Source organism: Amia ocellicauda, chromosome 23 (assembly GCF_036373705.1).
Source record: "Amia ocellicauda isolate fAmiCal2 chromosome 23, fAmiCal2.hap1, whole genome shotgun sequence".
Lineage (NCBI taxonomy): Eukaryota > Metazoa > Chordata > Actinopteri > Amiiformes > Amiidae > Amia > Amia ocellicauda.
Genome location: NC_089872.1, coordinates 6,176,452 through 6,235,599, shown reverse-complemented (window position 1 = coordinate 6,235,599; position 59,148 = coordinate 6,176,452). Strand labels below are relative to the sequence as shown.

Below are 59,148 nucleotides of genomic sequence, written 5' to 3'. Positions count from 1 at the left end.
CTCCAAGACTTTCACAGCTTTTTAGAGAGAGTTCCGACTCATCATACGGTCGGTGTGCGACACTCGCAACACTAGCAGTGAAGATGAATAGCTGTATGACATTGTAACACGTCTTCTTCAGAGACAGTGAATGCTGGATTTTGAAAAGAACGGAAATGCAAAAGCACATTGAAATTGAGCATCGAGTTCAACTTTAAACGGACAGTGTGCCTCATCACGTCCTCCTTGTGACTTGGGACGAGAACACGATTTGATGCCCTGATTGCAACGAACCAATTACTTCCAGCGTCACCGAGTGCACTCTGAAAATGTATGGCAAGCAGTTGTGACATTTAATCCATCATTTCTAAAATCAAAAATACAATTGGTGATATCAAGAATGATCTGCTATTTTTGATATCACCAATTGTATTTTGGATTTCATAAACTGTATTTTTGATATCAGAAATTGAATTTTTGCAATCAAAAATGCATACTAATTATAGCATCCGGTTCTATTTGTCATATCAAAAATGCATACTAATTATCATACGGTTCTATTTGTCATATCAAAAATGCATACTAATTGACGTCCGGTGATTTGAAACTCAACCCTTTACACTCCGCCCCATTATTTTCAGATCTTCCGCGATCGGAGAAATAAATTGTACGTTTTTCAAAACTATAAAATATACCAGAGACTGGAGAAACTAGAGACCGGGAGCTTTCAAACGATGTCTTACTCGCGTATGTAGAGTCTTCATAGCATGGGCTACAGGCTTGCGAAATCAGCCATGTGTCCTAGTGTACAGGGCTGATTTGCGTATGCCCGAGTGTTTGTTTCTAGCCTGTCAGCCGATTTGCCTTAAAATACGAAAGGTCACAACTTGGTCTTTAATTTGATACAAGATAAAAGCATTTGGCACAACGAAGCAAGGGGAAACACGGTAACACTTTACAATAATGGGCATTAATTCCTCATGAATTCCGATAGTACAACACGGGGAAAACACATGAATGCATGATGTAATTCTTGTGAACTCATTTGTAATTCAAGTATGTGAATTCATCATGATGTAAAGACTCTTATTCATATGGAATTCTTTTTTAATCCCCAGGCGAGCGAGTAAGAGGGTATGAATTCATTATGATTCATGATTATTAAGGGTCTTCTTTTCTGCAGTATGTTCCTCATGAATTAATTCGTAATTCAACAAATGGTGTTAATCATGTGTACAAATCGGGACTGGCTATTTGAATAAAAGCAAACAAAATATATGGATTCATCTCAATTTTGAATTTTAAAATATATTTTTCTTGCAATAATCGGCGTTATGCCAAGTTACGTTTTCTCGTAAGGAATCGAGCTTATTTACAAGCTAATCACATGCACTTCATGTTTAAAGACAATTATTTTGAAGTCATGACTTATTCATGTTTTTCTCCTAATGAACACTGCATGATCGAACAACTATAGTCAACTGAAATATGTGGGTATAGCCGCTTCATGCTTTGCTGTAAGGGCATACAATTATTGTTTTTAAATGTTAGCGCATGTATATACGTGTAAATATTGTAGCGATATCTGCTGCGTGTGTTCGCCACCAAAACAACAAATAATCGGACCGAGCCGTGTTTCCTGCAACAGGCTTTATTTTTCAAAACATTGTAATGCAGCTACACCCGTCTCTATCACTTCTGTCCTGTCCTACTTCTGCGGCGGACCGGGCGCCCCTATATATGCCCTCGGCCCGTGACGTCTCCCCCAATCACGGCGCCTAAGTTCCCGCGCTGCGCTGACCCATGAACGCGGAATTCAGTATTTCCCTCTGTCTAACAGTATTAATTACATTGTTCATTGTTTTCTTGTTTTACTCTGTTTTTAAAGTCTGTAAAGCGCTTTGAGCACCATCAAAAAAGCGCTGAATAAATAAAGGTATTATTATTGTTATTATTATGATCACTGAATGCCGTGGAACGCGTTGATGACCCAGCGGACCCGTGTGTGACTCGATTCACAGGCACATCGGGGCACCGTTTGTAGTAGTACATCCCAAACAGCATGAAACCCCTATACCTACATATTTTACTATACATTCTTGCCCCTAGACTAAGGACTTTACTATAATGCTCTGCTCATGCAGTGTTCATTACGAGATAACATGAATCAGTCATGACTTTCAAATATTTGGCTGTAAACATGAAGTGCATTAGCTTGTAAATAAGCATGATTCTTTACAAGAAAACGTAACGTGGCAAAACCCCGATTATTACAAGCAATAATACATTTTAAACCTCAAAATTGTGATGAATCCATACATTTTGTTTGCTTTTATTCAAATAGCCAGTCTCGATTTGTATTGAATTTGTATTTGTAATGAGTTCATACCCTCTTACTTGCTTGCCAGGGGGTTGTGAAAAACATGAATTCATGTGTGAAGACATATACATACATCTGAGTTCACAAGAATAACATCATGCATTCATGTGTTTTTCCTGTGTTGTACTATCGGAATTCATGAAGAATGAATGCCCATTATTGTAAAGTGTTACCAGAAACACAAACAGGAAAAATGCCAGTAGAGAATGGCTACCGCTGAGATTGTTTATTCAACAGTGAACAGGGCAATGTCAGGCTTTAACAACGAGACGAATGGCCATTCTGAGTGCTCTGAATTATGAACATCTACTTGGGGACTTTTCCGAAGAAGGGGATTAACTATAACACGGAAAGCAGACGAAACCGAATGTTAATTAGTATGCATTTTTGATATCAACAGTTAGCAGGTTAATTCTTGATATCAACAATTGTATTCTAGATATCAGCAATTATGGATTAAATGTCACAACGGCTTGCCATAAAAATGTCCCCAATTGAAACAAACGGCAGGTAACTGCTGCTCTTTTGGAGGTCCCGGTAGCGCATTAAAACAGCGGGCTCTCTAACCTTTGTGCCACTTCGCTGGGATTAGAGCTCTGGAGCAGAGATTTGTGGCTTTAATCCCAGGCAGGAGATACAGTTGCTGTACATTTGCGCAAGGTACAGTACAGATTGCTCCAATAGAAACACAACTGTACAAAGGGGTCAAGATCTGTTAAAACAATGCTATATGTTGTAAGTCATGTAATCATTTAGAATAAGCAGAGACAGGTCACAAAGTGAACTGATTAAAATAGGAATTTATAAAATGTACTATGCTTTGAATTGCTTTGTATTATGTAAATCTGAATTTGTATTGTTTGATGCCTCGTACTGAACTCTATGTTTGCACGTTGTATTGCGCTTATGTTTTGTAAGTCGCCTTGGCTAAGGGCGTCTGCCAATCAATAAATAATAATAATTATATACTACTACTACTACTAATAATAATGCAGGACTGGTCATCTGAAAATGGAGATTATAGCAATACAAATCAACAACCCTCTACGGCTTTTTAATGTTCATACAATTACAGACAACCCATGAAGAAATTGTCACACACATAAAACAACAAAAAACGCATTCACTTGCTTTGCAAGGTGTACTTTTAAATGTACGGGGGCTGCAACGTATAAAATCCCATTAAGAATCAAGCCTCTGCCACCAAGACTGTAAACCAACCAAATCTCCATCAGTTCCAGCGATCTAATCGCAATATTCAACTTTTGAAATAATTTCCAAATCACAAGTGTGTGAGAGGCTGTGGCGAATGAGTTTTAGGTAGTGCTGTCCGACTCGAGATGCTGCGCACCTGCTAGAAATGTGCGCCTTCATTGGAAATAAGCGGTTTCCGCCGCTGATGTAGGCGTTTCTAGGCGAATGCAAGTCTCTTGTTGTGACGGCCGAATTCATGAACATCTCCATGAATGAGTTTGAGATCCTTATTGATGTGCAGGTGCCTGAGATCAAAGTCATTTTTCTTTCATAGCGGAGCACAAATGTGTTTGGAGTAGTTTTAGCGCACTGAATGCTCGCTCACCTGTTGCTGTCGTGACCGGTATGGTATCGGAACACATTACAAACTAATCACTCTCATCGTAAGTCTGTACAGTTACATTTTCGTCCACGAGAAATCCGGCTATTTCGCGCAGTGCTCCTAACGCTCCTCGGTTAACTCCTGCAGCTCAGAGGAGCGCCTGGCGTACGCGGTCCGAACCCCGAAAAAGTCACTGCTTTTGTTCAAAATACATGTATTCGATTTTTGTATACGCCACCGTCTCCGCAGTCGCTACCAAAATGACAATGTCAGTTTATCTTCATTGCGTCATTCTGTTTCGACTAGTTTCAAAGGGTTTGCGGCGTTTCGGCATAGGAGAAAAAGCCCAAGCCGATCTGGGATCACCTCCAGTTGACCCAAAATACAGCAAACGCAAAGGTACACACTCCTAGCTCGGATTCCCGCTCTGTGACGAATGTATACATCTCAAATCAAACCTCAGATTCGATGTAACAGACCCAACACTGCATAGTGGCATCAGATGATCGTTTCTATGGAAAAATATGTAAACGGCCACGGGCATGGCGCACGCATGCACAGGTTTCTCTTCGAGATAATGACGTTAGTTGAACAGGAAGTTAATCCCTCATAGGTTAATTCACATTTGCTTTGAATAGATTAACATGCAAAGCTGCTTTTCGAACAATAATTCGTGATCTACACATCTGATCTAACCGGGTAGCTTCGTGTCGGATGTAAGCGTTTGTAACCCCGTTCTCCTCCTGCAGTTTCTACGATACAGTGTCCTCCGATCAGCTGTAGGCTGCCAGCCCCGTGGCACTGTGGTGCGATGTTCTGAAAGTGGGAATCTTTTTCTGAACACGTGATTTCGAGCCCTCCAGGGCCTAATTTTCGGCATCACTAGCTGTAGGCACAAAAGCTGCAGAGATCCTGGAAAGCAGCAACACGCCAACTGCGAGCTAAAGGACAGTTTTAGACCAGCTGTAGTGGCCATGGATTGCCATCCTGCTGAACTTGGAGAGCAAACAGGAAAGACACAGGGCATGGTCTGTTCTCAGCTTTATTGATCATTCACACAACAGTCAAGCTGTGGGTGAGCTTGCTCTCCTGTACAGCACAGTCCCCAGCACAGCAATGCACACCACAGCCACAGCAGCCACCACACCAGCCAGGAGCACAACCTCAGCAGAGATGCCTGCAAAGAAAGCCCACCCCACTGGTCACTCACTTTAGGTCAAACCCAGACTACAGCAAGAGACCGCAACCTCTGGCTCCAATTTCAATAGGCCCCAGTACCTGCTTCTTTGCGGTCCTCTGCAGTCAGGGGAGACCTCTGGGCATTCGTCTCCACTGGAGGGATGGCATCCTGCGGCTTCTCCAGCATACGCACAAACACTGTGGCATCACCTTCCCATTCTGGAAGGTGGAGAGGCTTGGATCCAGCCACACATACTATACCCCAGTACCACACGCACAACCAGGCAAAGGATCCTTACCCTCCTTGAAAGCCAAGTCCCTCCTGTACCTCCCAAAGTACCTGGATTTAGAGACAGGGCTACAGCTGGAGTCACAGCAGCTACAGACCTGATCGCTCCCATCCACCGAGCTCCAGCTACAATAGGGATACAGCCATCAGGACGGAGACCCGGAGAAGGACACCAAGGGCCTCAAGCACCCTCCTCCCCCTCTACCTGTTGCCCACAGGGTAGCAGGCCTTGTCCAGGTTGTCCACAGCCTGGGAAGCAGCAGTCACCTTCAGGTGGCAGGTCATGTAGATCTGAGCAGAACAGACATTGGCACAGTTAGTGCACCCTGGGAGAGCTGCTTCAATGCCCAAGAAGCCACACAGTTGAGAAAGCAGAGGCCAACCAAGCCAAAGATGCAAAAGCAGTAGTCAAAAGCTCAGAGGCAGAGTGGCTGGGAGACTTACAGAGCTGTTGGCATCATTGTGGAACCTGAAGGCATCAAGCACCATCTGCAGCTTAGTGACGTCCTGAGGTCTTGGCATGAAGTGAGAACTGGAGCCCGTCACCTTGGCATCAATCAGGCAACTGGGGACAGGAGGAAATCCATGATCAGTCCCTGCTCGGAGTCGACACCCAACACCTGCAAGCACCCTGGCCATGCTTAGCTATGGGATCTCACTCACCCATAGTTCCCAATGAAAGTGTAACTGGGAGAAGAGGTCGGGTCAGAGGTCAAGGTGGCCACACAGCTGTCCACAAACAGCCGCAGGGGCACGTGGCTGGCCTGGTTGACGGAGGCTTGGATGTTCAGGACGTCCCCCAGGAAGTACACGTTGGAGGGTCTAGGGGAGCTCCAGTCATCTGCGGAGACGGGGAGCAGCATGAGGCCTCTACAGAGCAGAGCAGCACTCCAGTACACGGGAGGGTTAGAGCTGCATTAGGTTGGCCTCTACCAGTCATGAGCTGCAGGGAGAAGTCCAGGAGATCCTCCGCAGACTTGGTGGAGGTGTATGGGACCCAGGTTGGCTGCAGGGCATCGCTGCTCACATTGTGGAGCCTATGGAGCAGACAGCAATTACACACCGATCCTACAGCAGCTAGGCTGAAGCAGTACTGCAGCAGAGTCCTCACCGGAGGTAGTGACACTCGATGTGGACAACAGCAGGGTCGGTTCTCACGATGCCAGTGTTGGCAATCGGGGACGGGTGGTAGTTTAGGGAGAAGCTGTAAACCAGCTCGTCTTCGGTCATCTACAAGTGAAAGGCACAACGGTTAAGCTCAGGATGGTTTAACCCATTCACCGTGCGAGTCTACAGCCGTATTCTCCCCCCTCCCCTACTTACCGACAGGGCGCTGCCACAGCCCTGCAGCTCCGACTGGAAGACCAGGACCGTGTCGTTCTGCCCACTGAGCGCACAGCCTCCCAGCTGGATATCCGCAGCCTGGATCAGCTCGCCGGTACCGAACAGGTCTCTCTCCACCGACACCTGGATCGCGCTGTCCCCGCACTGTGCCCACACGACGGGGGAGACTTGCTGCTTGAACAGAGAAGAATCCACTCGCACAACGGCCTTGGCTCTGGCGGGAGGCTTGGCTCTGGCTGCAGGCTTGGCTCTCGCCCACTTAGAAACTCTGCCGGCGTCGCAGAGCCCAGCGAACACACACAGCACTAGCAGCCCACACCAAGAAGCCCTCGTACGTAGCATTGTGGCGAAAATACAAGAACAGCTCACAGATTCGCGATGCTTACCCAGCCCACACCGCCTCCTTTTATACACTGAGATGATCCCGCTCAGCGTGTCTCTCTGAGGAGACAGCGCGACATTTTCACGTGGAATTCGGCGACAAGTGGGGCTGCAACAGCAGCGGCGCGGATCCAGCGCGGATCCCAGTGCGTCCCGTCCTGCACAGGTGCAGCGAGTAGTGACGACGGAACCGATTTTGCCGCTGTGTGAGCGTGTTTCGTGCTGTCCCGACTTCATTTTTTAGGCTACAGAGAGCAGATGAGCAACACTCAATTCAATGCTGTTGGTACCACTACCAGTACTCCAGCTAATGATTATAATAGTAGCCTGTGAGTTCGTAGAACTAGGACCCTGCCACCTGCTTTCCTCCCCGCGATAGGTGGCCGTGTCGTCTTTTTAAATAATCCCTTATTGATGAATAATCTCACGATTCCACGCGAATCATGTCAATTAGTCAAGTTATCAACAGAATACCAGGTGCTGTATTGAATTTTGCAATACACCTCGAAGCATGTCATTTCATGCCTTTACTAGGGAACTGGGATTATCCGAGACAAACGCAGTCTCATTATTACAATTCAATGACAGTGTGCACAAGGATTTCTCAACACTGTGCCAGGGATGTAATTCACGGGTTGCAGATTGCCGTATCTGTGACACAGTCACTTGACTTCATTTTGTATTTGATATGTTTTCTTCAACATTCGTTTGCACCTTTTTATTTCACTAACTTAACATTCTTTAATTACTTTGAATTTGGCTCGATTGAACTTGGGAAATGGGTTGTCAACAGCGTTCATGGCGGTTTTAATTGAATTATCCATAGAGCTCGTGATTGGTGGAAAATACAACTTCATTACAATACAATTCATTGTAATGTACAATACAATTCATCATTTTACAATCTGCTCAAAACAATATTTCAAGAAATAGAAAATATATAGGCGTTGCTGATTGCTCTTTGCGGTTTAGTCCCTTATTGATGAATAATCTCACGATTCCACACGAATCATGTCAATTCATCAGTCGGACACGTTGAATATTGCGGCAGCAACTGTACACAATTATTGAAAGGGGGCATGCATCGCGTTTTGACCTCATATTCATTACGATTGGTCAGAATGTGTCATTACGTCATTTCAGTGTTTCATTTTACGAGTTGCTAGAATTCTGTACCTTCTCTCCGGAACATATAACATGTGTGTTCATCCCATTGCTGGCTTTCTCTTCAGCCTACGGTTTACACCTTCACAACCGTGACTACATTTACAATATTTAATGGTTCATAAATATATTCGTCATGAAAGTAAATGAAATTAGTTTAAGAATTCATGTATTAGCAGGCGTTATCCATGGCGATGTAGACGTATAACCTATAAGCTATACAAAAGCTCAAATATGATCACTTCAGACCCAACCGGAGTAACTGCAATACTATTCAATAACTTCAGAAAGATGGAGTCAGTAGAAGAGCAAATACGGGTTCAAGTCACCTACGGGGCAGAACAAATTGGAACAAATAATGTGACCGTTACATCAGCGTCCGATACCACTGTCTCAAGTATTGTAGATACAAGGCAGTTTAAGTGCAGGATTATACAGCAGGTATAAAAAGAACACATCGCATATTGTAGATCACGGACTCATTTGAAAAGTAGAATACAGCGCAGTGCCAAATTGAAACAAATGTCGAATTGTAAGGGGTTTTAAAGCAATCTGAATTGCACCGCGGTTAGGTTATTCGACTCCCCCCAGACTTACAGTCTTTTATCCTTCACTAACCGAGTGAAATTCTAGTTTCACGATGGTTTACAGTGGTTTAAAATTCAAGTAATAAAAAAGACACTGTTTTCAACATTCATTATCATTGTATTTTAACCGTCAGAATTAACGGAGATTCTGTTAAATGTTATTTTACAGTTGTGAACACTGATTATACGGTAGTTTGTCATTAAAGAATAAACATATTTCAACCTTCACTATTACAGTTAGTTAATTAACCTTCAAAACTACAGAGATTTTTTACAGTGTGGATACAGGAAGCTTATTGGGATTTCTTCTTTGGATCTGGGCAACATGCCAATCAATACAGATCAAGCAAAAGACCAAGTTTAATCCACCTCAGGACTATACTCTCAGCAACCCCTCACACACGAAAGGGAATTCTGAGCAGCGGACACAAGGAGGGGCCACTTGTTGCCACCCCTGTAAAAGGCACAGTAGGGCCACGAGTACTACACACCGGTTGGCGTGCATTACTAGAGGGAAGAGCAGCCACTGAACAGAGGGCCTGGAGTCAGGCTCTGGAGCACACGGCTGAAGGATCTTTGCAAGGCAAGAAGAAACGGAGCGAGTCAGACATTTCACAGTCCACATTTTATTCAAAAACCTGCTCCAGTTACAGTTGGGATGCCCGCATGTGGGGCCTGGCTCTCCACACAGCCGCCAGCACCACAGCACAGAGCACAAGCACCGTGAAGGCAGCCACGGTCAGCACACCATAGCCGAAAGCCTGGGGCACTGTGGAGACGGGAGAGGGACAGGCAGCTCACAAGGGTGCAGACATGAGAGGGCTGAGCGCCAGCAGAGTGTCAAAGCTCCCCTCCTCACCTTCACTGGGAGAAGCCCTCCTGTCCACAGCAGGGAGCTCAGAGGCAGTCAGGATCACTTCCCCACTGGACACCACGGCCATCTCCCTGGAGGCCCTCTGCACCGGGGCAACGGCTCTCCCTGAAGGGACAAGAGCAGCATTACAGAAGCAGCCCCTCCACTGGGGGAGCCTTAGGGAAAGATGCCAGTCCAGCTCACACTGGAACCGAGCCACTCACTCATTCTCTGGTTGCACGGAGTGATGCATTGGAAACCAGTACATAGCATGGCCATGTACAAGGGCTCATCACAGTACCCGTTGCAATCCTGAGCTCCACACTGAGAGGTCCAGGGGCCACGACTGAAGGAGGAGGCGGGGCTGCAGTGTACACTACAGCCTCCACAGGAACAAGCTCACTGCCCGAATACTTGCACAGGAAGGTCAGCCTGGAGGGAGAAGCAGGCAGCCATTGGACCCAGTCGGGTACTGGCACATGGAGACGGCCACTGGGGAGCCCCACTTACTCATAGTAGCTGTCCCTGGTGATGGAGCCATCAGGCCCCTCCTGCACATCACGTTTAGAGGACATCGTGTTCTCGTACACCACATCGCCACCCTCACTCTGGAAGAGGGAAGCAGACCCTCACGTTATACAGCCAAGACAATCAGCACAAGGCGCTGCAATGCTCAGGCCAAAGCTGGGAACCGCTTCCTCACCTTCAGTGTGCTGCCACAGGCACTGACTGGGAACTGGAACAAGGCAAAGCCAGCAGTGGTGCCAACAGGGCTGCAGGGGGCGCCCTGACCCCCCAGCAGGCTGACGGTGTCAAGGCTCAGCGGAGGCCTGGTCACATTCCTGGGTACTACAACCACAAACTGACCATCCGTGGTGCATTGCACAGTCACTGGAGGGAGAGGGGAGAAGATTAGCAAAGCAATGCGCTCAGGAGCCGTTTGTACGAGATTTTGCCCATACCACTCACCCTCATTGCTGTAATAACAGGGCTGTCTTCCCCTCTGATCAAAGCAGCAGTTACTCGCTTCACAGTCGGCTCTACTGATTGCAGGGGCGCCACACGCCATTTTCTCGTTGTCACTAACCGAGCAGTTCTGACCCTGGGCTATAGACACGTCCACCGCAGCCGCCATCAGCAGACAGACAAGACTCCAGACCCGCACGCTCATCCCACACCTCTCCATTGTGCAACTCGGCAACGAAGTGCCGAGAAGCGGCGCTCCGCTCCTTAAATAATCCGGCGCCCTGATTGGCTCAGGGCTGGCCCTGGCGCAGCAGGCTGCACGAGGATTTCAGCCACCCCAGCGGGCCAGTCGGGCTCTTTGGTGGAGCTCTCGCTTTGCTGCCGCACAATCACTGTCAGATGCCACATCACTGTCTGTCGGCAAGCCCGCCGCGCCCCGCTGCGCTCACTTCACTGCCCCGGCTCTCAACGCACAGCTCCCCTACCTACTGAGCACTCATCTCCAAGACTTCCACAGCTTTTTAGAGAGAGTTCCGACTCATCATACGGTCGGTGTGCGACACTCGCAACACTAGCAGTGAAGATGAATAACTGTATGACATTGTAACACGTCTTCTTCAGAGACAGTGAATGCTGGATTTTGAAAAGAACGGAAATGCAAAAGCACATTGAAATTGAGCATCGAGTTCAACTTTAAACGGACAGTGTGCCTCATCACGTCCTCCTTGTGACTTGGGACGAGAACACGATTTGGAGAAACTAGAGACCGGGGGCTTTCAAACGATGTCTTACTCGCGTATTTAGAGTCTTCATAGCATGGGCTACAGGCTTGCGAAATCAGCCATGTGTCCTAGTGTACAGGGCTGATTTGCGTATGCCCGAGTGTTTGTTTCTAGTCTGTCAGCCGATTTGCCTTAAAATACGAAAGGTCACAACTTGTTCTTTAATTTGATACAAGATAAAAGCATATGGCACAACGAAGCAAGGGGAAACACGGTAACACTTTACAATAATGGGCATTAATTCCTCATGAATTCCGATAGTACAACACGGGGAAAACACATGAATGCATGATGTAATTCTTGTGAACTCATTTGTAATTCAAGTATGTGAATTCATCATGATGTAAAGACTCTTATTCATATGGAATTCTTTTTTAATCCCCTGGCGAGCGAGTAAGAGGGTATGAATTCATTATGATTCATGATTATTAAGGGTCTTCTTTTCTGCAGTATGTTCCTCATGAATTAATTCGTAATTCAACAAATGGTGTTAATCATGTGTACAAATCGGGACTGGCTATTTGAATAAAAGCAAACAAAATATATGGATTCATCTCAATTTTGAATTTTAAAATATATTTTTCTTGCAATAATCGGCGTTATGCCAAGTTACGTTTTCTCGTAAGGAATCGAGCTTATTTACAAGCTAATCACATGCACTTCATGTTTAAAGACAATTATTTTGAAGTCATGACTTATTCATGTTTTTCTCCTAATGAACACTGCATGATCGAACAACTATAGTCAACTGAAATATGTGGGTATAGCCGCTTCATGCTTTGCTGTAAGGGCATACAATTATTGTTTTTAAATGTTAGCGCATGTATATACGTGTAAATATTGTAGCGATATCTGCTGCGTGTGTTCGCCACCAAAACAACAAATAATCGGACCGAGCCGTGTTTCCTGCAACAGGCTTTATTTTTCAAAACATTGTAATGCAGCTACACCCGTCTCTATCACTTCTGTCCTGTCCTACTTCTGCGGCGGACCGGGCGCCCCTATATATGCCCTCGGCCCGTGACGTCTCCCCCAATCACGGCGCCTAAGTTCCCGCGCTGCGCTGACCCATGAACGCGGAATTCAGTATTTCCCTCTGTCTAACAGTAATAATTACATTGTTCATTGTTTTCTTGTTTTACTCTGTTTTTAAAGTCTGTAAAGCGCTTTGAGCACCATCAAAAAAGCGCTGAATAAATAAAGGTATTATTATTGTTATTATTATGATCACTGAATGCCGTGGAACGCGTTGATGACCCAGCGGACCCGTGTGTGACTCGATTCACAGGCACATCGGGGCACCGTTTGTAGTAGTACATCCCAAACAGCATGAAACCCCTATACCTACATATTTTACTATACATTCTTGCCCCTAGACTAAGGACTTTACTATAATGCTCTGCTCATGCAGTGTTCATTACGAGATAACATGAATCAGTCATGACTTTCAAATAATTGGCTGTAAACATGAAGTGCATTAGCTTGTAAATAAGCATGATTCTTTACAAGAAAACGTAACGTGGCAAAACCCCGATTATTACAAGCAATAATACATTTTAAACCTCAAAATTGTGATGAATCCATACATTTTGTTTGCTTTTATTCAAATAGCCAGTCTCGATTTGTATTGAATTTGTATTTGTAATGAGTTCATACCCTCTTACTTGCTTGCCAGGGGGTTGTGAAAAACATGAATTCATGTGTGAAGACATATACATACATCTGAGTTCACAAGAATAACATCATGCATTCATGTGTTTTTCCTGTGTTGTACTATCGGAATTCATGAAGAATGAATGCCCATTATTGTAAAGTGTTACCAGAAACACAAACAGGAAAAATGCCAGTAGAGAATGGCTACCGCTGAGATTGTTTATTCAACAGTGAACAGGGCAATGTCAGGCTTTAACAACGAGACGAATGGCCATTCTGAGTGCTCTGAATTATGAACATCTACTTGGGGACTTTTCCGAAGAAGGGGATTAACTATAACACGGAAAGCAGACGAAACCGAATGTTAATTAGTATGCATTTTTGATATCAACAGTTAGCAGGTTAATTCTTGATATCAACAATTGTATTATAGATATCAGCAATTATGGATTAAATGTCACAACGGCTTGCCATAAAAATGTCCCCAATTGAAACAAACGGCAGGTAACTGCTGCTCTTTTGGAGGTCCCGGTAGCGCATTAAAACAGCGGGCTCTCTAACCTTTGTGCCACTTCGCTGGGATTAGAGCTCTGGAGCAGAGATTTGTGGCTTTAATCCCAGGCAGGAGATACAGTTGCTGTACATTTGCGCAAGGTACAGTACAGATTGCTCCAATAGAAACACAACTGTACAAAGGGGTCAAGATCTGTTAAAACAATGCTATATGTTGTAAGTCATGTAATCATTTAGAATAAGCAGAGACAGGTCACAAAGTGAACTGATTAAAATAGGAATTTATAAAATGTACTATGCTTTGAATTGCTTTGTATTATGTAAATCTGAATTTGTATTGTTTGATGCCTCGTACTGAACTGTATGTTTGCACGTTGTATTGCGCTTATGTTTTGTAAGTCGCCTTGGCTAAGGGCGTCTGCCAATCAATAAATAATAATAATTATATACTACTACTACTAATAATAATAATGCAGGACTGGTCATCTGAAAATGGAGATTATAGCAATACAAATCAACAACCCTCTACGGCTTTTTAATGTTCATACAATTACAGACAACCCATGAAGAAATTGTCACACACATAAAACAACAAAAAACGCATTCACTTGCTTTGCAAGGTGTACTTTTAAATGTACGGGGGCTGCAACGTATAAAATCCCATTAAGAATCAAGCCTCTGCCACTAAGACTGTAAACCAACCAAATCTCCATCAGTTCCAGCGATCTAATCGCAATATTCAACTTTTGAAATAATTTCCAAATCACAAGTGTGTGAGAGGCTGTGGCGAATGAGTTTTAGGTAGTGCTGTCCGACTCGAGATGCTGCGCACCTGCTAGAAATGTGCGCCTTCATTGGAAATAAGCGGTTTCCGCCGCTGATGTAGGCGTTTCTAGGCGAATGCAAGTCTCTTGTTGTGACGGCCGAATTCATGAACATCTCCATGAATGAGTTTGAGATCCTTATTGATGTGCAGGTGCGTGAGATCAAAGTCATTTTTCTTTCATAGCGGAGCACAAATGTGTTTGGAGTAGTTTTAGCGCACTGAATGCTCGCTCACCTGTTGCTGTCGTGACCGGTATGGTATAGGAACACATTACAAACTAATCACTCTCATCGTAAGTCTGTACAGTTACATTTTCGTCCACGAGAAATCCGGCTATTTCGCGCAGTGCTCCTAACGCTCCTCGGTTAACTCCTGCAGCTCAGAGGAGCGCCTGGCGTACGCGGTCCGAACCCCGAAAAAGTCACTGCTTTTGTTCAAAATACATGGATTCGATTTTTGTATACGCCACCGTCTCCGCAGTCGCTACCAAAATGACAATGTCAGTTTATCTTCATTACGTCATTCTGTTTCGACTAGTTTCAAAGGGTTTGCGGCGTTTCGGCATAGGAGAAAAAGCCCAAGCCGATCTGGGATCACCTCCAGTCGACCCAAAATACAGCAAACGCAAAGGTACACACTCCTAGCTCGGATTCCCGCTCTGTGACGAATGTATACATCTCAAATCAAACCTCAGATTCGATGTAACAGACCCAACACTGCATAGTGGCATCAGATGATCGTTTCTATGGAAAAATATGTAAACGGCCACGGGCATGGCGCACGCATGCACAGGTTTCTCTTCGAGATAATGACGTTAGTTGAACAGGAAGTTAATCCCTCATAGGTTAATTCACATTTGCTTTGAATAGATGAACATGCAAAGCTGCTTTTCGAACAATAATTCGTGATCTACACATCTGATCTAACCGGGTAGCTTCGTGTCGGATGTAAGCGTTTGTAACCCCGTTCTCCTCCTGCAGTTTCTACGATACAGTGTCCTCCGATCAGCTGTAGGCTGCCAGCCCCGTGGCACTGTGGTGCGATGTTCTGAAAGTGGGAATCTTTTTCTGAACACGTGATTTCGAGCCCTCCAGGGCCTAATTTTCGGCATCACTAGCTGTAGGCACAAAAGCTGCAGAGATCCTGGAAAGCAGCAACACGCCAACTGCGAGCTAAAGGACAGTTTTAGACCAGCTGTAGTGGCCATGGATTGCCATCCTGCTGAACTTGGAGAGCAAACAGGAAAGACACAGGGCATGGTCTGTTCTCAGCTTTATTGATCATTCACACAACAGTCAAGCTGTGGGTGAGCTTGCTCTCCTGTACAGCACAGTCCCCAGCACAGCAATGCACACCACAGCCACAGCAGCCACCACACCAGCCAGGAGCACAACCTCAGCAGAGATGCCTGCAAAGAAAGCCCACCCCACTGGTCACTCACTTTAGGTCAAACCCAGACTACAGCAAGAGACCGCAACCTCTGGCTCCAATTTCAATAGGCCCCAGTACCTGCTTCTTTGCGGTCCTCTGCAGTCAGGGGAGACCTCTGGGCATTCGTCTCCACTGGAGGGATGGCATCCTGCGGCTTCTCCAGCACACGCACAAACACTGTGGCATCACCTTCCCATTCTGGAAGGTGGAGAGGCTTGGATCCAGCCACACATACTATACCCCAGTACCACACGCACAACCAGGCAAAGGATCCTTACCCTCCTTGAAAGCCAAGTCCCTCCTGTACCTCCCAAAGTACCTGGATTTAGAGACAGGGCTACAGCTGGAGTCACAGCAGCTACAGACCTGATCGCTCCCATCCACCGAGCTCCAGCTACAATAGGGATACAGCCATCAGGACGGAGACCCGGAGAAGGACACCAAGGGCCTCAAGCACCCTCCTCCCCCTCTACCTGTTGCCCACAGGGTAGCAGGCCTTGTCCAGGTTGTCCACAGCCTGGGAAGCAGCAGTCACCTTCAGGTGGCAGGTCATGTAGATCTGAGCAGAACAGACATTGGCACAGTTAGTGCACCCTGGGAGAGCTGCTTCAATGCCCAAGAAGCCACACAGTTGAGAAAGCAGAGGCCAACCAAGCCAAAGATGCAAAAGCAGTAGTCAAAAGCTCAGAGGCAGAGTGGCTGGGAGACTTACAGAGCTGTTGGCATCATTGTGGAACCTGAAGGCATCAAGCACCATCTGCAGCTTAGTGACGTCCTGAGGTCTTGGCATGAAGTGAGAACTGGAGCCCGTCACCTTGGCATCAATCAGGCAACTGGGGACAGGAGGAAATCCATGATCAGTCCCTGCTCGGAGTCGACACCCAACACCTGCAAGCACCCTGGCCATGCTTAGCTATGGGATCTCACTCACCCATAGTTCCCAATGAAAGTGTAACTGGGAGAAGAGGTCGGGTCAGAGGTCAAGGTGGCCACACAGCTGTCCACAAACAGCCGCAGGGGCACGTGGCTGGCCTGGTTGACGGAGGCTTGGATGTTCAGGACGTCCCCCAGGAAGTACACGTTGGAGGGTCTAGGGGAGCTCCAGTCATCTGCGGAGACGGGGAGCAGCATGAGGCCTCTACAGAGCAGAGCAGCACTCCAGTACACGGGAGGGTTAGAGCTGCATTAGGTTGGCCTCTACCAGTCATGAGCTGCAGGGAGAAGTCCAGGAGATCCTCCGCAGACTTGGTGGAGGTGTATGGGACCCAGGTTGGCTGCAGGGCATCGCTGCTCACATTGTGGAGCCTATGGAGCAGACAGCAATTACACACCGATCCTACAGCAGCTAGGCTGAAGCAGTACTGCAGCAGAGTCCTCACCGGAGGTAGTGACACTCGATGTGGACAACAGCAGGGTCGGTTCTCACGATGCCAGTGTTGGCAATCGGGGACGGGTGGTAGTTTAGGGAGAAGCTGTAAACCAGCTCGTCTTCGGTCATCTACAAGTGAAAGGCACAACGGTTAAGCTCAGGATGGTTTAACCCATTCACCGTGCGAGTCTACAGCCGTATTCTCCCCCCTCCCCTACTTACCGACAGGGCGCTGCCACAGCCCTGCAGCTCCGACTGGAAGACCAGGACCGTGTCGTTCTGCCCACTGAGCGCACAGCCTCCCAGCTGGATATCCGCAGCCTGGATCAGCTCGCCGGTACCGAACAGGTCTCTCTCCACCGACACCTGGATCGCGCTGTCCCCGCACTGTGCCCACACGACGGGGGAGACTTGCTGCTTGAACAGAGAAGAATCCACTCGCACAACGGCCTTGGCTCTGGCGGGAGGCTTGGCTCTGGCTGCAGGCTTGGCTCTCGCCCACTTAGAAACTCTGCCGGCGTCGCAGAGCCCAGCGAACACACACAGCACTAGCAGCCCACACCAAGAAGCCCTCGTACGTAGCATTGTGGCGAAAATACAAGAACAGCTCACAGATTCGCGATGCTTACCCAGCCCACACCGCCTCCTTTTATACACTGAGATGATCCCGCTCAGCGTGTCTCTCTGAGGAGACAGCGCGACATTTTCACGTGGAATTCGGCGACAAGTGGGGCTGCAACAGCAGCGGCGCGGATCCAGCGCGGATCCCAGTGCGTCCCGTCCTGCACAGGTGCAGCGAGTAGTGACGACGGAACCGATTTTGCCGCTGTGTGAGCGTGTTTCGTGCTGTCCCGACTTCATTTTTTAGGCTACAGAGAGCAGATGAGCAACACTCAATTCAATGCTGTTGGTACCACTACCAGTACTCCAGCTAATGATTATAATAGTAGCCTGTGAGTTCGTAGAACTAGGACCCTGCCACCTGCTTTCCTCCCCGCGATAGGTGGCCGTGTCGTCTTTTTAAATAATCCCTTATTGATGAATAATCTCACGATTCCACGCGAATCATGTCAATTAGTCAAATTATCAACAGAATACCAGGTGCTGTATTGAATTTTGCAATACACCTCGAAGCATGTAATTTCATGCCTTTACTAGGGAACTGGGATTATCCGAGACAAACGCAGTCTCATTATTACAATTCAATGACAGTGTGCACAAGGATTTCTCAACACTGTGCCAGGGATGTAATTCACGGGTTGCAGATTGCCGTATCTGTGACACAGTCACTTGACTTCATTTTGTATTTGATATGTTTTCTTCAACATTCGTTTGCACCTTTTTATTTCACTAACTTAACATTCTTTAATTACTTTGAATTTGGCTCGATTGAACTTGGGAAATGGGTTGTCAACAGCGTTCATGGCGGTTTTAATTGAATTATCCATAGAGCTCGTGATTGGTGGAAAATACAACTTCATTACAATACAATTCATTGTAATGTACAATACAATTCATCATTTTACAATCTGCTCAAAACAATATTTCAAGAAATAGAAAATATATAGGCGTTGCTGATTGCTCTTTGCGGTTTAGTCCCTTATTGATGAATAATCTCACGATTCCACACGAATCATGTCAATTCATCAGTCGGACACGTTGAATATTGCGGCAGCAACTGTACACAATTATTGAAAGGGGGCATGCAACGCGTTTTGACCTCATATTCATTACGATTGGTCAGAATGTGTCATTACGTCATTTCAGTGTTTCATTTTACGAGTTGCTAGAATTCTGTACCTTCTCTCCGGGACATATAACATGTGTGTTCATCCCATTGCTGGCTTTCTCTTCAGCCTACGGTTTACACCTTCACAACCGTGACTACATTTACAATATTTAATGGTTCATAAATATATTCGTCATGAAAGTAAATGAAATTAGTTTAAGAATTCATGTATTAGCAGGCGTTATCCATGGCGATGTAGACGTATAACCTATAAGCTATACAAAAGCTCAAATATGATCACTTCAGACCCAACCGGAGTAACTGCAATACTATTCAATAACTTCAGAAAGACGGAGTCAGTAGAAGAGCAAATACGGGTTCAAGTCACCTACGGGGCAGAACAAATTGGAACAAATAATGTGACCGTTACATCAGCGTCCGATACCACTGTCTCAAGTATTGTAGATACAAGGCAGTTTAAGTGCAGGATTATACAGCAGGTATAAAAAGAACACATCGCATATTGTAGATCACGGACTCATTTGAAAAGTAGAATACAGCGCAGTGCCAAATTGAAACAAATGTCGAATTGTAAGGGGTTTTAAAGCAATCTGAATTGCACCGCGGTTAGGTTATTCGACTCCCCCCAGACTTACAGTCTTTTATCCTTCACTAACCGAGTGAAATTCTAGTTTCACGATGGTTTACAGTGGTTTAAAATTCAAGTAATAAAAAAGACACTGTTTTCAACATTCATTATCATTGTATTTTAACCGTCAGAATTAACGGAGATTCTGTTAAATGTTATTTTACAGTTGTGAACACTGATTATACGGTAGTTTGTCATTAAAGAATAAACATATTTCAACCTTCACTATTACAGTTAGTTAATTAACCTTCAAAACTACAGAGATTTTTTACAGTGTGGATACAGGAAGCTTATTGGGATTTCTTCTTTGGATCTGGGCAACATGCCAATCAATACAGATCAAGCAAAAGACCAAGTTTAATCCACCTCAGGACTATACTCTCAGCAACCCCTCACACACGAAAGGGAATTCTGAGCAGCGGACACAAGGAGGGGCCACTTGTTGCCACCCCTGTAAAAGGCACAGTAGGGCCACGAGTACTACACACCGGTTGGCGTGCATTACTAGAGGGAAGAGCAGCCACTGAACAGAGGGCCTGGAGTCAGGCTCTGGAGCACACGGCTGAAGGATCTTTGCAAGGCAAGAAGAAACGGAGCGAGTCAGACATTTCACAGTCCACATTTTATTCAAAAACCTGCTCCAGTTACAGTTGGGATGCCCGCATGTGGGGCCTGGCTCTCCACACAGCCGCCAGCACCACAGCACAGAGCACAAGCACCGTGAAGGCAGCCACGGTCAGCACACCATAGCCGAAAGCCTGGGGCACTGTGGAGACGGGAGAGGGACAGGCAGCTCACAAGGGTGCAGACATGAGAGGGCTGAGCGCCAGCAGAGTGTCAAAGCTCCCCTCCTCACCTTCACTGGGAGAAGCCCTCCTGTCCACAGCAGGGAGCTCAGAGGCAGTCAGGATCACTTCCCCACTGGACACCACGGCCATCTCCCTGGAGGCCCTCTGCACCGGGGCAACGGCTCTCCCTGAAGGGACAAGAGCAGCATTACAGAAGCAGCCCCTCCACTGGGGGAGCCTTAGGGAAAGATGCCAGTCCAGCTCACACTGGAACCGAGCCACTCACTCATTCTCTGGTTGCACGGAGTGACACAGCGGTCAGTAGCACTGGGTTGGCACACTGCTGCACTACAGTGGATGAACACCTGGGGGAGCATGAGATGCAGTACAATACAATGCCGCCATGGGGAATGTGGCGTTCCTTGGCCAATAGACCCTTACCTTCGCCTTCAGAGGGAGCTGGGAGCCAGCATCCACAAAAGTGAACATCTGCACGATGAAGCGCTTGTAGTGCGTTGGGTATGGCAGCCCTGAAGAGCCAGCCACAGGAACCAAGGTGGTCTGGTACTGGTCATCTCTGTACGGACACCTGGAAAGAGCACCACACATGGGTCAAGAGGTCTGCCTAAACCACCAACACAAGCTGGCCGGCAAGAGATACAGGGCTCCAGTTACCCAGCAACCAGCAGGCTCCACTGGGGCTGGCCGAGCGGGCTGGGGGTGGAAGTTGCCCAGCAGTCTTCCAGAGTCAGGACAATGTTGGGGTCGGTCCTATTCAGGATGCGAACCTCAACATACACAGGATCCCGCAGGACCTTGGTCACGGGGTAGTCCCCATCACCGTAGTAGGCGTCATACACAGCTTCTACAGGAGGAACGACGGAGAGCTTTAGGAAGCCAGCATGCATTGGAAACCAGTACATAGCATGGCCATGTACAAGGGCTCATCACAGTACCCGTTGCAATCCTGAGCTCCACACCGAGAGGTCCAGGGGCCACGACTGAAGGAGGAGGCGGGGCTGCAGTGTACACTACAGCCTCCACAGGAACAAGCTCACTGCCCGAATACTTGCACAGGAAGGTCAGCCTGGAAGGAGAAGCAGGCAGCCATTGGACCCAGTCGGGTACTGGCACATGGAGACGGCCACTGGGGAGCCCCACTTACTCATAGTAGCTGTCCCTGGTGATGGAGCCATCAGGCCCCTCCTGCACATCACGTTTAGAGGACATCGTGTTCTCGTACACCACATCGCCACCCTCACTCTGGAAGAGGGAAGCAGACCCTCACGTTATACAGCCAAGACAAACAGCACAAGGCGCTGCAATGCTCAGGCCAAAGCTGGGAACCGCTTCCTCACCTTCAGTGTGCTGCCACAGGCACTGACTGGGAACTGGAACAAGGCAAAGCCAGCAGTGGTGCCAACAGGGCTGCAGGGGGCGCCCTGACCCCCCAGCAGGCTGACGGTGTCAAGGCTCAGCGGAGGCCTGGTCACATTCCTGGGTACTACAACCACAAACTGACCATCCGTGGTGCATTGCACAGTCACTGGAGGGAGAGGGGAGAAGATTAGCAAAGCAATGCGCTCAGGAGCCGTTTGTACGAGATTTTGCCAATACCACTCACCCTCATTGCTGTAATAACAGGGCTGTCTTCCCCTCTGATCAAAGCAGCAGTTACTCGCTTCACAGTCGGCTCTACTGATTGCAGGGGCGCCACACGCCATTTTCTCGTTGTCACTAACAGAGCAGTTCTGACCCTGGGCTATAGACACGTCCACCGCAGCCGCCATCAGCAGACAGACAAGACTCCAGACCCGCACGCTCATCCCACACCTCTCCATTGTGCAACTCGGCAACGAAGTGCCGAGAAGCGGCGCTCCGCTCCTTAAATAATCCGGCGCCCTGATTGGCTCAGGGCTGGCCCTGGCGCAGCAGGCTGCACGAGGATTTCAGCCACCCCAGCGGGCCAGTCGGGCTCTTTGGTGGAGCTCTCGCTTTGCTGCCGCACAATCACTGTCAGATGCCACATCACTGTCTGTCGGCAAGCCCGCCGCGCCCCGCTGCGCTCACTTCACTGCCCCGGCTCTCAACGCACAGCTCCCCTACCTACTGAGCACTCATCTCCAAGACTTCCACAGCTTTTTAGAGAGAGTTCCGACTCATCATTCGGTCGGTGTGCGACACTCGCAACAGTAGCAGTGAAGATGAATAGCTGTATGACATTGTAACACGTCTTCTTCAGAGACAGTGAATGCTGGATTTTGAAAAGAACGGAAATGCGAAAGCACATTGAAATTGAGCATCGAGTTCAACTTTAAACGGACAGTGTGCCTCATCACGTCCTCCTTGTGACTTGGGACGAGAACACGATTTGGAGAAACTAGAGACCGGGGGCTTTCAAACGATGTCTTACTCGCGTATGTAGAGTCTTCATAGCATGGGCTACAGGCTTGCGAAATCAGCCATGTGTCCTAGTGTACAGGGCTGATTTGCGTATGCCCGAGTGTTTGTTTCTAGTCTGTCAGCCGATTTGCCTTAAAATACGAAAGGTCACAACTTGTTCTTTAATTTGATACAAGATAAAAGCATATGGCACAACGAAGCAAGGGGAAACACGGTAACACTTTACAATAATGGGCATTAATTCCTCATGAATTCCGATAGTACAACACGGGGAAAACACATGAATGCATGATGTAATTCTTGTGAACTCATTTGTAATTCAAGTATGTGAATTCATCATGATGTAAAGACTCTTATTCATATGGAATTCTTTTTTAATCCCCTGGCGAGCGAGTAAGAGGGTATGAATTCATTATGATTCATGATTATTAAGGGTCTTCTTTTCTGCAGTATGTTCCTCATGAATTAATTCGTAATTCAACAAATGGTGTTAATCATGTGTACAAATCGGGACTGGCTATTTGAATAAAAGCAAACAAAATATATGGATTCATCTCAATTTTGAATTTTAAAATATATTTTTCTTGCAATAATCGGCGTTATGCCAAGTTACGTTTTCTCGTAAGGAATCGAGCTTATTTACAAGCTAATCACATGCACTTCATGTTTAAAGACAATTATTTTGAAGTCATGACTTATTCATGTTTTTCTCCTAATGAACACTGCATGATCGAACAACTATAGTCAACTGAAATATGTGGGTATAGCCGCTTCATGCTTTGCTGTAAGGGCATACAATTATTGTTTTTAAATGTTAGCGCATGTATATACGTGTAAATATTGTAGCGATATCTGCTGCGTGTGTTCGCCACCAAAACAACAAATAATCGGACCGAGCCGTGTTTCCTGCAACAGGCTTTATTTTTCAAAACATTGTAATGCAGCTACACCCGTCTCTATCACTTCTGTCCTGTCCTACTTCTGCGGCGGACCGGGCGCCCCTATATATGCCCTCGGCCCGTGACGTCTCCCCCAATCACGGCGCCTAAGTTCCCGCGCTGCGCTGACCCATGAACGCGGAATTCAGTAATTCCCTCTGTCTAACAGTAATAATTACATTGTTCATTGTTTTCTTGTTTTACTCTGTTTTTAAAGTCTGTAAAGCGCTTTGAGCACCATCAAAAAAGCGCTGAATAAATAAAGGTATTATTATTATTGTTATTATTATGATCACTGAATGCCGTGGAACGCGTTGATGACCCAGCGGACCCGTGTGTGACTCGATTCACAGGCACATCGGGGCACCGTTTGTAGTAGTACATCCCAAACAGCATGAAACCCCTATACCTACATATTTTACTATACATTCTTGCCCCTAGACTAAGGACTTTACTATAATGCTCTGCTCATGCAGTGTTCATTACGAGATAACATGAATCAGTCATGACTTTCAAATAATTGGCTGTAAACATGAAGTGCATTAGCTTGTAAATAAGCATGATTCTTTACAAGAAAACGTAACGTGGCAAAACCCCGATTATTACAAGCAATAATACATTTTAAACCTCAAAATTGTGATGAATCCATACATTTTGTTTGCTTTTATTCAAATAGCCAGTCTCGATTTGTATTGAATTTGTATTTGTAATGAGTTCATACCCTCTTACTTGCTTGCCAGGGGGTTGTGAAAAACATGAATTCATGTGTGAAGACATATACATACATCTGAGTTCACAAGAATAACATCATGCATTCATGTGTTTTTCCTGTGTTGTACTATCGGAATTCATGAAGAATGAATGCCCATTATTGTAAAGTGTTACCAGAAACACAAACAGGAAAAATGCCAGTAGAGAATGGCTACCGCTGAGATTGTTTATTCAACAGTGAACAGGGCAATGTCAGGCTTTAACAACGAGACGAATGGCCATTCTGAGTGCTCTGAATTATGAACATCTACTTGGGGACTTTTCCGAAGAAGGGGATTAACTATAACACGGAAAGCAGACGAAACCGAATGTTAATTAGTATGCATTTTTGATATCAACAGTTAGCAGGTTAATTCTTGATATCAACAATTGTATTATAGATATCAGCAATTATGGATTAAATGTCACAACGGCTTGCCATAAAAATGTCCCCAATTGAAACAAACGGCAGGTAACTGCTGCTCTTTTGGAGGTCCCGGTAGCGCATTAAAACAGCGGGCTCTCTAACCTTTGTGCCACTTCGCTGGGATTAGAGCTCTGGAGCAGAGATTTGTGGCTTTAATCCCAGGCAGGAGATACAGTTGCTGTACATTTGCGCAAGGTACAGTACAGATTGCTCCAATAGAAACACAACTGTACAAAGGGGTCAAGATCTGTTAAAACAATGCTATATGTTGTAAGTCATGTAATCATTTAGAATAAGCAGAGACAGGTCACAAAGTGAACTGATTAAAATAGGAATTTATAAAATGTACTATGCTTTGAATTGCTTTGTATTATGTAAATCTGAATTTGTATTGTTTGATGCCTCGTACTGAACTGTATGTTTGCACGTTGTATTGCGCTTATGTTTTGTAAGTCGCCTTGGCTAAGGGCGTCTGCCAATCAATAAATAATAATAATTATATACTACTACTACTAATAATAATAATGCAGGACTGGTCATCTGAAAATGGAGATTATAGCAATACAAATCAACAACCCTCTACGGCTTTTTAATGTTCATACAATTACAGACAACCCATGAAGAAATTGTCACACACATAAAACAACAAAAAACGCATTCACTTGCTTTGCAAGGTGTACTTTTAAATGTACGGGGGCTGCAACGTATAAAATCCCATTAAGAATCAAGCCTCTGCCACTAAGACTGTAAACCAACCAAATCTCCATCAGTTCCAGCGATCTAATCGCAATATTCAACTTTTGAAATAATTTCCAAATCACAAGTGTGTGAGAGGCTGTGGCGAATGAGTTTTAGGTAGTGCTGTCCGACTCGAGATGCTGCGCACCTGCTAGAAATGTGCGCCTTCATTGGAAATAAGCGGTTTCCGCCGCTGATGTAGGCGTTTCTAGGCGAATGCAAGTCTCTTGTTGTGACGGCCGAATTCATGAACATCTCCATGAATGAGTTTGAGATCCTTATTGATGTGCAGGTGCGTGAGATCAAAGTCATTTTTCTTTCATAGCGGAGCACAAATGTGTTTGGAGTAGTTTTAGCGCACTGAATGCTCGCTCACCTGTTGCTGTCGTGACCGGTATGGTATAGGAACACATTACAAACTAATCACTCTCATCGTAAGTCTGTACAGTTACATTTTCGTCCACGAGAAATCCGGCTATTTCGCGCAGTGCTCCTAACGCTCCTCGCTTAACTCCTGCAGCTCAGAGGAGCGCCTGGCGTACGCGGTCCGAACCCCGAAAAAGTCACTGCTTTTGTTCAAAATACATGGATTCGATTTTTGTATACGCCACCGTCTCCGCAGTCGCTACCAAAATGACAATGTCAGTTTATCTTCATTACGTCATTCTGTTTCGACTAGTTTCAAAGGGTTTGCGGCGTTTCGGCATAGGAGAAAAAGCCCAAGCCGATCTGGGATCACCTCCAGTCGACCCAAAATACAGCAAACGCAAAGGTACACACTCCTAGCTCGGATTCCCGCTCTGTGACGAATGTATACATCTCAAATCAAACCTCAGATTCGATGTAACAGACCCAACACTGCATAGTGGCATCAGATGATCGTTTCTATGGAAAAATATGTAAACGGCCACGGGCATGGCGCACGCATGCACAGGTTTCTCTTCGAGATAATGACGTTAGTTGAACAGGAAGTTAATCCCTCATAGGTTAATTCACATTTGCTTTGAATAGATGAACATGCAAAGCTGCTTTTCGAACAATAATTCGTGATCTACACATCTGATCTAACCGGGTAGCTTCGTGTCGGATGTAAGCGTTTGTAACCCCGTTCTCCTCCTGCAGTTTCTACGATACAGTGTCCTCCGATCAGCTGTAGGCTGCCAGCCCCGTGGCACTGTGGTGCGATGTTCTGAAAGTGGGAATCTTTTTCTGAACACGTGATTTCGAGCCCTCCAGGGCCTAATTTTCGGCATCACTAGCTGTAGGCACAAAAGCTGCAGAGATCCTGGAAAGCAGCAACACGCCAACTGCGAGCTAAAGGACAGTTTTAGACCAGCTGTAGTGGCCATGGATTGCCATCCTGCTGAACTTGGAGAGCAAACAGGAAAGACACAGGGCATGGTCTGTTCTCAGCTTTATTGATCATTCACACAACAGTCAAGCTGTGGGTGAGCTTGCTCTCCTGTACAGCACAGTCCCCAGCACAGCAATGCACACCACAGCCACAGCAGCCACCACACCAGCCAGGAGCACAACCTCAGCAGAGATGCCTGCAAAGAAAGCCCACCCCACTGGTCACTCACTTTAGGTCAAACCCAGACTACAGCAAGAGACCGCAACCTCTGGCTCCAATTTCAATAGGCCCCAGTACCTGCTTCTTTGCGGTCCTCTGCAGTCAGGGGAGACCTCTGGGCATTCGTCTCCACTGGAGGGATGGCATCCTGCGGCTTCTCCAGCACACGCACAAACACTGTGGCATCACCTTCCCATTCTGGAAGGTGGAGAGGCTTGGATCCAGCCACACATACTATACCCCAGTACCACACGCACAACCAGGCAAAGGATCCTTACCCTCCTTGAAAGCCAAGTCCCTCCTGTACCTCCCAAAGTACCTGGATTTAGAGACAGGGCTACAGCTGGAGTCACAGCAGCTACAGACCTGATCGCTCCCATCCACCGAGCTCCAGCTACAATAGGGATACAGCCATCAGGACGGAGACCCGGAGAAGGACACCAAGGGCCTCAAGCACCCTCCTCCCCCTCTACCTGTTGCCCACAGGGTAGCAGGCCTTGTCCAGGTTGTCCACAGCCTGGGAAGCAGCAGTCACCTTCAGGTGGCAGGTCATGTAGATCTGAGCAGAACAGACATTGGCACAGTTAGTGCACCCTGGGAGAGCTGCTTCAATGCCCAAGAAGCCACACAGTTGAGAAAGCAGAGGCCAACCAAGCCAAAGATGCAAAAGCAGTAGTCAAAAGCTCAGAGGCAGAGTGGCTGGGAGACTTACAGAGCTGTTGGCATCATTGTGGAACCTGAAGGCATCAAGCACCATCTGCAGCTTAGTGACGTCCTGAGGTCTTGGCATGAAGTGAGAACTGGAGCCCGTCACCTTGGCATCAATCAGGCAACTGGGGACAGGAGGAAATCCATGATCAGTCCCTGCTCGGAGTCGACACCCAACACCTGCAAGCACCCTGGCCATGCTTAGCTATGGGATCTCACTCACCCATAGTTCCCAATGAAAGTGTAACTGGGAGAAGAGGTCGGGTCAGAGGTCAAGGTGGCCACACAGCTGTCCACAAACAGCCGCAGGGGCACGTGGCTGGCCTGGTTGACGGAGGCTTGGATGTTCAGGACGTCCCCCAGGAAGTACACGTTGGAGGGTCTAGGGGAGCTCCAGTCATCTGCGGAGACGGGGAGCAGCATGAGGCCTCTACAGAGCAGAGCAGCACTCCAGTACACGGGAGGGTTAGAGCTGCATTAGGTTGGCCTCTACCAGTCATGAGCTGCAGGGAGAAGTCCAGGAGATCCTCCGCAGACTTGGTGGAGGTGTATGGGACCCAGGTTGGCTGCAGGGCATCGCTGCTCACATTGTGGAGCCTATGGAGCAGACAGCAATTACACACCGATCCTACAGCAGCTAGGCTGAAGCAGTACTGCAGCAGAGTCCTCACCGGAGGTAGTGACACTCGATGTGGACAACAGCAGGGTCGGTTCTCACGATGCCAGTGTTGGCAATCGGGGACGGGTGGTAGTTTAGGGAGAAGCTGTAAACCAGCTCGTCTTCGGTCATCTACAAGTGAAAGGCACAACGGTTAAGCTCAGGATGGTTTAACCCATTCACCGTGCGAGTCTACAGCCGTATTCTCCCCCCTCCCCTACTTACCGACAGGGCGCTGCCACAGCCCTGCAGCTCCGACTGGAAGACCAGGACCGTGTCGTTCTGCCCACTGAGCGCACAGCCTCCCAGCTGGATATCCGCAGCCTGGATCAGCTCGCCGGTACCGAACAGGTCTCTCTCCACCGACACCTGGATCGCGCTGTCCCCGCACTGTGCCCACACGACGGGGGAGACTTGCTGCTTGAACAGAGAAGAATCCACTCGCACAACGGCCTTGGCTCTGGCGGGAGGCTTGGCTCTGGCTGCAGGCTTGGCTCTCGCCCACTTAGAAACTCTGCCGGCGTCGCAGAGCCCAGCGAACACACACAGCACTAGCAGCCCACACCAAGAAGCCCTCGTACGTAGCATTGTGGCGAAAATACAAGAACAGCTCACAGATTCGCGATGCTTACCCAGCCCACACCGCCTCCTTTTATACACTGAGATGATCCCGCTCAGCGTGTCTCTCTGAGGAGACAGCGCGACATTTTCACGTGGAATTCGGCGACAAGTGGGGCTGCAACAGCAGCGGCGCGGATCCAGCGCGGATCCCAGTGCGTCCCGTCCTGCACAGGTGCAGCGAGTAGTGACGACGGAACCGATTTTGCCGCTGTGTGAGCGTGTTTCGTGCTGTCCCGACTTCATTTTTTAGGCTACAGAGAGCAGATGAGCAACACTCAATTCAATGCTGTTGGTACCACTACCAGTACTCCAGCTAATGATTATAATAGTAGCCTGTGAGTTCGTAGAACTAGGACCCTGCCACCTGCTTTCCTCCCCGCGATAGGTGGCCGTGTCGTCTTTTTAAATAATCCCTTATTGATGAATAATCTCACGATTCCACGCGAATCATGTCAATTAGTCAAGTTATCAACAGAATACCAGGTGCTGTATTGAATTTTGCAATACACCTCGAAGCATGTCATTTCATGCCTTTACTAGGGAACTGGGATTATCCGAGACAAACGCAGTCTCATTATTACAATTCAATGACAGTGTGCACAAGGATTTCTCAACACTGTGCCAGGGATGTAATTCACGGGTTGCAGATTGCCGTATCTGTGACACAGTCACTTGACTTCATTTTGTATTTGATATGTTTTCTTCAACATTCGCTTGCACCTTTTTATTTCACTAACTTAACATTCTTTAATTACTTTGAATTTGGCTCGATTGAACTTGGGAAATGGGTTGTCAACAGCGTTCATGGCGGTTTTAATTGAATTATCCATAGAGCTCGTGATTGGTGGAAAATACATCTTCATTACAATACAATTCATCATTTTACAATCTGCTCAAAACAATATTTCAAGAAATAGAAAATATATAGGCGTTGCTGATTGCTCTTTGCGGTTTAGTCCCTTATTGATGAATAATCTCACGATTCCACACGAATCATGTCAATTCATCAGTCGGACACGTTGAATATTGCGGCAGCAACTGTACACAATTATTGAAAGGGGGCATGCAACGCGTTTTGACCTCATATTCATTACGATTGGTCAGAATGTGTCATTACGTCATTTCAGTGTTTCATTTTACGAGTTGCTAGAATTCTGTACCTTCTCTCCGGGACATATAACATGTGTGTTCATCCCATTGCTGGCTTTCTCTTCAGCCTACGGTTTACACCTTCACAACCGTGACTACATTTACAATATTTAATGGTTCATAAATATATTCGTCATGAAAGTAAATGAAATTAGTTTAAGAATTCATGTATTAGCAGGCGTTATCCATGGCGATGTAGACGTATAACCTATAAGCTATACAAAAGCTCAAATATGATCACTTCAGACCCAACCGGAGTAACTGCAATACTATTCAATAACTTCAGAAAGACGGAGTCAGTAGAAGAGCAAATACGGGTTCAAGTCACCTACGGGGCAGAACAAATTGGAACAAATAATGTGACCGTTACATCAGCGTCCGATACCACTGTCTCAAGTATTGTAGATACAAGGCAGTTTAAGTGCAGGATTATACAGCAGGTATAAAAAGAACACATCGCATATTGTAGATCACGGACTCATTTGAAAAGTAGAATACAGCGCAGTGCCAAATTGAAACAAATGTCGAATTGTAAGGGGTTTTAAAGCAATCTGAATTGCACCGCGGTTAGGTTATTCGACTCCCCCCAGACTTACAGTCTTTTATCCTTCACTAACCGAGTGAAATTCTAGTTTCACGATGGTTTACAGTGGTTTAAAATTCAAGTAATAAAAAAGACACTGTTTTCAACATTCATTATCATTGTATTTTAACCGTCAGAATTAACGGAGATTCTGTTAAATGTTATTTTACAGTTGTGAACACTGATTATACGGTAGTTTGTCATTAAAGAATAAACATATTTCAACCTTCACTATTACAGTTAGTTAATTAACCTTCAAAACTACAGAGATTTTTTACAGTGTGGATACAGGAAGCTTATTGGGATTTCTTCTTTGGATCTGGGCAACATGCCAATCAATACAGATCAAGCAAAAGACCAAGTTTAATCCACCTCAGGACTATACTCTCAGCAACCCCTCACACACGAAAGGGAATTCTGAGCAGCGGACACAAGGAGGGGCCACTTGTTGCCACCCCTGTAAAAGGCACAGTAGGGCCACGAGTACTACACACCGGTTGGCGTGCATTACTAGAGGGAAGAGCAGCCACTGAACAGAGGGCCTGGAGTCAGGCTCTGGAGCACACGGCTGAAGGATCTTTGCAAGGCAAGAAGAAACGGAGCGAGTCAGACATTTCACAGTCCACATTTTATTCAAAAACCTGCTCCAGTTACAGTTGGGATGCCCGCATGTGGGGCCTGGCTCTCCACACAGCCGCCAGCACCACAGCACAGAGCACAAGCACCGTGAAGGCAGCCACGGTCAGCACACCATAGCCGAAAGCCTGGGGCACTGTGGAGACGGGAGAGGGACAGGCAGCTCACAAGGGTGCAGACATGAGAGGGCTGAGCGCCAGCAGAGTGTCAAAGCTCCCCTCCTCACCTTCACTGGGAGAAGCCCTCCTGTCCACAGCAGGGAGCTCAGAGGCAGTCAGGATCACTTCCCCACTGGACACCACGGCCATCTCCCTGGAGGCCCTCTGCACCGGGGCAACGGCTCTCCCTGAAGGGACAAGAGCAGCATTACAGAAGCAGCCCCTCCACTGGGGGAGCCTTAGGGAAAGATGCCAGTCCAGCTCACACTGGAACCGAGCCACTCACTCATTCTCTGGTTGCACGGAGTGACACAGCGGTCAGTAGCACTGGGTTGGCACACTGCTGCACTACAGTGGATGAACACCTGGGGGAGCATGAGATGCAGTACAATACAATGCCGCCATGGGGAATGTGGCGTTCCTTGGCCAATAGACCCTTACCTTCGCCTTCAGAGGGAGCTGGGAGCCAGCATCCACAAAAGTGAACATCTGCACGATGAAGCGCTTGTAGTGCGTTGGGTATGGCAGCCCTGAAGAGCCAGCCACAGGAACCAAGGTGGTCTGGTACTGGTCATCTCTGTACGGACACCTGGAAAGAGCACCACACATGGGTCAAGAGGTCTGCCTAAACCACCAACACAAGCTGGCCGGCAAGAGATACAGGGCTCCAGTTACCCAGCAACCAGCAGGCTCCACTGGGGCTGGCCGAGCGGGCTGGGGGTGGAAGTTGCCCAGCAGTCTTCCAGAGTCAGGACAATGTTGGGGTCGGTCCTATTCAGGATGCGAACCTCAACATACACAGGATCCCGCAGGACCTTGGTCACGGGGTAGTCCCCATCACCGTAGTAGGCGTCATACACAGCTTCTACAGGAGGAACGACGGAGAGCTTTAGGAAGCCAGCATGCATTGGAAACCAGTACATAGCATGGCCATGTACAAGGGCTCATCACAGTACCCGTTGCAATCCTGAGCTCCACACCGAGAGGTCCAGGGGCCACGACTGAAGGAGGAGGCGGGGCTGCAGTGTACACTACAGCCTCCACAGGAACAAGCTCACTGCCCGAATACTTGCACAGGAAGGTCAGCCTGGAAGGAGAAGCAGGCAGCCATTGGACCCAGTCGGGTACTGGCACATGGAGACGGCCACTGGGGAGCCCCACTTACTCATAGTAGCTGTCCCTGGTGATGGAGCCATCAGGCCCCTCCTGCACATCACGTTTAGAGGACATCGTGTTCTCGTACACCACATCGCCACCCTCACTCTGGAAGAGGGAAGCAGACCCTCACGTTATACAGCCAAGACAAACAGCACAAGGCGCTGCAATGCTCAGGCCAAAGCTGGGAACCGCTTCCTCACCTTCAGTGTGCTGCCACAGGCACTGACTGGGAACTGGAACAAGGCAAAGCCAGCAGTGGTGCCAACAGGGCTGCAGGGGGCGCCCTGACCCCCCAGCAGGCTGACGGTGTCAAGGCTCAGCGGAGGCCTGGTCACATTCCTGGGTACTACAACCACAAACTGACCATCCGTGGTGCATTGCACAGTCACTGGAGGGAGAGGGGAGAAGATTAGCAAAGCAATGCGCTCAGGAGCCGTTTGTACGAGATTTTGCCCATACCACTCACCCTCATTGCTGTAATAACAGGGCTGTCTTCCCCTCTGATCAAAGCAGCAGTTACTCGCTTCACAGTCGGCTCTACTGATTGCAGGGGCGCCACACGCCATTTTCTCGTTGTCACTAACAGAGCAGTTCTGACCCTGGGCTATAGACACGTCCACCGCAGCCGCCATCAGCAGACAGACAAGACTCCAGACCCGCACGCTCATCCCACACCTCTCCATTGTGCAACTCGGCAACGAAGTGCCGAGAAGCGGCGCTCCGCTCCTTAAATAATCCGGCGCCCTGATTGGCTCAGGGCTGGCCCTGGCGCAGCAGGCTGCACGAGGATTTCAGCCACCCCAGCGGGCCAGTCGGGCTCTTTGGTGGAGCTCTCGCTTTGCTGCCGCACAATCACTGTCAGATGCCACATCACTGTCTGTCGGCAAGCCCGCCGCGCCCCGCTGCGCTCACTTCACTGCCCCGGCTCTCAACGCACAGCTCCCCTACCTACTGAGCACTCATCTCCAAGACTTCCACAGCTTTTTAGAGAGAGTTCCGACTCATCATTCGGTCGGTGTGCGACACTCGCAACAGTAGCAGTGAAGATGAATAGCTGTATGACATTGTAACACGTCTTCTTCAGAGACAGTGAATGCTGGATTTTGAAAAGAACGGAAATGCGAAAGCACATTGAAATTGAGCATCGAGTTCAACTTTAAACGGACAGTGTGCCTCATCACGTCCTCCTTGTGACTTGGGACGAGAACACGATTTGATGCCCTGATTGCAACGAACCAATTACTTCCAGCGTCACCGAGTGCACTCTGAAAATGTATGGCAAGCAGTTGTGACATTTAATCCATCATTTCTAAAATCAAAAATACAATTGGTGATATCAAGAATGATCTGCTATTTTTGATATCACCAATTGTATTTTGGATTTCATAAACTGTATTTTTGATATCAGAAATTGAATTTTTGCTATCAAAAATGCATACTAATTATAGCATCCGGTTCTATTTGTCATATCAAAAATGCATACTAATTATCATACGGTTCTATTTTTCATATCAAAAATGCATACTAATTGACGTCCGGTGATTTGAAACTCAACCCTTTACACTCCGCCCCATTATTTTCAGATCTTCCGCGATCGGAGAAATAAATTGTACGTTTTTCAAAACTATAAAATATACCAGAGACAAGAGAAACTAGAGACCGGGAGCTGTCAAACGATGTCTTACTCGCGTATGTAGAGTCTTCATAGCATGGGCTACAGGCTTGCGAAATCAGCCATGTGTCCTAGTGTACAGGGCTGATTTGCGTATGCCCGAGTGTTTGTTTCTAGCCTGTCAGCCGATTTGCCTTAAAATACGAAAGGTCACAACTTGTTCTTTAATTTGATACAAGATAAAAGCATATGGCACAACGAAGCAAGGGGAAACACGGTAACACTTTACAATAATGGGCATTAATTCCTCATGAATTCCGATAGTACAACACGGGGAAAACACATGAATGCATGATGTAATTCTTGTGAACTCATTTGTAATTCAAGTATGTGAATTCATCATGATGTAAAGACTCTTATTCATATGGAATTCTTTTTTAATCCCCTGGCGAGCGAGTAAGAGGGTATGAATTCATTATGATTCATGATTATTAAGGGTCTTCTTTTCTGCAGTATGTTCCTCATGAATTAATTCGTAATTCAACAAATGGTGTTAATCATGTGTACAAATCGGGACTGGCTATTTGAATAAAAGCAAACAAAATATATGGATTCATCTCAATTTTGAATTTTAAAATATATTTTTCTTGCAATAATCGGCGTTATGCCAAGTTACGTTTTCTCGTAAGGAATCGAGCTTATGTACAAGCTAATCACATGCACTTCATGTTTACAGACAATTATTTTGAAGTCATGACTTATTCATGTTTTTCTCCTAATGAACACTGCATGATCGAACAACTATAGTAAACTGAAATATGTGGGTATAGCCGCTTCATGCTTTGCTATAAGGGCATACAATTATTGTTTTTAAATGTTAGCGCATGCATATACGTGTAAATATTGTAGCGATATCTGCTGCGTGTGTTCGCCACCAAAACAACAAATAATCGGACCGAGCCGTGTTTCCTGCAACAGGCTTTATTTTTCAAAACATTGTAATGCAGCTACACCCGTCTCTATCACTTCTGTCCTGTCCTACTTCTGCGGCGGACCGGGCGCCCCTATATATGCCCTCGGCCCGTGACGTCTCCCCCAATCACGGCGCCTAAGTTCCCGCGCTGCGCTGACCCATGAACGCGGAATTCAGTAATTCCCTCTGTCTAACAGTAATAATTACATTGTTCATTGTTTTCTTGTTTTACTCTGTTTTTAAAGTCTGTAAAGCGCTTTGAGCACCATCAAAAAAGCGCTGAATAAATAAAGGTATTATTATTATTGTTATTATTATGATCACTGAATGCCGTGGGACGCGTTGATGACCCAGCGGACCCGTGTGTGACTCGATTCACAGGCACATCGGGGCACCGTTTGTAGTAGTACATCCCAAACAGCATGAAACCCCTATACCTACATATTTTAGTATACATTCTTGCCCCTAGACTAAGGACTTTACTATAATGCTCTGCTCATGCAGTGTTCATTACGAGATAACATGAATCAGTCATGACTTTCAAATAATTGGCTGTAAACATGAAGTGCATTAGCTTGTAAATAAGCATGATTCTTTACAAGAAAACGTAACGTGGCAAAACCCCGATTATTACAAGCAATAATACATTTTAAACCTCAAAATTGTGATGAATCCATACATTTTGTTTGCTTTTATTCAAATAGCCAGTCTCGATTTGTATTGAATTTGTATTTGTAATGAGACATATACATACATCTGAGTTCACAAGAATAACATCATGCATTCATGTGTTTTTTCTGTGTTGTAGTATCGGAATTCATGAAGAATGAATGCCCATTATTGTAAAGTGTTACCAGAAACACAAACAGGAAAAATGCCAGTAGAGAATGGCTACCGCTGAGATTGTTTATTCAACAGTGAACAGGGCAATGTCAGGCTTTAACAACGAGACGAATGGCCATTCTGAGTGCTCTGAATTATGAACATCTACTTGGGGACTTTTCCGAAGAAGGGGATTAACTATAACACGGAAAGCAGACGAAACCGAATGTTAATTAGTATGCATTTTTGATATCAAAAATACATGTGTTGATATCAACAGTTAGCAGGTTAATTCTTGATATCAACAATTGTATTCTAGATATCAGCAATTATGGGTTAAATGTCACAACGGCTTGCCATAAAAATGTCCCCAATTGAAACAAACGGCAGGTAACTGCTGCTCTTTTGGAGGTCCCGGTAGCGCATTAAAACAGCGGGCTCTCTAACCTTTGTGCCACTTCGCTGGGATTAGAGCTCTGGAGCAGAGATTTGTGGCTTTAATCCCAGGCAGGAGATACAGTTGCTGTACATTTGCGCAAGGTACAGTACAGATTGCTCCAATAGAAACACAACTGTACAAAGGGGTCAAGATCTGTTAAAACAATGCTATATGTTGTAAGTCATGTAATCATTTAGAATAAGCAGAGACAGGTCACAAAGTGAACTGATTAAAATAGGAATTTATAAAATGTACTATGCTTTGAATTGCTTTGTATTATGTAAATCTGAATTTGTATTGTTTGATGCCTCGTACTGAACTGTATGTTTGCACGTTGTATTGCGCTTATGTTTTGTAAGTCGCCTTGGCTAAGGGCGTCTGCCAATCAATAAATAATAATAATTATATACTACTACTACTACTAATAATAATGCAGGACTGGTCATCTGAAAATGGAGATTATAGCAATACAAATCAACAACCCTCTACGGCTTTTTAATGTTCATACAATTACAGACAACCCACGAAGAAATTGTCACACACATAAAACAACAAAAAACGCATTCACTTGCTTTGCAAGGTGTACTTTTAAATGTACGGGGGCTGCAACGTATAAAATCCCATTAAGAATCAAGCCTCTGCCACCAAGACTGTAAACCAACCAAATCTCCATCAGTTCCAGCGATCTAATCGCAATATTCAACTTTTGAAATAATTTCCAAATCACAAGTGTGTGAGAGGCTGTGGCGAATGAGTTTTAGGTAGTGCTGTCCGACTCGAGATGCTGCGCACCTGCTAGAAATGTGCGCCTTCATTGGAAATAAGCGGTTTCCGCCGCTGATGTAGGCGTTTCTAGGCGAATGCAAGTCTCTTGTTGTGACGGCCGAATTCATGAACATCTCCATGAATGAGTTTGAGATCCTTATTGATGTGCAGGTGCGTGAGATCAAAGTCATTTTTCTTTCATAGCGGAGCACAAATGTGTTTGGAGTAGTTTTAGCGCACTGAATGCTCGCTCACCTGTTGCTGTCGTGACCGGTATGGTATAGGAACACATTACAAACTAATCACTCTCATCGTAAGTCTGTACAGTTACATTTTCGTCCACGAGAAATCCGGCTATTTCGCGCAGTGCTCCTAACGCTCCTCGCTTAACTCCTGCAGCTCAGAGGAGCGCCTGGCGTACGCGGTCCGAACCCCGAAAAAGTCACTGCTTTTGTTCAAAATACATGGATTCGATTTTTGTACACGCCACCGTCTCCGCAGTCGCTACCAAAATGACAATGTCAGTTTATCTTCATTACGTCATTCTGTTTCGACTAGTTTCAAAGGGTTTGCGGCGTTTCGGCATAGGAGAAAAAGCCCAAGCCGATCTGGGATCACCTCCAGTTGACCCAAAATACAGCAAACGCAAAGGTACACACTCCTAGCTCGGATTCCCGCTCTGTGACGAATGTATACATCTCAAATCAAACCTCAGATTCGATGTAACAGACCCAACACTGCATAGTGGCATCAGATGATCGTTTCTATGGAAAAATATGTAAACGGCCACGGGCATGGCGCACGCATGCACAGGTTTCTCTTCGAGATAATGACGTTAGTTGAACAGGAAGTTAATCCCTCATAGGTTAATTCACATTTGCTTTGAATAGATGAACATGCAAAGCTGCTTTTCGAACAATAATTCGTGATCTACACATCTGATCTAACCGGGTAGCTTCGTGTCGGATGTAAGCGTTTGTAACCCCGTTCTCCTCCTGCAGTTTCTACGATACAGTGTCCTCCGATCAGCTGTAGGCTGCCAGCCCCGTGGCACTGTGGTGGGATGTTCTGAAAGTGGGAATCTTTTTCTGAACACGTGATTCCGAGCCCTCCAGGGCCTAATTTTCGGCATCACTAGCTGTAGGCACAAAAGCTGCAGAGATCCTGGAAAGCAGCAACACGCCAACTGCGAGCTAAAGGACAGTTTTAGACCAGCTGTAGTGGCCATGGATTGCCATCCTGCTGAACTTGGAGAGCAAAGAGGAAAGACACAGGGCATGGTCTGTTCTCAGCTTTATTGATCATTCACACAACAGTCAAGCTGTGGGTGAGCTTGCTCTCCTGTACAGCACAGTCCCCAGCACAGCAATGCACACCACAGCCACAGCAGCCACCACACCAGCCAGGACCACAACCTCAGCAGAGATGCCTGCAAAGAAAGCCCACCCCACTGGTCACTCACTTTAGGTCAAACCCAGACTACAGCAAGAGACCGCAACCTCTGGCTCCAATTTCAATAGGCCCCAGTACCTGCTTCTTTGCGGTCCTCTGCAGTCAGGGGAGACCTCTGGGCATTCGTCTCCACTGGAGGGATGGCATCCTGCGGCTTCTCCAGCACACGCACAAACACTGTGGCATCACCTTCCCATTCTGGAAGGTGGAGAGGCTTGGATCCAGCCACACATACTATACCCCAGTACCACACGCACAACCAGGCAAAGGATCCTTACCCTCCTTGAAAGCCAAGTCCCTCCTGTACCTCCCAAAGTACCTGGATTTAGAGACAGGGCTACAGCTGGAGTCACAGCAGCTACAGACCTGATCGCTCCCATCCACCGAGCTCCAGCTACAATAGGGATACAGCCATCAGGACGGAGACCCGGAGAAGGACACCAAGGGCCTCAAGCACCCTCCTCCCCCTCTACCTGTTGCCCACAGGGTAGCAGGCCTTGTCCAGGTTGTCCACAGCCTGGGAAGCAGCAGTCACCTTCAGGTGGCAGGTCATGTAGATCTGAGCAGAACAGACATTGGCACAGTTAGTGCACCCTGGGAGAGCTGCTTCAATGCCCAAGAAGCCACACAGTTGAGAAAGCAGAGGCCAACCAAGCCAAAGATGCAAAAGCAGTAGTCAAAAGCTCAGAGGCAGAGTGGCTGGGAGACTTACAGAGCTGTTGGCATCATTGTGGAACCTGAAGGCATCAAGCACCATCTGCAGCTTAGTGACGTCCTGAGGTCTTGGCATGAAGTGAGAACTGGAGCCCGTCACCTTGGCATCAATCAGGCAACTGGGGACAGGAGGAAATCCATGATCAGTCCCTGCTCGGAGTCGACACCCAACACCTGCAAGCACCCTGGCCATGCTTAGCTATGGGATCTCACTCACCCATAGTTCCCAATGAAAGTGTAACTGGGAGAAGAGGTCGGGTCAGAGGTCAAGGTGGCCACACAGCTGTCCACAAACAGCCGCAGGGGCACGTGGCTGGCCTGGTTGACGGAGGCTTGGATGTTCAGGACGTCCCCCAGGAAGTACACGTTGGAGGGTCTAGGGGAGCTCCAGTCATCTGCGGAGACGGGGAGCAGCATGAGGCCTCTACAGAGCAGAGCAGCACTCCAGTACACGGGAGGGTTAGAGCTGCATTAGGTTGGCCTCTACCAGTCATGAGCTGCAGGGAGAAGTCCAGGAGATCCTCCGCAGACTTGGTGGAGGTGTATGGGACCCAGGTTGGCTGCAGGGCATCGCTGCTCACATTGTGGAGCCTATGGAGCAGACAGCAATTACACACCGATCCTACAGCAGCTAGGCTGAAGCAGTACTGCAGCAGAGTCCTCACCGGAGGTAGTGACACTCGATGTGGACAACAGCAGGGTCGGTTCTCACGATGCCAGTGTTGGCAATCGGGGACGGGTGGTAGTTTAGGGAGAAGCTGTAAACCAGCTCGTCTTCGGTCATCTACAAGTGAAAGGCACAACGGTTAAGCTCAGGATGGTTTAACCCATTCACCGTGCGAGTCTACAGCCGTATTCTCCCCCCTCCCCTACTTACCGACAGGGCGCTGCCACAGCCCTGCAGCTCCGACTGGAAGACCAGGACCGTGTGGTTCTGCCCACTGAGCGCACAGCCTCCCAGCTGGATATCCGCAGCCTGGATCAGCTCGCCGGTACCGAACAGGTCTCTCTCCACCGACACCTGGATCGCGCTGTCCCCGCACTGTGCCCACACGACGGGGGAGACTTGCTGCTTGAACAGAGAAGAATCCACTCGCACAACGGCCTTGGCTCTGGCGGGAGGCTTGGCTCTGGCTGCAGGCTTGGCTCTCGCCCACTTAGAAACTCTGCCGGCGTCGCAGAGCCCAGCGAACACACACAGCACTAGCAGCCCACACCAAGAAGCCCTCGTACGTAGCATTGTGGCGAAAATACAAGAACAGCTCACAGATTCGCGATGCTTACCCAGCCCACACCGCCTCCTTCTATACACTGAGATGATCCCGCTCAGCGTGTCTCTCTGAGGAGACAGCGCGACATTTTCACGTGGAATTCGGCGACAAGTGGGGCTGCAACAGCAGCGGCGCGGATCCAGCGCGGATCCCAGTGCGTCCCGTCCTGCACAGGTGCAGCGAGTAGTGACGACGGAACCGATTTTGCCGCTGTGTGAGCGTGTTTCGTGCTGTCCCGACTTCATTTTTTAGGCTACAGAGAGCAGATGAGCAACACTCAATTCAATGCTGTTGGTACCACTACCAGTACTCCAGCTAATGATTATAATAGTAGCCTGTGAGTTCGTAGAACTAGGACCCTGCCACCTGCTTTCCTCCCCGCGATAGGTGGCCGTGTCGTCTTTTTAAATAATCCCTTATTGATGAATAATCTCACGATTCCACGCGAATCATGTCAATTAGTCAAGTTATCAACAGAATACCAGGTGCTGTATTGAATTTTGCAATACACCTCGAAGCATGTCATTTCATGCCTTTACTAGGGAACTGGGATTATCCGAGACAAACGCAGTCTCATTATTACAATTCAATGACAGTGTGCACAAGGATTTCTCAACACTGTGCCAGGGATGTAATTCACGGGTTGCAGATTGCCGTATCTGTGACACAGTCACTTGACTTCATTTTGTATTTGATATGTTTTCTTCAACATTCGTTTGCACCTTTTTATTTCACTAACTTAACATTCTTTAATTACTTTGAATTTGGCTCGATTGAACTTGGGAAATGGGTTGTCAACAGCGTTCATGGCGGTTTTAATTGAATTATCCATAGAGCTCGTGATTGGTGGAAAATACAACTTCATTACAATACAATTCATTGTAATGTACAATACAATTCATCATTTTACAATCTGCTCAAAACAATATTTCAAGAAATAGAAAATATATAGGCGTTGCTGATTGCTCTTTGCGGTTTAGTCCCTTATTGATGAATAATCTCACGATTCCACACGAATCATGTCAATTCATCAGTCGGACACGTTGAATATTGCGGCAGCAACTGTACACAATTATTGAAAGGGGGCATGCAACGCGTTTTGACCTCATATTCATTACGATTGGTCAGAATGTGTCATTACGTCATTTCAGTGTTTCATTTTACGAGTTGCTAGAATTCTGTACCTTCTCTCCGGGACATATAACATGTGTGTTCATCCCATTGCTGGCTTTCTCTTCAGCCTACGGTTTACACCTTCACAACCGTGACTACATTTACAATATTTAATGGTTCATAAATATATTCGTCATGAAAGTAAATGAAATTAGTTTAAGAATTCATGTATTAGCAGGCGTTATCCATGGCGATGTAGACGTATAACCTATAAGCTATACAAAAGCTCAAATATGATCACTTCAGACCCAACCGGAGTAACTGCAATACTATTCAATAACTTCAGAAAGACGGAGTCAGTAGAAGAGCAAATACGGGTTCAAGTCACCTACGGGGCAGAACAAATTGGAACAAATAATGTGACCGTTACATCAGCGTCCGATACCACTGTCTCAAGTATTGTAGATACAAGGCAGTTTAAGTGCAGGATTATACAGCAGGTATAAAAAGAACACATCGCATATTGTAGATCACGGACTCATTTGAAAAGTAGAATACAGCGCAGTGCCAAATTGAAACAAATGTCGAATTGTAAGGGGTTTTAAAGCAATCTGAATTGCACCGCGGTTAGGTTATTCGACTCCCCCCAGACTTAGTCTTTTATCCTTCACTAACCGAGTGAAATTCTAGTTTCACGATGGTTTACAGTGGTTTAAAATTCAAGTAATAAAAAAGACACTGTTTTCAACATTCATTATCATTGTATTTTAACCGTCAGAATTAACGGAGATTCTGTTAAATGTTATTTTACAGTTGTGAACACTGATTATACGGTAGTTTGTCATTAAAGAATAAACATATTTCAACCTTCACTATTACAGTTAGTTAATTAACCTTCAAAACTACAGAGATTTTTTACAGTGTGGATACAGGAAGCTTATTGGGATTTCTTCTTTGGATCTGGGCAACATGCCAATCAATACAGATCAAGCAAAAGACCAAGTTTAATCCACCTCAGGACTATACTCTCAGCAACCCCTCACACACGAAAGGGAATTCTGAGCAGCGGACACAAGGAGGGGCCACTTGTTGCCACCCCTGTAAAAGGCACAGTAGGGCCACGAGTACTACACACCGGTTGGCATGCATTACTAGAGGGAAGAGCAGCCACTGAACAGAGGGCCTGGAGTCAGGCTCTGGAGCACACGGCTGAAGGATCTTTGCAAGGCAAGAAGAAACGGAGCGAGTCAGACATTTCACAGTCCACATTTTATTCAAAAACCTGCTCCAGTTACAGTTGGGATGCCCGCATGTGGGGCCTGGCTCTCCACACAGCCGCCAGCACCACAGCACAGAGCACAAGCACCGTGAAGGCAGCCACGGTCAGCACACCATAGCCGAAAGCCTGGGGCACTGTGGAGACGGGAGAGGGACAGGCAGCTCACAAGGGTGCAGACATGAGAGGGCTGAGCGCCAGCAGAGTGTCAAAGCTCCCCTCCTCACCTTCACTGGGAGAAGCCCTCCTGTCCACAGCAGGGAGCTCAGAGGCAGTCAGGATCACTTCCCCACTGGACACCACGGCCATCTCCCTGGAGGCCCTCTGCACCGGGGCAACGGCTCTCCCTGAAGGGACAAGAGCAGCATTACAGAAGCAGCCCCTCCACTGGGGGAGCCTTAGGGAAAGATGCCAGTCCAGCTCACACTGGAACCGAGCCACTCACTCATTCTCTGGTTGCACGGAGTGACACAGCGGTCAGTAGCACTGGGTTGGCACACTGCTGCACTACAGTGGATGAACACCTGGGGGAGCACGAGATGCAGTACAATACAATGCCGCCATGGGGAATGTGGCGTTCCTTGGCCAATAGACCCTTACCTTCGCCTTCAGAGGGAGCTGGGAGCCAGCATCCACAAAAGTGAACATCTGCACGATGAAGCGCTTGTAGTGCGTTGGGTATGGCAGCCCTGAAGAGCCAGCCACAGGAACCAAGGTGGTCTGGTACTGGTCATCTCTGTACGGACACCTGGAAAGAGCACCACACATGGGTCAAGAGGTCTGCCTAAACCACCAACACAAGCTGGCCGGCAAGAGATACAGGGCTCCAGTTACCCAGCAACCAGCAGGCTCCACTGGGGCTGGCCGAGCGGGCTGGGGGTGGAAGTTGCCCAGCAGTCTTCCAGAGTCAGGACAATGTTGGGGTCGGTCCTATTCAGGATGCGAACCTCAACATACACAGGATCCCGCAGGACCTTGGTCACGGGGTAGTCCCCATCACCGTAGTAGGCGTCATACACAGCTTCTACAGGAGGAACGACGGAGAGCTTTAGGAAGCCAGCATGCATTGGAAACCAGTACATAGCATGGCCATGTACAAGGGCTCATCACAGTACCCGTTGCAATCCTGAGCTCCACACTGAGAGGTCCAGGGGCCACGACTGAAGGAGGAGGCGGGGCTGCAGTGTACACTACAGCCTCCACAGGAACAAGCTCACTGCCCGAATACTTGCACAGGAAGGTCAGCCTGGAAGGAGAAGCAGGCAGCCATTGGACCCAGTCGGGTACTGGCACATGGAGACGGCCACTGGGGAGCCCCACTTACTCATAGTAGCTGTCCCTGGTGATGGAGCCATCAGGCCCCTCCTGCACATCACGTTTAGAGGACATCGTGTTCTCGTACACCACATCGCCACCCTCACTCTGGAAGAGGGAAGCAGACCCTCACGTTATACAGCCAAGACAATCAGCACAAGGCGCTGCAATGCTCAGGCCAAAGCTGGGAACCGCTTCCTCACCTTCAGTGTGCTGCCACAGGCACTGACTGGGAACTGGAACAAGGCAAAGCCAGCAGTGGTGCCAACAGGGCTGCAGGGGGCGCCCTGACCCCCCAGCAGGCTGACGGTGTCAAGGCTCAGCGGAGGCCTGGTCACATTCCTGGGTACTACAACCACAAACTGACCATCCGTGGTGCATTGCACAGTCACTGGAGGGAGAGGGGAGAAGATTAGCAAAGCAATGCGCTCAGGAGCCGTTTGTACGAGATTTTGCCCATACCACTCACCCTCATTGCTGTAATAACAGGGCTGTCTTCCCCTCTGATCAAAGCAGCAGTTACTCGCTTCACAGTCGGCTCTACTGATTGCAGGGGCGCCACACGCCATTTTCTCGTTGTCACTAACCGAGCAGTTCTGACCCTGGGCTATAGACACGTCCACCGCAGCCGCCATCAGCAGACAGACAAGACTCCAGACCCGCACGCTCATCCCACACCTCTCCATTGTGCAACTCGGCAACGAAGTGCCGAGAAGCGGCGCTCCGCTCCTTAAATAATCCGGCGCCCTGATTGGCTCAGGGCTGGCCCTGGCGCAGCAGGCTGCACGAGGATTTCAGCCACCCCAGCGGGCCAGTCGGGCTCTTTGGTGGAGCTCTCGCTTTGCTGCCGCACAATCACTGTCAGATGCCACATCACTGTCTGTCGGCAAGCCCGCCGCGCCCCGCTGCGCTCACTTCACTGCCCCGGCTCTCAACGCACAGCTCCCCTACCTACTGAGCACTCATCTCCAAGACTTTCACAGCTTTTTAGAGAGAGTTCCGACTCATCATACGGTCGGTGTGCGACACTCGCAACAGTAGCAGTGAAGATGAATAACTGTATGACATTGTAACACGTCTTCTTCAGAGACAGTGAATGCTGGATTTTGAAAAGAACGGAAATGCAAAAGCACATTGAAATTGAGCATCGAGTTCAACTTTAAACGGACAGTGTGCCTCATCACGTCCTCCTTGTGACTTGGGACGAGAACACGATTTGATGCCCTGATTGCAACGAACCAATTACTTCCAGCGTCACCGAGTGCACTCTGAAAATGTATGGCAAGCAGTTGTGACATTTAATCCATCATTTCTAAAATCAAAAATACAATTGGTGATATCAAGAATGATCTGCTATTTTTGATATCACCAATTGTATTTTGGATTTCATAAACTGTATTTTTGATATCAGAAATTGAATTTTTGATATCAAAAATGCATACTAATTATAGCATCCGGTTCTATTTGTCATATCAAAAATGCATACTAATTATCATACGGTTCTATTTTTCATATCAAAAATGCATACTAATTGACGTCCGGTGATTTGAAACTCAACCCTTTACACTCCGCCCCATTATTTTCAGATCTTCCGCGATCGGAGAAATAAATTGTACGTTTTTCAAAACTATAAAATATACCAGAGACTGGAGAAACTAGAGACCGGGAGCTTTCAAACGATGTCTTACTCGCGTATGTAGAGTCTTCATAGCATGGGCTACAGGCTTGCGAAATCAGCCATGTGTCCTAGTGTACAGGGCTGATTTGCGTATGCCCGAGTGTTTGTTTCTAGCCTGTCAGCCGATTTGCCTTAAAATACGAAAGGTCACAACTTGGTCTTTAATTTGATACAAGATAAAAGCATATGGCACAACGAAGCAAGGGGAAACACGGTAACACTTTACAATAATGGGCATTAATTCCTCATGAATTCCGATAGTACAACACGGGGAAAACACATGAATGCATGATGTAATTCTTGTGAACTCATTTGTAATTCAAGTATGTGAATTCATCATGATGTAAAGACTCTTATTCATATGGAATTCTTTTTTAATCCCCTGGCGAGCGAGTAAGAGGGTATGAATTCATTATGATTCATGATTATTAAGGGTCTTCTTTTCTGCAGTATGTTCCTCATGAATTAATTCGTAATTCAACAAATGGTGTTAATCATGTGTACAAATCGGGACTGGCTATTTGAATAAAAGCAAACAAAATATATGGATTCATCTCAATTTTGAATTTTAAAATATATTTTTCTTGCAATAATCGGCGTTATGCCAAGTTACGTTTTCTCGTAAGGAATCGAGCTTATTTACAAGCTAATCACATGCACTTCATGTTTAAAGACAATTATTTTGAAGTCATGACTTATTCATGTTTTTCTCCTAATGAACACTGCATGATCGAACAACTATAGTCAACTGAAATATGTGGGTATAGCCGCTTCATGCTTTGCTGTAAGGGCATACAATTATTGTTTTTAAATGTTAGCGCATGTATATACGTGTAAATATTGTAGCGATATCTGCTGCGTGTGTTCGCCACCAAAACAACAAATAATCGGACCGAGCCGTGTTTCCTGCAACAGGCTTTATTTTTCAAAACATTGTAATGCAGCTACACCCGTCTCTATCACTTCTGTCCTGTCCTACTTCTGCGGCGGACCGGGCGCCCCTATATATGCCCTCGGCCCGTGACGTCTCCCCCAATCACGGCGCCTAAGTTCCCGCGCTGCGCTGACCCATGAACGCGGAATTCAGTATTTCCCTCTGTCTAACAGTAATAATTACATTGTTCATTGTTTTCTTGTTTTACTCTGTTTTTAAAGTCTGTAAAGCGCTTTGAGCACCATCAAAAAAGCGCTGAATAAATAAAGGTATTATTATTATTGTTATTATTATGATCACTGAATGCCGTGGGACGCGTTGATGACCCAGCGGACCCGTGTGTGACTCGATTCACAGGCACATCGGGGCACCGTTTGTAGTAGTACATCCCAAACAGCATGAAACCCCTATACCTACATATTTTACTATACATTCTTGCCCCTAGACTAAGGACTTTACTATAATGCTCTGCTCATGCAGTGTTCATTACGAGATAACATGAATCAGTCATGACTTTCAAATAATTGGCTGTAAACATGAAGTGCATTAGCTTGTAAATAAGCATGATTCTTTACAAGAAAACGTAACGTGACAGAACCCCGATTATTACAAGCAATAATACATTTTAAACCTCAAAATTGTGATGAATCCATACATTTTGTTTGCTTTTATTCAAATAGCCAGTCTCGATTTGTATTGAATTTGTATTTGTAATGAGTTCATACCCTCTTACTTGCTTGCCAGGGGGTTGTGAAAAACATGAATTCATGTGTGAAGACATATACATACATCTGAGTTCACAAGAATAACATCATGCATTCATGTGTTTTTCCTGTGTTGTACTATCGGAATTCATGAAGAATGAATGCCCATTATTGTAAAGTGTTACCAGAAACACAAACAGGAAAAATGCCAGTAGAGAATGGCTACCGCTGAGATTGTTTATTCAACAGTGAACAGGGCAATGTCAGGCTTTAACAACGAGACGAATGGCCATTCTGAGTGCTCTGAATTATGAACATCTACTTGGGGACTTTTCCGAAGAAGGGGATTAACTATAACACGGAAAGCAGACGAAACCGAATGTTAATTAGTATGCATTTTTGATATCAAAAATACATTTGTTGATATCAACAGTTAGCAGGTTAATTCTTGATATCAACAATTGTATTCTAGATATCAGCAATTATGGGTTAAATGTCACAACGGCTTGCCATAAAAATGTCCCCAATTGAAACAAACGGCAGGTAACTGCTGCTCTTTTGGAGGTCCCGGTAGCGCATTAAAACAGCGGGCTCTCTAACCTTTGTGCCACTTCGCTGGGATTAGAGCTCTGGAGCAGAGATTTGTGGCTTTAATCCCAGGCAGGAGATACAGTTGCTGTACGTTTGCGCAAGGTACAGTACAGATTGCTCCAATAGAAACACAACTGTACAAAGGGGTCAAGATCTGTTAAAACAATGCTATATGTTGTAAGTCATGTAATCATTTAGAATAAGCAGAGACAGGTCACAAAGTGAACTGATTAAAATAGGAATTTATAAAATGTACTATGCTTTGAATTGCTTTGTATTATGTAAATCTGAATTTGTATTGTTTGATGCCTCGTACTGAACTCTATGTTTGCACGTTGTATTGCGCTTATGTTTTGTAAGTCGCCTTGGCTAAGGGCGTCTGCCAATCAATAATAATAATAATTATATACTACTACTACTACTAATAATAATGCAGGACTGGTCATCTGAAAATGGAGATTATAGCAATACAAATCAACAACCCTCTACGGCTATTTAATGTTCATACAATTACAGACAACCCACGAAGAAATTGTCACACACATAAAACAACAAAAAACGCATTCACTTGCTTTGCAAGGTGTACCTTTAAATGTACGGGGGCTGCAACGTATAAAATCCCATTAAGAATCAAGCCTCTGCCACTAAGACTGTAAACCAACCAAATCTCCATCAGTTCCAGCGATCTAATCGCAATATTCAACTTTTGAAATAATTTCCAAATCACAAGTGTGTGAGAGGCTGTGGCGAATGAGTTTTAGGTAGTGCTGTCCGACTCGAGATGCTGCGCACCTGCTAGAAATGTGCGCCTTCATTGGAAATAAGCGGTTTCCGCCGCTGATGTAGGCGTTTCTAGGCGAATGCAAGTCTCTTGTTGTGACGGCCGAATTCATGAACATCTCCATGAATGAGTTTGAGATCCTTATTGATGTGCAGGTGCCTGAGATCAAAGTCATTTTTCTTTCATAGCGGAGCACAAATGTGTTTGGAGTAGTTTTAGCGCACTGAATGCTCGCTCACCTGTTGCTGTCGTGACCGGTATGGTATAGGAACACATTACAAACTAATCACTCTCATCGTAAGTCTGTACAGTTACATTTTCGTCCACGAGAAATCCGGCTATTTCGCGCAGTGCTCCTAACGCTCCTCGGTTAACTCCTGCAGCTCAGAGGAGCGCCTGGCGTACGCGGTCCGAACCCCGAAAAAGTCACTGCTTTTGTTCAAAATACATGTATTCGATTTTTGTATACGCCACCGTCTCCGCAGTCGCTACCAAAATGACAATGTCAGTTTATCTTCATTACGTCATTCTGTTTCGACTAGTTTCAAAGGGTTTGCGGCGTTTCGGCATAGGAGAAAAAGCCCAAGCCGATCTGGGATCACCTCCAGTTGACCCAAAATACAGCAAACGCAAAGGTACACACTCCTAGCTCGGATTCCCGCTCTGTGACGAATGTATACATCTCAAATCAAACCTCAGATTCGATGTAACAGACCCAACACTGCATAGTGGCATCAGATGATCGTTTCTATGGAAAAATATGTAAACGGCCACGGGCATGGCGCACGCATGCACAGGTTTCTCTTCGAGATAATGACGTTAGTTGAACAGGAAGTTAATCCCTCATAGGTTAATTCACATTTGCTTTGAATAGATGAACATGCAAAGCTGCTTTTCGAACAATAATTCGTGATCTACACATCTGATCTAACCGGGTAGCTTCGTGTCGGATGTAAGCGTTTGTAACCCCGTTCTCCTCCTGCAGTTTCTACGATACAGTGTCCTCCGATCAGCTGTAGGCTGCCAGCCCCGTGGCACTGTGGTGCGATGTTCTGAAAGTGGGAATCTTTTTCTGAACACGTGATTTCGAGCCCTCCAGGGCCTAATTTTCGGCATCACTAGCTGTAGGCACAAAAGCTGCAGAGATCCTGGAAAGCAGCAACACGCCAACTGCGAGCTAAAGGACAGTTTTAGACCAGCTGTAGTGGCCATGGATTGCCATCCTGCTGAACTTGGAGAGCAAACAGGAAAGACACAGGGCATGGTCTGTTCTCAGCTTTATTGATCATTCACACAACAGTCAAGCTGTGGGTGAGCTTGCTCTCCTGTACAGCACAGTCCCCAGCACAGCAATGCACACCACAGCCACAGCAGCCACCACACCAGCCAGGAGCACAACCTCAGCAGAGATGCCTGCAAAGAAAGCCCACCCCACTGGTCACTCACTTTAGGTCAAACCCAGACTACAGCAAGAGACCGCAACCTCTGGCTCCAATTTCAATAGGCCCCAGTACCTGCTTCTTTGCGGTCCTCTGCAGTCAGGGGAGACCTCTGGGCATTCGTCTCCACTGGAGGGATGGCATCCTGCGGCTTCTCCAGCACACGCACAAACACTGTGGCATCACCTTCCCATTCTGGAAGGTGGAGAGGCTTGGATCCAGCCACACATACTATACCCCAGTACCACACGCACAACCAGGCAAAGGATCCTTACCCTCCTTGAAAGCCAAGTCCCTCCTGTACCTCCCAAAGTACCTGGATTTAGAGACAGGGCTACAGCTGGAGTCACAGCAGCTACAGACCTGATCGCTCCCATCCACCGAGCTCCAGCTACAATAGGGATACAGCCATCAGGACGGAGACCCGGAGAAGGACACCAAGGGCCTCAAGCACCCTCCTCCCCCTCTACCTGTTGCCCACAGGGTAGCAGGCCTTGTCCAGGTTGTCCACAGCCTGGGAAGCAGCAGTCACCTTCAGGTGGCAGGTCATGTAGATCTGAGCAGAACAGACATTGGCACAGTTAGTGCACCCTGGGAGAGCTGCTTCAATGCCCAAGAAGCCACACAGTTGAGAAAGCAGAGGCCAACCAAGCCAAAGATGCAAAAGCAGTAGTCAAAAGCTCAGAGGCAGAGTGGCTGGGAGACTTACAGAGCTGTTGGCATCATTGTGGAACCTGAAGGCATCAAGCACCATCTGCAGCTTAGTGACGTCCTGAGGTCTTGGCATGAAGTGAGAACTGGAGCCCGTCACCTTGGCATCAATCAGGCAACTGGGGACAGGAGGAAATCCATGATCAGTCCCTGCTCGGAGTCGACACCCAACACCTGCAAGCACCCTGGCCATGCTTAGCTATGGGATCTCACTCACCCATAGTTCCCAATGAAAGTGTAACTGGGAGAAGAGGTCGGGTCAGAGGTCAAGGTGGCCACACAGCTGTCCACAAACAGCCGCAGGGGCACGTGGCTGGCCTGGTTGACGGAGGCTTGGATGTTCAGGACGTCCCCCAGGAAGTACACGTTGGAGGGTCTAGGGGAGCTCCAGTCATCTGCGGAGACGGGGAGCAGCATGAGGCCTCTACAGAGCAGAGCAGCACTCCAGTACACGGGAGGGTTAGAGCTGCATTAGGTTGGCCTCTACCAGTCATGAGCTGCAGGGAGAAGTCCAGGAGATCCTCCGCAGACTTGGTGGAGGTGTATGGGACCCAGGTTGGCTGCAGGGCATCGCTGCTCACATTGTGGAGCCTATGGAGCAGACAGCAATTACACACCGATCCTACAGCAGCTAGGCTGAAGCAGTACTGCAGCAGAGTCCTCACCGGAGGTAGTGACACTCGATGTGGACAACAGCAGGGTCGGTTCTCACGATGCCAGTGTTGGCAATCGGGGACGGGTGGTAGTTTAGGGAGAAGCTGTAAACCAGCTCGTCTTCGGTCATCTACAAGTGAAAGGCACAACGGTTAAGCTCAGGATGGTTTAACCCATTCACCGTGCGAGTCTACAGCCGTATTCTCCCCCCTCCCCTACTTACCGACAGGGCGCTGCCACAGCCCTGCAGCTCCGACTGGAAGACCAGGACCGTGTCGTTCTGCCCACTGAGCGCACAGCCTCCCAGCTGGATATCCGCAGCCTGGATCAGCTCGCCGGTACCGAACAGGTCTCTCTCCACCGACACCTGGATCGCGCTGTCCCCGCACTGTGCCCACACGACGGGGGAGACTTGCTGCTTGAACAGAGAAGAATCCACTCGCACAACGGCCTTGGCTCTGGCGGGAGGCTTGGCTCTGGCTGCAGGCTTGGCTCTCGCCCACTTAGAAACTCTGCCGGCGTCGCAGAGCCCAGCGAACACACACAGCACTAGCAGCCCACACCAAGAAGCCCTCGTACGTAGCATTGTGGCGAAAATACAAGAACAGCTCACAGATTCGCGATGCTTACCCAGCCCACACCGCCTCCTTTTATACACTGAGATGATCCCGCTCAGCGTGTCTCTCTGAGGAGACAGCGCGACATTTTCACGTGGAATTCGGCGACAAGTGGGGCTGCAACAGCAGCGGCGCGGATCCAGCGCGGATCCCAGTGCGTCCCGTCCTGCACAGGTGCAGCGAGTAGTGACGACGGAACCGATTTTGCCGCTGTGTGAGCGTGTTTCGTGCTGTCCCGACTTCATTTTTTAGGCTACAGAGAGCAGATGAGCAACACTCAATTCAATGCTGTTGGTACCACTACCAGTACTCCAGCTAATGATTATAATAGTAGCCTGTGAGTTCGTAGAACTAGGACCCTGCCACCTGCTTTCCTCCCCGCGATAGGTGGCCGTGTCGTCTTTTTAAATAATCCCTTATTGATGAATAATCTCACGATTCCACGCGAATCATGTCAATTAGTCAAGTTATCAACAGAATACCAGGTGCTGTATTGAATTTTGCAATACACCTCGAAGCATGTCATTTCATGCCTTTACTAGGGAACTGGGATTATCCGAGACAAACGCAGTCTCATTATTACAATTCAATGACAGTGTGCACAAGGATTTCTCAACACTGTGCCAGGGATGTAATTCACGGGTTGCAGATTGCCGTATCTGTGACACAGTCACTTGACTTCATTTTGTATTTGATATGTTTTCTTCAACATTCGTTTGCACCTTTTTATTTCACTAACTTAACATTCTTTAATTACTTTGAATTTGGCTCGATTGAACTTGGGAAATGGGTTGTCAACAGCGTTCATGGCGGTTTTAATTGAATTATCCATAGAGCTCGTGATTGGTGGAAAATACAACTTCATTACAATACAATTCATTGTAATGTACAATACAATTCATCATTTTACAATCTGCTCAAAACAATATTTCAAGAAATAGAAAATATATAGGCGTTGCTGATTGCTCTTTGCGGTTTAGTCCCTTATTGATGAATAATCTCACGATTCCACACGAATCATGTCAATTCATCAGTCGGACACGTTGAATATTGCGGCAGCAACTGTACACAATTATTGAAAGGGGGCATGCATCGCGTTTTGACCTCATATTCATTACGATTGGTCAGAATGTGTCATTACGTCATTTCAGTGTTTCATTTTACGAGTTGCTAGAATTCTGTACCTTCTCTCCGGAACATATAACATGTGTGTTCATCCCATTGCTGGCTTTCTCTTCAGCCTACGGTTTACACCTTCACAACCGTGACTACATTTACAATATTTAATGGTTCATAAATATATTCGTCATGAAAGTAAATGAAATTAGTTTAAGAATTCATGTATTAGCAGGCGTTATCCATGGCGATGTAGACGTATAACCTATAAGCTATACAAAAGCTCAAATATGATCACTTCAGACCCAACCGGAGTAACTGCAATACTATTCAATAACTTCAGAAAGACGGAGTCAGTAGAAGAGCAAATACGGGTTCAAGTCACCTACGGGGCAGAACAAATTGGAACAAATAATGTGACCGTTACATCAGCGTCCGATACCACTGTCTCAAGTATTGTAGATACAAGGCAGTTTAAGTGCAGGATTATACAGCAGGTATAAAAAGAACACATCGCATATTGTAGATCACGGACTCATTTGAAAAGTAGAATACAGCGCAGTGCCAAATTGAAACAAATGTCGAATTGTAAGGGGTTTTAAAGCAATCTGAATTGCACCGCGGTTAGGTTATTCGACTCCCCCCAGACTTACAGTCTTTTATCCTTCACTAACCGAGTGAAATTCTAGTTTCACGATGGTTTACAGTGGTTTAAAATTCAAGTAATAAAAAAGACACTGTTTTCAACATTCATTATCATTGTATTTTAACCGTCAGAATTAACGGAGATTCTGTTAAATGTTATTTTACAGTTGTGAACACTGATTATACGGTAGTTTGTCATTAAAGAATAAACATATTTCAACCTTCACTATTACAGTTAGTTAATTAACCTTCAAAACTACAGAGATTTTTTACAGTGTGGATACAGGAAGCTTATTGGGATTTCTTCTTTGGATCTGGGCAACATGCCAATCAATACAGATCAAGCAAAAGACCAAGTTTAATCCACCTCAGGACTATACTCTCAGCAACCCCTCACACACGAAAGGGAATTCTGAGCAGCGGACACAAGGAGGGGCCACTTGTTGCCACCCCTGTAAAAGGCACAGTAGGGCCACGAATACTACTCACCGGTTGGCGTGCATTACTAGAGGGAAGAGCAGCCACTGAACAGAGGGCCTGGAGTCAGGCTCTGGAGCACACGGCTGAAGGATCTTTGCAAGGCAAGAAGAAACGGAGCGAGTCAGACATTTCACAGTCCACATTTTATTCAAAAACCTGCTCCAGTTACAGTTGGGATGCCCGCATGTGGGGCCTGGCTCTCCACACAGCCGCCAGCACCACAGCACAGAGCACAAGCACCGTGAAGGCAGCCACGGTCAGCACACCATAGCCGAAAGCCTGGGGCACTGTGGAGACGGGAGAGGGACAGGCAGCTCACAAGGGTGCAGACATGAGAGGGCTGAGCGCCAGCAGAGTGTCAAAGCTCCCCTCCTCACCTTCACTGGGAGAAGCCCTCCTGTCCACAGCAGGGAGCTCAGAGGCAGTCAGGATCACTTCCCCACTGGACACCACGGCCATCTCCCTGGAGGCCCTCTGCACCGGGGCAACAGCTCTCCCTGAAGGGACAAGAGCAGCATTACAGAAGCAGCCCCTCCACTGGGGGAGCCTTAGGGAAAGATGCCAGTCCAGCTCACACTGGAACCGAGCCACTCACTCATTCTCTGGTTGCACGGAGTGACACAGCGGTCAGTAGCACTGGGTTGGCACACTGCTGCACTACAGTGGATGAACACCTGGGGGAGCACGAGATGCAGTACAATACAATGCCGCCATGGGGAATGTGGCGTTCCTTGGCCAATAGACCCTTACCTTCGCCTTCAGAGGGAGCTGGGAGCCAGCATCCACAAAAGTGAACATCTGCACGATGAAGCGCTTGTAGTGCGTTGGGTATGGCAGCCCTGAAGAGCCAGCCACAGGAACCAAGGTGGTCTGGTACTGGTCATCTCTGTACGGACACCTGGAAAGAGCACCACACATGGGTCAAGAGGTCTGCCTAAACCACCAACACAAGCTGGCCGGCAAGAGATACAGGGCTCCAGTTACCCAGCAACCAGCAGGCTCCACTGGGGCTGGCCGAGCGGGCTGGGGGTGGAAGTTGCCCAGCAGTCTTCCAGAGTCAGGACAATGTTGGGGTCGGTCCTATTCAGGATGCGAACCTCAACATACACAGGATCCCGCAGGACCTTGGTCACGGGGTAGTCCCCATCACCGTAGTAGGCGTCATACACAGCTTCTACAGGAGGAACGACGGAGAGCTTTAGGAAGCCAGCATGCATTGGAAACCAGTACATAGCATGGCCATGTACAAGGGCTCATCACAGTACCCGTTGCAATCCTGAGCTCCACACTGAGAGGTCCAGGGGCCACGACTGAAGGAGGAGGCGGGGCTGCAGTGTACACTACAGCCTCCACAGGAACAAGCTCACTGCCCGAATACTTGCACAGGAAGGTCAGCCTGGAAGGAGAAGCAGGCAGCCATTGGACCCAGTCGGGTACTGGCACATGGAGACGGCCACTGGGGAGCCCCACTTACTCATAGTAGCTGTCCCTGGTGATGGAGCCATCAGGCCCCTCCTGCACATCACGTTTAGAGGACATCGTGTTCTCGTACACCACATCGCCACCCTCACTCTGGAAGAGGGAAGCAGACCCTCACGTTATACAGCCAAGACAATCAGCACAAGGCGCTGCAATGCTCAGGCCAAAGCTGGGAACCGCTTCCTCACCTTCAGTGTGCTGCCACAGGCACTGACTGGGAACTGGAACAAGGCAAAGCCAGCAGTGGTGCCAACAGGGCTGCAGGGGGCGCCCTGACCCCCCAGCAGGCTGACGGTGTCAAGGCTCAGCGGAGGCCTGGTCACATTCCTGGGTACTACAACCACAAACTGACCATCCGTGGTGCATTGCACAGTCACTGGAGGGAGAGGGGAGAAGATTAGCAAAGCAATGCGCTCAGGAGCCGTTTGTACGAGATTTTGCCCATACCACTCACCCTCATTGCTGTAATAACAGGGCTGTCTTCCCCTCTGATCAAAGCAGCAGTTACTCGCTTCACAGTCGGCTCTACTGATTGCAGGGGCGCCACACGCCATTTTCTCGTTGTCACTAACCGAGCAGTTCTGACCCTGGGCTATAGACACGTCCACCGCAGCCGCCATCAGCAGACAGACAAGACTCCAGACCCGCACGCTCATCCCAGACCTGTCCATTGTGCAACTCGGCAACGAAGTGCCGAGAAGCGGCGCTCCGCTCCTTAAATAATCCGGCGCCCTGATTGGCTCAGGGCTGGCCCTGGCGCAGCAGGCTGCACGAGGATTTCAGCCACCCCAGCGGGCCAGTCGGGCTCTTTGGTGGAGCTCTCGCTTTGCTGCCGCACAATCACTGTCAGATGCCACATCACTGTCTGTCGGCAAGCCCGCCGCGCCCCGCTGCGCTCACTTCACTGCCCCGGCTCTCAACGCACAGCTCCCCTACCTACTGAGCACTCATCTCCAAGACTTTCACAGCTTTTTAGAGAGAGTTCCGACTCATCATACGGTCGGTGTGCGACACTCGCAACACTAGCAGTGAAGATGAATAGCTGTATGACATTGTAACACGTCTTCTTCAGAGACAGTGAATGCTGGATTTTGAAAAGAACGGAAATGCAAAAGCACATTGAAATTGAGCATCGAGTTCAACTTTAAACGGACAGTGTGCCTCATCACGTCCTCCTTGTGACTTGGGACGAGAACACGATTTGATGCCCTGATTGCAACGAACCAATTACTTCCAGCGTCACCGAGTGCACTCTGAAAATGTATGGCAAGCAGTTGTGACATTTAATCCATCATTTCTAAAATCAAAAATACAATTGGTGATATCAAGAATGATCTGCTATTTTTGATATCACCAATTGTATTTTGGATTTCATAAACTGTATTTTTGATATCAGAAATTGAATTTTTGCAATCAAAAATGCATACTAATTATAGCATCCGGTTCTATTTGTCATATCAAAAATGCATACTAATTATCATACGGTTCTATTTGTCATATCAAAAATGCATACTAATTGACGTCCGGTGATTTGAAACTCAACCCTTTACACTCCGCCCCATTATTTTCAGATCTTCCGCGATCGGAGAAATAAATTGTACGTTTTTCAAAACTATAAAATATACCAGAGACTGGAGAAACTAGAGACCGGGAGCTTTCAAACGATGTCTTACTCGCGTATGTAGAGTCTTCATAGCATGGGCTACAGGCTTGCGAAATCAGCCATGTGTCCTAGTGTACAGGGCTGATTTGCGTATGCCCGAGTGTTTGTTTCTAGCCTGTCAGCCGATTTGCCTTAAAATACGAAAGGTCACAACTTGGTCTTTAATTTGATACAAGATAAAAGCATTTGGCACAACGAAGCAAGGGGAAACACGGTAACACTTTACAATAATGGGCATTAATTCCTCATGAATTCCGATAGTACAACACGGGGAAAACACATGAATGCATGATGTAATTCTTGTGAACTCATTTGTAATTCAAGTATGTGAATTCATCATGATGTAAAGACTCTTATTCATATGGAATTCTTTTTTAATCCCCAGGCGAGCGAGTAAGAGGGTATGAATTCATTATGATTCATGATTATTAAGGGTCTTCTTTTCTGCAGTATGTTCCTCATGAATTAATTCGTAATTCAACAAATGGTGTTAATCATGTGTACAAATCGGGACTGGCTATTTGAATAAAAGCAAACAAAATATATGGATTCATCTCAATTTTGAATTTTAAAATATATTTTTCTTGCAATAATCGGCGTTATGCCAAGTTACGTTTTCTCGTAAGGAATCGAGCTTATTTACAAGCTAATCACATGCACTTCATGTTTAAAGACAATTATTTTGAAGTCATGACTTATTCATGTTTTTCTCCTAATGAACACTGCATGATCGAACAACTATAGTCAACTGAAATATGTGGGTATAGCCGCTTCATGCTTTGCTGTAAGGGCATACAATTATTGTTTTTAAATGTTAGCGCATGTATATACGTGTAAATATTGTAGCGATATCTGCTGCGTGTGTTCGCCACCAAAACAACAAATAATCGGACCGAGCCGTGTTTCCTGCAACAGGCTTTATTTTTCAAAACATTGTAATGCAGCTACACCCGTCTCTATCACTTCT

At 47.0% G+C, this 59,148-nt stretch overlaps 5 protein-coding genes and 1 long non-coding RNA gene across 6 annotated transcripts; all 6 read right to left on the bottom strand.

Moving 5' to 3' along the window:
* Positions 1 to 20,253: 20,253 nt before the first annotated feature.
* LOC136719401 (zona pellucida sperm-binding protein 4-like) lies at positions 20,254 to 22,279 on the bottom strand. Its single transcript, XM_066697325.1, has 8 exons — positions 22,117 to 22,279; positions 21,797 to 21,984; positions 21,656 to 21,701; positions 21,395 to 21,598; positions 21,114 to 21,303; positions 20,880 to 21,027; positions 20,725 to 20,803; positions 20,254 to 20,626 (listed from the first exon to the last, which is right to left on the bottom strand). Exons 1-8 carry the CDS (start codon positions 22,277 to 22,279, stop codon positions 20,445 to 20,447), a joined length of 1,200 nt encoding a protein of 399 aa, XP_066553422.1. The 3' UTR covers positions 20,254 to 20,444.
* Positions 22,280 to 31,595: 9,316 nt separating this feature from the next.
* On the bottom strand, positions 31,596 to 33,621 carry LOC136719400 (zona pellucida sperm-binding protein 4-like). Its single transcript, XM_066697324.1, has 8 exons — positions 33,459 to 33,621; positions 33,139 to 33,326; positions 32,998 to 33,043; positions 32,737 to 32,940; positions 32,456 to 32,645; positions 32,222 to 32,369; positions 32,067 to 32,145; positions 31,596 to 31,968 (listed from the first exon to the last, which is right to left on the bottom strand). Exons 1-8 carry the CDS (start codon positions 33,619 to 33,621, stop codon positions 31,787 to 31,789), a joined length of 1,200 nt encoding a protein of 399 aa, XP_066553421.1. The 3' UTR covers positions 31,596 to 31,786.
* A 5,208-nt stretch (positions 33,622 to 38,829) lies between these two features.
* Positions 38,830 to 39,558, bottom strand: LOC136719285 (uncharacterized). Its single transcript, XR_010805394.1, has 2 exons — positions 39,080 to 39,558; positions 38,830 to 38,978 (listed from the first exon to the last, which is right to left on the bottom strand). It is a non-coding gene; the product is annotated as an uncharacterized LOC136719285 (long non-coding RNA).
* Positions 39,559 to 39,677: 119 nt separating this feature from the next.
* LOC136719395 (zona pellucida sperm-binding protein 3-like) lies at positions 39,678 to 40,955 on the bottom strand. Its single transcript, XM_066697317.1, has 5 exons — positions 40,593 to 40,955; positions 40,381 to 40,499; positions 40,203 to 40,306; positions 39,933 to 40,110; positions 39,678 to 39,834 (listed from the first exon to the last, which is right to left on the bottom strand). The coding sequence occupies exons 1-5, from the start codon at positions 40,953 to 40,955 to the stop codon at positions 39,678 to 39,680; spliced, it is 921 nt and encodes a 306-aa protein (XP_066553414.1).
* Positions 40,956 to 43,349: 2,394 nt separating this feature from the next.
* LOC136719394 (zona pellucida sperm-binding protein 4-like) lies at positions 43,350 to 45,375 on the bottom strand. The gene is made up of 8 exons (XM_066697316.1): positions 45,213 to 45,375; positions 44,893 to 45,080; positions 44,752 to 44,797; positions 44,491 to 44,694; positions 44,210 to 44,399; positions 43,976 to 44,123; positions 43,821 to 43,899; positions 43,350 to 43,722 (listed from the first exon to the last, which is right to left on the bottom strand). Exons 1-8 carry the CDS (start codon positions 45,373 to 45,375, stop codon positions 43,541 to 43,543), a joined length of 1,200 nt encoding a protein of 399 aa, XP_066553413.1. The 3' UTR covers positions 43,350 to 43,540.
* A 9,788-nt stretch (positions 45,376 to 55,163) lies between these two features.
* Positions 55,164 to 57,189, bottom strand: LOC136719393 (zona pellucida sperm-binding protein 4-like). The gene is made up of 8 exons (XM_066697315.1): positions 57,027 to 57,189; positions 56,707 to 56,894; positions 56,566 to 56,611; positions 56,305 to 56,508; positions 56,024 to 56,213; positions 55,790 to 55,937; positions 55,635 to 55,713; positions 55,164 to 55,536 (listed from the first exon to the last, which is right to left on the bottom strand). Exons 1-8 carry the CDS (start codon positions 57,187 to 57,189, stop codon positions 55,355 to 55,357), a joined length of 1,200 nt encoding a protein of 399 aa, XP_066553412.1. The 3' UTR covers positions 55,164 to 55,354.
* Positions 57,190 to 59,148: the final 1,959 nt, after the last annotated feature.

Bases quoted from the DNA above. Each gene is read 5' to 3' on its own strand.
- LOC136719393 (XM_066697315.1), bottom strand. From the start codon at position 57,189: ATGGACAGGTCTGGGATGAGCGTGCGGGTCTGGAGTCTTGTCTGTCTG. The intron at 56,214-56,304 runs GTACTGTGATGA...TTCCTCCTGTAG, and splicing joins GGAGCTCAGGATTGCAACGG to AAGCTGTGTATGACGCCTAC. The intron at 55,537-55,634 runs GTGAGTGGCTCG...TTGTCCCTTCAG, and splicing joins TCCGTGCAACCAGAGAATGA to GGAGAGCTGTTGCCCCGGTG.
- LOC136719395 (XM_066697317.1), bottom strand. From the start codon at position 40,955: ATGCTACGTACGAGGGCTTCTTGGTGTGGGCTGCTAGTGCTGTGTGTG. The intron at 40,307-40,380 runs GTGAGGACTCTG...TCTGCTCCATAG, and splicing joins ATCGAGTGTCACTACCTCCG to GCTCCACAATGTGAGCAGCG. The intron at 39,835-39,932 runs GTGAGTGAGATC...TCCTGTCCCCAG, and splicing joins ACTTTCATTGGGAACTATGG to TTGCCTGATTGATGCCAAGG.
- LOC136719400 (XM_066697324.1), bottom strand. From the start codon at position 33,621: ATGGAGAGGTGTGGGATGAGCGTGCGGGTCTGGAGTCTTGTCTGTCTG. The intron at 32,370-32,455 runs GTAACTGGAGCC...TGCTCTTTCCAG, and splicing joins TGGAGCCTGCTGGTTGCTGG to GTGTCCGTACAGAGATGACC. The intron at 31,969-32,066 runs GTGAGTGGCTCG...TTGTCCCTTCAG, and splicing joins TCCGTGCAACCAGAGAATGA to GGAGAGCCGTTGCCCCGGTG.
- LOC136719394 (XM_066697316.1), bottom strand. From the start codon at position 45,375: ATGGAGAGGTGTGGGATGAGCGTGCGGGTCTGGAGTCTTGTCTGTCTG. The intron at 44,400-44,490 runs GTACTGTGATGA...TTCCTCCTGTAG, and splicing joins GGAGCTCAGGATTGCAACGG to AAGCTGTGTATGACGCCTAC. The intron at 43,900-43,975 runs GTAAGGGTCTAT...GTGCTCCCCCAG, and splicing joins AGCTCCCTCTGAAGGCGAAG to GTGTTCATCCACTGTAGTGC.
- LOC136719401 (XM_066697325.1), bottom strand. From the start codon at position 22,279: ATGGAGAGGTGTGGGATGAGCGTGCGGGTCTGGAGTCTTGTCTGTCTG. The intron at 21,599-21,655 runs GTGATGTGCAGG...ACTATGAGTAAG, and splicing joins GAACACGATGTCCTCTAAAC to TGGGGCTCCCCAGTGGCCGT. The intron at 20,627-20,724 runs GTGAGTGGCTCG...TTGTCCCTTCAG, and splicing joins TCCGTGCAACCAGAGAATGA to GGAGAGCCGTTGCCCCGGTG.